A 72,089-nucleotide genomic window follows, 5' to 3' on the forward strand; every position below is an offset into this window, starting at 1 on the left:
TAATAAAAGTTTGGTTACAAAAGCACTGACTACTTCTAGTACAGTGGACATGAGCCAGCAATGTGCTCTTACAGCTCAGAAAAGCAGTGATATCCTGCGCTGCATAAAAAGCAGTGTGTCTAGGAGGCTGAGGGAGGTGGTTGTAAAGACAGGCTGAGAAAGTTGGGATAGTTCAGGTGAGCTGGGAAAAGAGAAGGCTTCAGGGAGACCTTAACACTGTCTTTCAATATATAAAGGAGTCTTACAAAACACCCAGAGATTATAAGGCTAGTACTGACAGGATAAGGGACAATGGTTTTAAACGGACAGAATGTAGATTTAGCTTGAATGTAAGGAAGAAATTTTGTTTACTATGAGGTTGGTGGGATACTAGAACATGTTGCCCAAAGTAGTCAAGGAAATCCCATTGGAAATGTTCAAAGTAATGTAGGAAGGGGCTTTGAAGATCCTGATCTAGTGAAAGATGCCTTTGTCCATGACATGGGGGTTGGACTAGATGATCTTTGAAGGTCCCTTTCAACTCGAACCATTCTGTAAGGCACATATTAGAAGGGGTCTGAGTAGGAAATCTTGAGTAAATCTTTGGGAAAACTACTGGAACTTTAAAAGTGAAAAATTTCAAACTTACTGAAGCAATGATAACTGAATGTGTTAAAGATAATCTTAAAACAGCTCAAGAGGTCATTTTCTGGGCTGCAACACTTGCATGTCCCTTGCAAAGTAATGTACATTTCAGAACAAATTGACACCAGCCTTGCTAAAAAGGATTTGGAAGTTCTGGTGGACAAGAGGTTAAACATGAACTGGAAATATGCCCTTGCAGCCTAGAAAGCCAATTGTATCCTGGGCTGCTGTGGTGGTTTGGAAGTTTGGTAGGGCTTCTGTGACTGATACAGAGCTGGTAGTTCAGGTTGTTAGACCAATTAAATATGCTGGTAATGCCTCTGTGATGTACATATTTAAAGAAGGAGGAAGTGCGGGAAGTGCCTTTTGTTCCTGCATCCCCTGCCGAGGTGACGAAAGGATGGGGACTCCAGGCCTCCTCTGGAGCAGGGAGCCCCTGCCCCATACCCCAGTGTGACAGCACGGGGCTGGGATGCCGGGAAAGCCACCCCATCAAAGGCAGTGTGGCCGGAAGGGCAAGAGGGGATTCTGGCCCTCTACTCTGCTCTGGTGTGAGCCCACCTTGAGTGCTGCATCATGCTCGGGGGTCCCCAGCACAGGAAGCACATCAATCTGTTGGAGAGAATCCAGACTGCAAGATGATTAGCGGGAAGAAGCACCTATTCTATGAGGAAAGGCTGAGAGAATTCAGATTGATAGCCTAGACAGGAGAAGGCTTTGGGATGACCTAATTGCGGCCTTCAGCAAAGTACTTGAAGGGAGCCTCCAAGAATCATAGAATCATAGGATGGCTTGGGTTGAAAGGGGACTTTGAAGATCATCTAGTTCCAACATCCCTGCCATGGGCAGGGACACCTTCCACTAGATGAAGTTGTTCAAAACCCCCTCCCAACCTGAAAACCTCCAAGGATGGGCCATCTACAACTTCCGTGGGCAACCTATTCCAATACCTCACTATCCTCACAGTAAAAATTTTTTTCCTAGTATCTAATCTAAACCTAGTCTCTTTCAATTTAAACCCATTCCCCGTTGTCCTGTCATCTTGTCCACTGGTAAATAGTCTCTGTCTTTCTGGAAAAGAGAAGCTTCAGGGTGACCTAATTGTGGCTTTCCAGTACTGGAAGGGCACACACAGGAAAGATGGGCCACCACAGTGGGGTTGGCACTGGGTGATCTTTAAGGTCCCTTCCAGCCCAAAATTATCTGATTCTAGGATTCTGTGATCTGGGTTGGCAAAATATAGAACTAACAAAGTCAGGAGATCTGATGTACGAAATATAGAATTACTGAAGTTTGGGGATCAAAGGTAGGCTTGTGATCAAACTAGACTAATAGAGGCAACCTTTTAGTAAAAAGTACAAAATTCATCTAATGAGTGTAGCATTAGTGAATTAATATCCTTTCATAGGGTGCCAGTCAGAAATGAAGGGACAAGTAAGAGCATGTCGAATTAACTGTCCATTCCTTCTGTGACAGGGAAATTTAAAGGATTCACTTTTAGTAAAATGAAAACTAAGGAGAACAAAAAGGTATTTTGGTTTTTGTTTGCTTGTTTGTTTTGTAAGCTATTTAGACAACTCTGCCTCTCCATTGCTGAAAGAAAAACTCCTATATCCAAATCAGAACAGAAATCACTTATTTCAACAGAAGAAAAACAAGAATTATGCAAAAATTGCATCAGAACTTGAAGAACCTACAAAAAAGTAAATTATGGACAAACAGGCAGAACAATTGTCAAAACCAGAGAAAAATGAAGTTACTTGTATTTTAAAGTCATACAATATTCTCTGAGACCATTTTGAACAGTATAGAATGGATGATGCAGAAGACAGTTTGCTGTATGATTTCATCAGATATGGGACCAGAATACAAAATGGACTGCACAACCAAATCTACAACCATGAAACTTTTCTTAAGTTACATCTATTGTATAAAATAAAAAGAACTAATACTACTTTCTGGCTCTGAAATCAAGGAGTATGGACTTGTTTACAAAAACACTATGTTCCTTTGATGGTAGACATAGAATTAGTCTAGATATATTCCCTGTATTTAGACTGTCCTTAAAGTCAAAGGTATGGACTACAACACGCAACTTCAGTTTGGAAGCATGAAACTGGTACCCTAATTACTGTCACTTACCCTTATCATGGCAGATGGGAAGTGTCACTGAAGATGAAGAGATTTGGAGAACATTTTCATGACCCAAGTATGACTCATGGTTGCTTGCTGTATATAGAGAAATGGCCACAGACAACGTTTTTCTTTTAAGTGTGGCCTTATCTCTTCAAAAATACTACATTACTTGCTGTAACTTCTTTTCGCCCTCACATTTCATCTTTTCTCCTGGTGTCCAAAAAGTCAAGACTAACACCAGTGAGATTCATGGATACTGGCTAAATATAAATGAGAGAAGAATTAGAGTTATTATGTACTTTTATATTTGCAGTGGAGTGGTTTAAGAGAAAAAAGAGGTCTTATTTTCACTTTGTTCTCTGAGGCCTTTTTCATGTTCAAGTCAGGACAGAAGTAGTTACTGGCAAAAAAATATCCAACCGGGATTCTTTTATTCCGGTTACTTTTATTAATATTAGCAATACGTAGGAAGTACTACATCAGTCTTTCAAACTTCATAGACCTCGTTTTTCCCTCAGTCTGATTAAAATTTCTCAACACAATTATATAAGGGAAATTTTCACATCTTTTATGCTTTTATTAGCATAGAGTTATATTAAGTATAAACTTGTATATTATATCACTTATTGATATATCGTAACCTGAATTATAAAGAGGATAGGAGACTTGAAATGTAAGTATGTTCTGAGAATAATTTTCTGAGTCTCCAAAAGAAAAAACCCAGCAAAACCCACTTGATTACTTCAAAGGGAAAGAATATAGTGAAGATTATATTAATCCCCAAGTATGTTTTTTTTCCTAACAGAAACAATAAAATATTTGCCACACAGAATAGTTAACAGACAAGGAAAAAACACTCTAACTCTTATCGGAAAATAGAACCTCAAATTTTTGACAAACTGATCAAATTTGGAGAAAAACTTGTAACCCTTGTGTATCACTTGCCTAGAATGTATTATGCTTTAATTAATTGCTAACATCTAAGGAGGACAATTTCTGTTTTTGAATATGTCACCCAAATTGGAAAAAGACACTTATTTTCTCTTTGGTTATGTCTACATGAATGCACCTACATATTCTTCTCTGCTTCTCATACTAAATTAATCTGTTATCCTCTTTGTTCCTACACCTAGACTGGTCCCAGTACCTAAGATGGCCCGTTGCTGACAAGTTCAAGTCTTCTTGTATTGTAATGAAGTGGTTTCTGAAGAAGCCATTGTCCTCCTTGACAAAAGATGCCTGATCCCGGAAATAAGATCCAAAATCAACAGAGAATGAATCAGCAGAAACCTGAGGAGAGGAACAGCATTCATAGCAAGAAGTTTAAATGTGTGTAGCAACGCCAGGACCTTGTCTCCTATCCATTATTCTAACTATATTTGTGACAATTATACCCAAGCCTTGCTGCCTTAGCTTGGATTCTGTCTGCGCTTGTAAGGTCTTCAGCCTAGATTTTCATACCATCATGTCCCCAGAAGAGTAGGCTAAAAATCTGGCATACCTACATGTTGGTGATAGATTCTCTCAATCAGGGGCTGGAGCACAAGTCAGAGCAAGAAGCCAGTCTGAGAATCATTGGGAAATATGAGTGCTTCATGAGTTTAAAGGAAATTTTGGAGCACTACATAGACAGTTAATATAGAGGTCTATAGCAACATTAGCAACTAAAGGTGATCTGATGCTGGCAGTAGTTGCAAGACAACCTGCGAGGCTACTTGGGAATCTGTTTGGCATTAGCCATCTACTGTCATCCCTTTGCACGCTGTAGACGTGATATGTATCTAGCCCTGGACACTATTGTAGATTTCACTGCTAGTAAATATGCAGTTTTCCATACGATGTTAGAACCTTAATGGATCCAAGAGCATCAAACACCAGTCTAACCCTTGTCATTCCCTCTTTGTGCTACACCATTCAGAAATACAGATGAACCCAATGAGGAGATAATAAAAATTGTAACAGATGATGAAATACTGCAATAAACCCTACAGAATTCTGGACAAAGGTCTACAAGCCAAGAGATATAGTAATTTTGATTATAAGATGAGGAAGATAAGGGTTAATCAGTAAATTTGCTGCCAATCTTAGCTCTTTATTTACCAATAGACAAGGATGAGGAACAGTTATAGGAAGAAGTAGAATCCTTAATATATAATCAATATTAGAATTTACTTGGTGTGATGAAGACTAATGGACAGATTTATCTCTCTTAATAATAAGTAATAAATAAATTTCCCAAAATATCTGTATCCAGTGCCATTGAAGCCACTCTGCTATGTGTGAGGCAGCAGCATTTGACTGTTAAACATAACATAGGAACTACCCTGCCCTTCTGAGGCAGAAGCTGAAGGTCAGCAGGCAAAGGCACCAGAATTAATACTAGGTTGATTACTTAAGTTTCTGCAGCTAAATTGTGCAATGGGAGGCAATGGATGAGGCTCATACACTTATAATGTAGCTGTCAGCATGTGATTAAGTATTACATGAGCTAGGTGTCTGCATTCCTACTGTTGCTATTGGACATCTACTCAGTGTAGTGATATACTAACTCAGTCCCTTCAGATATGTACCTCTTACCATTTGAACCAGCACCCCAGGTTGTCCAAGACACCTGTCCAGAGGTGGCAGAAATAGGGAGGCAGGTAACTGAACACCTGGCAGCTTACAGGAGGCTGTCTTAAAGACAAGCATCAATTCCTCCATTTACACAAGTGTGTCATGGTGTCTGGAGTATGAAGGTCTTCTCAGCTGAACAGATACATCTTACACATTTCAAGGAGTATTTCTGTCTATATAGGTACAACCCGAGCCTAGTGTTCAAAATGCATTAATATTCCTTTTATAGTCTGAAACAAGAGAAATGGAGGCTAAAAATATTGTTTTCATAGGCTTAACTAAAATCACTGGGGAAAAATTTTGGAAATTTTTAAGTATAAGTAAATTCAATGAGAATAATTTTGAAATTAAAAAATTCCTCATCCTTATAAAGGAATGAAAGCAATAGCAAACTATGAACAATAGACTTCTGCAGAGTCAAAGAAACTCTGGCATGCACGGTCCCCTAGGAAAAAAGTCTAAGAAATAAGGTGTTTTAGAGAGTCAATGATTCCTTAAAAAGCAGTATTAAGAACAGAAAGACAAGGAATTGCTGTTGTTATAAATGACGGTGGAAGGTTGACTTTTGTAGTCCTCCATGATAAAAGTTTCTCTCTGTTAATAATTTGTTATAACAGTTAATGGCTAATTGGTTCCAAGTTACTGTTAAATAGTTAAGGGGTATTTTGTTATTTGGGTAACTGTTAAATCTGCCTGTGTATTTAACTTGGGAAATGGGGCTAATTAGTTTTAGGTTTGTTTCTTGTATTAGTACTAGGCCTGGAGTTGATTGACAGGAAGGGAAGTGAGAACTTTCTAGAAGAAGGGGGTCAACTGTGATTAGCATAAGGGGATAACCCGAAGACCCGGATTGGACCAGGACTTCACCAATCACTTGAAGCCCTTACCTTGGCTATTTGAATGCCAATCACCTGGACAACAAGCCGACCAACACCAATCAAGTTGTCTCCAAGACCCTCGGGAGGGGGATGGTGCTCCCGGGAGGGGTATAAAAGGTGACTCCCCCAGCAATCTGAGTCTCTGACCAATTGATTCTGCTCAGGTATCTAGTGTGGGTTGGGTTCTCCTCCCTGGGAATAAGCTAGCCAGCTGTTAGGAACCTTGATTGCTCATTGTTAGTTTTTTGTTAATAAACCTGCTTAGCAGGAAATTGGCTACAGTTGTTTCTGTCACTTCGAGGAAGAATGATAGGACATACAATGAGATTAAATGGAGTTAAGCACAGGATCTTGCATGACCTGAAGCTATAAAAAAATAGTTGAGAAAAATTAGGTAGTAGGCTAAATGACTAAAGGAATAAAATTTCTAAATAGATGTAATGAAAGGCTAAGAATATATAGTAATTGAACAATAACAAAATGTTAGCAACATTAGAAAGGCTAAGGCACAAAATAAGGTACTTCTAGCCAAGGATATCACAAGAGAACCAAAAGGGCATTCTTACTGTATTTGAGGAAAAAAACCCAAGGGATAGTTTATTACACAGTGAAGATGTAAAGCAGCTGAAGATTATGCTGAGTGGCCAAAAGGTTGAGTGAGTTTTTACTTTTCCTGAGACTACTTTCAGCTGTGATTAGTGATGGGCCTGAGCCACACGTGCAAAGCAAATTGGTAAGAAAGCACTCTGGTAAGTTAAAAGACCTCAAATCATCTCAGTGTTACTAAATCACCCTTGGGTACTAAGAGAGGTAAATAGAATAATTACAGTTATTGGTTGCAGAAACATACTTTAAATTAGACTTCTGAAAGGGTATAAAAATGGTTATCTAGTCAGGGTAGTTACCACTTACATGTTATCAGGGTCTTTTTAATAGAAAACAATCTAATGGTTATAGTAATTTGCAGCAGTAGCAATATCATGCTGTTGTGTAGAAACAAATATCAGGTGATACATACATATACAGATACAAATATTATTGAAAAATATATAATGTACCAAGATTGGGCTGAATACTTGAAGCCTAAAGGCCAACTGTCTTGGTTTTTCATGGCCTGGTTCTTGGTAGTGGGGAGGCCACAGAGGTGGCTTTTGTGACAAACTGCTAGAAGCTTCCACCACATCAGACAGAGCCAATTCCTGATGCCTCTGAAGATGGACATGCTACTGGCCAAGGCTGGGCCAATGAGAGATGTTGGTAATGCCTCTGTGAAAACATATTTAAGAAGAAACAAAACCAAAGTTTGGCATGCAGTTTTAATTTCAACCACAGAAGAGGAGGTGAGAATATGTGAGGGGAAACAACATGGCAACACCAAGGTCAGTGAAGAAGGCAGGGGGGAGGAGGTGCTCCAGGTGCTGGAGCTGAAATGCCTCTGCAGGCCACGGTGAAGCAGGTTGTCCCCCTGCAGCCCATGGGTCCACATGGGATGCAGAGATCCACCTGCAGCCCGTGGGGGAGGTGCCGATGATAGAGTGGGTGGATGCCTGGAGGAGGCTGTGATCCAGTGGGAGACATGGTGGAGAGAGAAGGCCCCTGCTTCCAGGTTGGAGCAGCCTGTCCTTGGGGGACTGCACCCCATGGAAGAGTGACCCACACTGCAGCAGTTTTTGGGGGGACTGTTTGCCTGTGGGAGGGACTCAGGTTTCCAAAGTTCGCAGGGAGTTGCTGCTCATGAGATGGAACCACACTGGAGAAGTTTGCAGAGAACTGTCTCCCATGGGAGGGACCCCACAGTGCAGCAGGGTAAGGACTCCTCTCCCTGAGCAGTGAGAGAAGCCACAGGTGATGAACTGACCTGTAAACCCCTACTCCCTCTCTCCCTGTGCTGTCAGTGGGGGGGAAGGTGTTTTTAAGGGCTTTTTTTACTTTTCATTATCCTGCTCTGATTTTGTTAGTAATAATTTTACTTAGTATCTCTAAGTTGAGCCTGTTTTGCCCATGATGGTGTTTAATGAGTGATCTCTCTCCCAGACCTTACCTACTCATGAAGCCTTCATTATATTTTCTCTCCTCTGTCAAGCTGCAGAGGAGTGAGTGAGAGGCATTTGTGGGTTCCTGGCATCTGGTCAGGTCAAACCACAGCACTAACAATTTGAAACATCTAGGAAAATGAAAAGAATGATCAACAGAAGTTTAGGAAACAAAAGACCAAAATAGGATGTAACAGCTTTAAATAAACTAAAAAGGTGTTAAAATAAGAGGAATTAATTATTTTTCATGTTCAAAGTAGACAGAAGTAGCTGTTGAAATCAATCACTCCAAGAGGTATTTAGTTTTGACATTTAAGTAAAACCTCCTAATCAAAACTAGTTAATCAACAAATTACCTTATCCAGTGATGTAGTAAAGTATTTGACAGGAAACATACGTGCATAATAAAATGGAATAGATAAATATTTCTTGGGAATATGCAGGTATAGTTGACAGTGCATTTAGAGGTACAGCTACATCCTAGAATACCTTCATGCATTGTTTTCCATTCATTGTGTCTGCAAAGTAGATATGAGGCTCCGTTCACCTTAAGTAATTGAGTGGAACAAGATTTACTGAAGCAATGTTAGAGATGAATTGTATGTTGGTAAACTTCTTTGACACCTCAGATGAAAACTGCTGCATAAGGGCAAAATATTATATTGTATTACTAACTCCATGCATCACAGATATTTTGGGAGGAAAGAAAAGTGTAAACAAGGTCATCAGACTGATAATCTTTGCAGACCTTTCTCCACTCTGTCAACCTTATTTAGAATTTGCTCAGTGTGTGCATTTGGAACTGCTGAGTTTCAATAACTGTTCAAAATAATCTTGTTGCTCCATGGTAAGTGTTTGTTGCACTGTATTTTTCTTAAATATTATTGAAGAAAATGACAAAGGTTTGTCTATTTGCATGGCATATTTTCCACTGAATATTAGCAACTTCTGAAAATGGTTTAAAGCAAAAACAATATAAAAAACATCAAGGATAAAAAATGTATACTTAGTTTTCTTATAACATCTGCGTTGATCAAAGGTATGTGGAGTAGATAATAATCTTTATTTATGAGAAGTTTTTTGGATAATGTAGAATCATGAATAACATTGAAAGATAAACCTTACTTGAGGATATTACTGTAATGAAAAATATTCTATGTTCTTTTTACACAATCTTATAAAAAGAAAGATGACAATTTCAGTTGTTTTAATAAATTTAGTACCTATTTGCAATGTTCTTGTTTTTAAATTGGACATTCAATAGTTTAAATCCAGTATAAACAGTAGCAGGTGGAGAAATAAGTTGCTATGTCCTCAGAGAAGAAAGTAATGCAATAAAGAGACAATGGCAATAAGATGCTTTTCATGCAGTATGTCTTCATAGTTACAGACCACATGTGATTCTTTAGTAACATCTCTGCAAATTATATTTTTTTATCAGAGAACAAATGCTGAGTTCTCAACCAAAAGGCTGCATTTTCTTTATATAAATATTGTTGTTGAATCTTAACACAATTGGTCAGCTACTTGGACCTGTGATGGTAACTTTCTGATCTTTTTATGCATAATTCCATGAAAGATAATACCATACTATAAAGAAGTAAGTGGTAATTACTTTTTTTTTAATCAAAATGCCTTAAGCTCTGGGTTGACCCCGGCTGGAGGGCCAGATACTCACCTAAGTTTCTCTATCACTTACCTCCACAACTAGACAGGAGAGAGAAAATTTATTGAAAGTCTATGAGTCAAGATAAGCACTGCGAGAGATCACTCACCAAATATAGTCAGGGGCAAAACAGGCTCAACTTGGGGACATTAATTGAATTTATTACCAATTAAAATCAGAACAGGATAATGAGAAGTAAAATAAATAATAAAAACACCTTACCCCCACACATTCTTCCTTCCCAGGCTCTACCTTCTTCCCCCAGTGGCACAGGGAGACAGGGAATGGGGGTTATGGTCAGTTTATCACAGGTTTTGTCTGCCGCTGCTCAGGGACAAGAATCCTTACACGGGAGACAGTTCTCCATGAACTTCTCCAACATGGATCCTTCCCACAGGCTGCAGCTCTTCACTAGCTGCTCTAGCATGGGTTCCTTTCCATGGAGTCCTTCAAGAACAGGCTTCTCCAGTATGGGTCTCAAGGAACCTGCTCCTGTGTGGGATCCTCTCTCCATGGGTCTGTGGGTCCCACCAGGAGTTTGTTCCAGCACAGGCTTTGCACGGGGTCAGAGCCTTCCTTCAGGCACCTACTGGCTCCAGCATGGGTCTCCTCCACGGGCTGCAGGTGGATCTCTGCAGACCTGTGGTCCTCTGTGGGCTGCAGGAGCACACCTTCCCTGAAAACAAGGCCCGTTTCCAATGAGACATCATCTATTTTGATCAGAGCCAAACCTCTGTGCTGTTTCCACTCTTGCCAGCACCCTTACTTACTCTCTGGTTTGTCAGACAAATCATTCCACACAGACCTTTCTGTTGAATGATGATTTGCTGTTTGAACCTTTAAACTCTGCTTTCAAAGACAAGGAAACTATTGTGGCAGATTTTCATGTTCATTGAATTTTCTTTTTTTGATGTCCTGTTAAAATGTTCACGGGTTTTAGATTTACTTTGTACAAACCTTTTATTGTGATTATCTACTTTGATTTAGTCACCCATAAAAGGCCTTTGTTGCCTTATAAAAATTTTCAGAATTAGTTTCTTGGAACCCAGGGCAACTAAGAATAGACAAGAGTGCTACACATGTTCTTGGCCATACTGCTGAAAGTTTATATGTATTTTTTATGCATTTAGAAAGTCAGAATCACTTTAGAAAAAATTCTTGGATAGTGGGCTGGGGTTTTAGGATGTGTAGTTTCCACAGGATACATTTTATTTCAGTATTTTAAATGCTATGATGTTCTGGCTCATGTCACAATGCTCTGATCATTTATGAGACCTGATTAAAATAACAGCTACTCTACCATACTTATATTCCCAAAATCTTATTTTCAAATGGTATGAAAATTCCTTTATTGTTTTGAATGCATATATTTATTTATTACATATTTATTTATAGAAAATCTATGTTTAAAAATTTTGCTTTTTGATTTGAAGCAGACATCTTACAATTAAACTTGTATTATCTGTGGCTAGATGCGAACAATGTTTCTAAGATCTCAGTACTTCATAATTGTATTGGGGTGCTTTTCCAGTCATAATGTGTATATTGTCTCATACACAAAACTGAATGCCAAGGAATCAATTTTGCACAATCACTATGAATTATTTGTGTTTTGCTATTTATTATATTCATTTTCTGGTCCTAATGTTCTTGAAACTGTAAAAAGAATATATTGTTTCAAATTACAATGTCTTAGAATACCTTTTTTTTGCTTTTACCACGCTGTGAACTTCTAAGACATAATGGAACATAATACGACATTTTTTTCCCTCACTTCTTTATGTATTAAGATTTTGTATTGGAGTCGCAAATGGTGCTTTTAATAGATGTAATTTGCATAACAACAGTACTGTACAATTAGATTTGTTTTAAAGGAGGAATTACAGAAACTTTTATATTAGGTGTGAAACATTTGACACTATCGTCAAAACCTCTGCTCATTATCATAATGAATAACAGTCTCTTTTGGTTCTTTTTTTAGGATAACTTTTTATGCCAGCAGTGACTTGGCAAAGAATTTTTAAAATCTCTCAGGCTCTCAAGAGCATGTGTTCTGTCTCAGTAAGTATTGTAAGTAGTGTAATATCTCTACTTGCAATTGTAATAGTGCATTGCAATTTAAGGTCAACTTGGATTTGAAACATTTAATGTACAGTATAAAAATAAGTTGCTTGCTTAGAGTTCTTTACAGGCACTTTTCAATATAGTGTTTAATTGCTGAGAACTGTCATTTTGTTTCAAGTTTTTGAAGGATGGGGTTGTGTTAATGTTTAGGACTAATTGGTGTTGGCATGTAAAATAAGGGAAGCATTTCTTTGCAACGTCATAGGTATTTGCAAGATTCAACCATTGAGAAAAAGAAAAAAACACCCTTGTCTTAAGTTAAACATAGATGAAGCAGAGGCAGATCATTTCATTTGCAAAAAAATACTTTTTAATAAATGTCACAAGTATGAACAGCTGAACAGCATATTTTTTTTTTCTTAAAAAATGCTTTGGTTAGAACTGCTAGAACTACTGATAATTTAAATAACAGTCTCCAGTTTTCTTTTCTTTTTTTTTTTCATCTAAAACCTAGTACAATGATGTCACAAGCTCTTCTATGACATGCATAGGTTAGAGTCTCTAATAGGCATAATAAAGATAATCTGTAAGGAAAAATTATAAAGAATTATATATATTTGTAATTCTTTATATTATAAATTTTTAAAAAATTACATATAAATGGCTGAGAGGATTCTCAGAGAAAATGATCTTGGGGCTTTATCAGAGATAGGTGATCATTCCAGTGGTGGGGGAAGGGTGATACCAGACTGGGAAAAAAGGCTAAAGAGACATGAGTGAGAGATGAGCAACAGACAACAGGCAACTGAATTGTCTCATGGCTGAATTGTGCTCTAAAGTCAATAAGCGTATTGGTTAGCTATCCTTTGACTTTTCAAGGCACTTGGACACACTCACATGTAAACATCCAATCTTCCACTGGAAGTTTAGATTTTCTCCTAGTAACTACACTTAGTATTGCAACAGAACATAAAATCTCTCACCTAAACTGAACAGGCTATGTTTTTCTGTATGCCTTTAATAACAGCTGTTCAGAGGAGGCAACAAAGGAGACCTATAGGAAAAAATGAAAGTATCATTCCACTGTTAAATTCAGTTTTATACATTACAGTGTATAAGTGAAGAGCCAGTCTCTTTACACTTCTTCACTTTGGGATGTCACCAATTGGTTTTGAAAATGCGTGATGTACAATGAGAAGATTTCTAAATTCTCAGCACTTTCTCATAAACAGAGAAAACATTTTCCCACACATTTATTTTGGAGTGATTAGCTGTTTATCATGTATTAAAACAACTCAGTGATGGTTTTAGGAAGTCAGGTGTTTTTAACCCTAAGTCTTCAATGACAAGAATGACAACTTCTTAATCTTCCCAGAGAAGAATAGGAGCTTATTAAAAAACAGGTTCTAGAGGGCAGAAAGGAATATTTTCATTGGAGATGCCTGAAGTTCTAATTTTTATACAAATGTATAGATATTTATATATCCTCACTAAAATAAATGACCAGAAAATGCTAATAGTTGTGATCTGTTTTTTTCCCTACTCTCTCTTTATATTTGAAGGATTGCAGTGCAGCATTATGTTAAATTGCTTTCCATATACTTATTCTTCTGGGGCCTAATCAAACAGTGCCCATGCCTCTAGGCCTAAACAGTGAATCTCTGTTAGCATTGTTGGAGTGTTGACTTTCCTAACAGTGACGCTCATGGTTTTAGAAACACAAGAAGTTTCTAAAGCACATTGCTGGGCTGCAGAGGACTTTATTGCCAATGAGCCTGCCTCAGCAATAGGAGGAAGAAATAAAATTTGTATGCATCTGGTTGAACCTGGTAGAAAGGTAGGCTGAGGGGCCTTGCAATTTCAAAAAAGTGCAGGGAGTTAACAAGAATAGGACTCTTCTTCCTTCTCAGAAACACAAGTAATTGACTGCTAGAACTGTTTCTGCTGTGGGTATTGATCAGTGACAGTTAGAGATGTTCTTTACAATCACTCACCCTGTGAGGCCTAATTAACAAAGGCTGGCTTGCTGAATTAGATAAAACTCAATGTCCACTGAAATTAATGTGATGCTGTCTATGTGTCCTTCAACTATTAAGGGAAAATCAAGTTTAAGTGGAAGAAACGAGGGAAGTCCTGTTAAGGGCTAAAACAATTGTGACTGGAAAAGTGGATTAAGACAACAGTTTTGCAAGGACAATGCAAGGCACAAAGACACTTTTAAAAACTGTCACTTTGTTTTCTTGTTATATTTTTATTAGTGTTTATTCTATTTTACTAAAAATTATAATTTTTTCCTGGGAATCACCAAATTGAAGAAGAAGCAGAGACTGAGAAATCAGAGCTTTTAAAAATGAAACAATTTCTTGGCTATACTGTACCCAGCATATCTCTGGATATTGCCTTTCTGGGTGGTCAAGAAACTGAATATAAATAAGTGACAAAGGTTTCACTGAAGCCACCAACATTATGGCTTCATGCTCAAAGTCCTACATTCACATCAGAATCAGGATTAAATCTGTATTTAATCTGCAGGACCCACATGGGTTGTGAGCTCTTTAGTCTTAGTCCCCATGTTGCTAACCAGGTAGAAAGTTCCTGTGTTTCAGCCAGATTTATACATCAGCTTTCAGAGGAGCCTAAATAGACCAGATGATCACAACCAACAAAATTTTCAACAAGATACTTAAGAAATCCATTTAATAATAATAACAAAAATTGCTTATATCACAGCTAGTACTAGATCTAAAAATGACAGTAGAGAAGAGGCGAATGCAAAATTAAGTGGGGTTTGTAACACTTATATCCAGTTTAAGGTGGTTCATAATCTTTAATATGGGCTATTCAGCTGTTTGTGTTTTAAATAAAATGCTTATTCTGGATTCTACCTGTTTCTACAAAGCCTCTTTATACATGGACTGTTTACTTACTCAGATAACCTTTCTATCTGTGAAGTCAAGGTTGTTTTTTTTTTTTCTCAAATGCACATTTACATTCTTTTAAAACATGGGGTCTTCCACACATTTTTTCAAGTGTGGTTTAATATAGCTTCAGTGTATATTTGGCCAAATACATATTCTTCTGAATTCCCTGATTTCACATTTGCTATTTACACAGTTTCCTGAAAACTGATGTAGCATTGCAGTATTTAAAGAATACAAATACATATACAACACCTTTATGATGACTTATTAAAATCTTAATATGATTTAATTTATGGTACTTTAAAAGATAGTTAACCTTTTTCACTTAAATGGATTTGATTTTCATCAGACTACAACACCTGGACTCCTGAGATTGCTAGGTTTCTTTTCTCATGGATGATGAGAGTCTTCAGAGGAAGAGCATAGCTCTGGAAATGTCTGTTCAAAGCCATAAGCCCTGAATCCCAGTGAATTATCCTGCTGTCAGGAAAAATCCATAGATGTACTACATAAGGGGAAGGGAAGTATACACTTATATTTATGTGGAAAATCAGTACGATTATTCATGGAAGTAACATTTAGGCTAGTTTAAATGCTCAAGACTGGAAAAAAAGAGACCTGTAAGCTAAGAATGGAGGACAGGTTGCTTCAGGAATATGCTGGCTTTGGAACAGTCTTTGATATCCAGTAACAGCAGCTGAAGTTTTTATTGTACTACAGAGAAGACTATTTGGCAGAATGCCCCAGAACCTCATGCTTTCAGAAGCCAACCTTTTTGAAGCATACACTGGGTAGACCCAAAGTCTGCCAGCTATAAACTAGTCTCTCCTTCTCCCTTTCTTGGTTTTGGTGACAGTTAATGAAATCTGAAAGGTCTTAAATGAGAATTCATCTTCCAGTTTACAGTAATTACTTACAATCAGTGTGAAACTGTTGAGAGAGGAAGAAATCAAAGTCTTGTCATCTTCAGGATACAAAAAATTGAAAGTAATGTAGTTTGGAAACAGAAGTCTGTCATAATTAGACACCGTCGATATATTTTTTTTCTGTCTGTAATCATTGTGCATTCAACAATAAAATCCTCAAAGCTTAATTTGATTGTATCTGCCTTTTTGACGGGTTACTTGAAAACACAGAGCTGACAGTTTAAGTCACTTCAGCCTTTCTATAACTTTTTGAGAGAAAGACCTCAGTATTGACAAAAGGATGATCTTTGAATGTAAGAGGGTGCCCACCAACTATTGCACAAGAATCATGCCAGTAGATCTCTGGTGCTCACAGGGTCAATGACATGGGCTATGAGGTTATGTACAGCAATGCACACCAGTTTGCTTAATATCCACAGACATTAAAATACCAGATATTTTTCAAGTGTGTTTGAAAGACTTATCTGCTTTGTTTTGTAAGTAGAGGAATGATATAGATGCTAGCTGTCAAATGACAGCAAATTACACATCTTCTTCCTTTCATACTATAATTTATCAGAATCAAGTTTCCTTATATGTAAAGTGGTTTAGATCAATAGCTAGAAATCTGCTTGTATTGTATTGATTTCCTGAGAATATGTATGAAGATGACAAGTAGTTACGGCTGACGCAAACCAATTTCCAATTGCCTAATGGATTTAACACTTCAGTTCTGTGAGTACAATGTACTATCAAAAATATTTTAAATAATTTTACAGTATGTTCAGTGACAATAAGAATACAATCTGGAGAGCTTAAACTATAACCACTGGCATGAAAATATAATTTTTATCCTTTAAGCATCATTTAGTAAACAATTAGTAAGTCAAATATGTGTAGAAATCAAACTTGTTACTTGGTATTATATTTTTAAATTTGTGCAGCTAAACCACAGACATAGAAAAAAATCAGCAAAGAAATAAGTTCTATGGCAAACATGAGCTAAGTAATGGGAAAATGTGACAGAGCATAACTGATGGTTCATTTATACAGTATCTAAGCTCCATTCGTTCACCTCTTTTTAATAACAAACCTGTTTCCATTCAGAGCTCACAGCAATTGAATAAAATGTGGCATCTAAAATGATTATGGGTGTTTTTCTTCTAATTCTTATCTTTTCATTGAGAAGTGTTTCTTTTTTTTCTACCCACCTGATATTACTGTATAAAAGGAATTATTTGAATTGAATCACCTGGGACTTTCCATGTCACTGGGGGTGGTGGTGAAGGAGAGGCTGGACAGGAGGAGGCAGTGTGCTTTTGCAGGCCAGATTAGGTATGGAATTATCATTTGTTTTTTTTTTTTTTTTTTTTTTTTTTTAATTTCACAAAAAACCCAGCATATATGTACTTCTCACACACTTGTTAACCACACTATATTTGAGACAATGAATCCTTAAACATTACAAAGTTCTCATGCCATTACTTGCTTTCTACTGGATTTTAATGAGTAAGGTTTTAATAGCCTGTCCACAAGCAATGAAAATGTGTTACTATGTGAGTAATTTTCATGAATGGTAACATTCCCTGAGGGGATGGACTTGGAAGTATTTGTTGCTATAAGTTATTGTTAATTTTGTGCCATAATTTTGTACAGCTCTTAATGGCATCATTTAACTTCTGTAAAACTTATGACACTGTTGGTGAGGAAGTCAGCTGTGGAAGGTACCCCACTGGACCTGCTGTTTGTGAACAGAGAAGGACTGATGGGTGATGTGATGGTTGGAGGTCATCTTGGACACAGCAATCACAGAATGATAGTTTTCAATTCTTCAAGAAGTAAGAAGCAGGGTCTGCAGAACTGTTACCTTGGGCTTCCGAAGTGCAGACTTTCTACACGTTTAGGAGACTGGTTCATAGAGCTCCTTGTGAAGCAGTCGAGTACGGCAGAGGAGTTCAGGGAGACTGGACATTCTTCAAGAAGGAAATGTTCAAGGTACAGGAGCATTCCCATGTGTTCAAAAGACAAGGCATCACAGAACAAGACTGGCCTGGTTGAAGACAGGGCTTTGGCTCGAACTCTGGAGAAATTTAGGAGAGTTTATTACCTTTGTGTGAGGGGACAGCAAACTCAGGGGACTGCAAGGTTATCATGAGATTATGGAGGGTGAAAATTCGAAGCGCCAAAGACCAGCAAGAACTTAATCTGTCTCATGCTATAGCAGATTAGATATTAGGAAGAGTGTCTTCTCTAAAAGGGAACCTGGAACAGGCTGCCCAGAGAGGTGGTGGAGTCACTATTGCTCAAGGCATTTAAAAGACCTGTGTATGTAACACTTAAGGGCATCATTTAGTGGTGTCCTTGGCAGTGCTGGGTTAATGGTTGGACTCAAAAAGCTTAAAGGTCTTTTCCAATGGAAATGATTCTAAGATTATACGATTGCTTAAATTTCCTGAAATGTCACAGTACATGAAAATGCAATAAAATTTTTATTGAGGTCATGTGGTATAAAAAAAAGTCTACCATCAACAGTGTTATGACAGTTGGCTATGCAAAAATGAAATAATTATTTCTTAACAGAATTAAATTATTATATAGTCTTTCAAACTTTATTTGTTCATTCTGGGCATGACATTTTACCTCATGGGAATCTCAGTTCACACATGCTTTTTACTTAGCTTGTGTTGATACTTCACACACTGAAGGCTTCACTCATCTCCTCTTTGCAGTATGGCATTGTAGAACCATCCATGATATAGGATTGGGTGCTAACACAAAACCGTAAAGATTTTAATGAAACAGGGAACAAACACATTTTCTTCCAGTCCCTTCTAATGGCAGATTATAATTTCACCACATGTAAGTGAACTGTATATATTTTGCTTTCTTCATGTCTGGCATGGTGAACCCCTTTAGCCTTGATGGGCGGATAAGAAACTACTATTGGTTATGTTCTAACAGCTTTCAAAAAGCATTTACTGCTACCACTAAGCTACCCATAGGAAATTTCACTCTGGTGCCAGGTACCATTGGCCTTGGAGTCTACCTAGATGGCTTGATGGAGTATTTCCTCAAAGGAATATATCACATGGAGATAGAAGATAAAGCAGAAGAGTAAGCACAAATAAATTAATGTATTTATATCTTCGTAAGTGTTAAAATCAGTCTATATGCCTAAAAAATATTCTTTGGAGTTTGCACCTTAATTTACTGTCCCTGAACTACAGTTCTAAAGACAGAACCTCCTTACTGCTTACATGGAAAACTAGCAAAGACATCTTCCCAAATCATGCTGTAGCCATGGTGTTCAGTAAATCACAGCAGTCAAATAGAAGAGTATGAAGAAAGTAAATGAAGGATACGCACTGCAAAATTAGCGTTGGTGTATTCTAAACCTTTTTAGTCTTTAAGTGTGTTTAAAATAATAAAAGAATGTTTAAGCACACTGTTGTCTGCCAGCTGTTCCTAGGAACATGTAGAAACCCACAGGATTTGGCTCCATAAATACTAAGCAAAATTATTTTACCTGATTGTCTTATGAAGTATGGACCTAAGAAAGCAGTCCTACATCTTTCAACCTTTTCAGGTGCATGAGAAGGACAGTCAGAAACTTGCTGAAATAATATTTTTTTCTATCCTTTGTTACTGGAATATTAATATTTACTATATTTTATGATAAATTTGAACAGCTTAGATAACACCTCTAAATCCCAAATTTGTCATGTTGTACTGAATGATTCTGGCCTGAAATTTACTACATAGAGTTAGTGGACTTAAACAGCTCCTGTCACCAAGATAACAGGAGTTTTACCAAGTACTCTTCAAGTACGTCCGCATATGGAAAAAATTTATTAATCTGGTTAAATGCTTTTATTTTTCAGACATCCTCTAACTACAGCAGACTGGTTCCTGTGAAATAGTGGCTGAAAGTAGAATTAATGATTGTTACAAGGATGCCTGACACAAGGTTTCTTCATTTTTTTTTTTTTTTCATTTCTCATTGCACTATGTAGTACTGGACTGCAGTACTTATTTTCAAAAAAAGAGTCCTAGCATACAATGTATTTTCATATGGTTAGGTTCTAAAAATTTTTTCAAAAACCTATTAGGAGAGACTTCTTGGAAAATGAGTTTTTTCCCCAGAACATTATATTATTTCATTTTGATGGGAAATATTTTTATTTCTTTTTCTTGTGTCAGTATTTTAATTTTTGTTTATATTTTCTCTTCCACAAGCTTGTTTGATCATGCAAATTTAAAATAGAAACTCAAATTTAAATGTTTATGTTTCTAATGAAAATTTACTTCTATTTTATGGATGAACATAACATATATGCAGTAAAGTCAATGAAATAAAATGATTTACATCTGAGGAACAAAAAGACCTTTAAATGTATTGCGTAATTTTTACTTAGTTGAATAGAATGTGGAACACTATTTCAGCAGTTGATAGGTCAGAGCAGCATCATAAAAGTAGTTACATATGGACCAAAGGACTGAAGTAATTTGTGTTAAGATTTCACTTTTGTCTAGGCTATTACTTTTGCTATTATCAATAATGTTAATCAAAAAAAAACCCCTGATGATTGGAGCTACAAATAATTTTAAAAGGCATGAATAGATTTTTCATTTATTATCTGTGAAAATCCACTCCCCATCTCCCATAACATGGATTTTATCAATTGCTCTTTCTGCCCCTTCTGGCCTGTTTATTTCAAACTGTAAACTAAATCACCACTGAATTATATTGCAACAGCCCTAATACCTCCTTGCTCTAATTTCCAGTCTATTTCTTCTTCTACATCTATGATTATTCTATTCTCCACTGTCAAGAAATGTGCCTTTTGATTTTCTTTGGTACCATCCTAAGTACACATTTTATTTCTATAACTATTAGATGAAATAATAATTATAAATGTAAGCTTTGATCTTCTCAATGGGATTAGTAATTTTATTCTTAAAAAAAATCAGAGGCAAAATGGAAAAAACTTAGCTCTTTTCAAATGCACTGTCATCCAGTTTTCATATTAGTGCACTTATTTCAGCACTATTATCTTTTAAGTTATAGAAGTAATTTAATCTAGTTGCATTTAAATCCAAGACTGAAGAATCCCGAGTCTTCAGGTCAGGTAAAGCGGGTAAAAAAGGGGAACGTGTAGAGCACAGATCCATCTCATTTATTCTTTGTTTTCTCTAGATAGAGCTGTTACAGCAGAGACTGATAATACATGAGAACAAAATGGCAAGAGGTAAGAAATTATTCTGTAGGAGCTCTTTCAAGTAATCAAAACTTCCTGAGAGATTAAGTGACCTATTTAGGAGTATTACTCCTAGGTAGAGTAATAAAGAAATTTTGGATGTTATAAATGAGAATCAGGTATGGAAATACAGTTCACTGATTAGATACTAAGGTAAGATTCCAATTCCCCCATCCTATCTAGACTATTTTTTGTTATTTCAAGAAATTCACTCATTCAGCACACTTAACTCCAGGAAACCACTCAGTAGAACAAATATAGGCATCTTATTTGTGTTATTTCTAAAGGTGTTGGAAATAGTCACAGACGTCTGAAAGATAAGACAGGACAGGACAGAGAGAGGCCTCTTAAGGCCAGAGAAATTGTTCAAAACAACAGCAGACCTCCTCATGCTTAAATACCTACTTCAAGGTAGTAATCAAGGGTTTGCTTCACTTTCCCACACATCATTATTCAGTGCCAACAGAGATGTCTTGCAATCCCATTTCACCCGAAGTCAATACTCAGATGGATGGAGTACATTGTATTTACAGTCAGAAACACAGAATCACAGAATCATTAGGGTTAGAAGGGACGTCTGGTGATCATCTAGTCCAAACCTCTGTGAAGGGAGGGTCACCTAGAGCAGGTTACACAGGAATGTGTCCAGGTGGGTTTTAAGAGTCTCCAGAGAGAGAGGCTCCATGAACTCCCTGGGCAGCCTGTTCCAGTGCTCTGCTACCCTCAATGTAAAGTTCTTCCTTATGTTAGGGTGAAAGTTCTTGTTTTTTTGTTTATGTCCATTGTTTCTCATCCTGCCACTGGGAAAAAAGGAAAAGAGTCTGGCACCATCCTTTTGGCACCCACCTTTGAGATACTTTCAAGTATTGACAACATGCCCTCTCAGTCTTCTCTAGATTAACCAGGCCCAGCTCCCTCAGCATTTCCTCATGGGAGAGATACTCCAAACCCCTAATCATCTTTGTGGCCTCCTCTGGATGCTCTCCAGTAGATCCTTGTGTCTCTTGTACTGAGGAGCCCAGAACTGGAAACTCCAGATGTGGCCTCACCAGGGCTGAGTAAAGGGGCAAGATCAACTCCCTTGACCTGCTGGCAATGCTCTTCCTAACGCACCCTAGAGTACCACTGACTCCTGGTCGCAAGGGCATGCTCCTGGCTCATGATCAACTTGTCATCCACCAAGACTCCCAGGTCCTTCTTGGCAGAAGTGGGAAGCAATCTACACAGCAGCCCTCACTGAAGGTCTGAACCACTGTCCAGCAGTATTTATCAGTGTCCCTGGCCATGCAGACAACCTAAACTGCTAACTGAAACTGATAGCTTAACTTGCCTTATGAATAAAGGTGTGTGAAATTAATGCCATAATCCTTTTCCTTTTTTCATGTTTCTGTTGACTGTCTTACCTCACAGAGTGATATGAGAAGAGATTCCCTAAAAGTTTTAGAGCTGTGTGGTGATGAGAAGAGCATAAATAAATTGTGTGGAGCAGTGCTCCTAAGTGAGAATTGGGTGACAGATGCCGAATTGAAATTTCTTTCAAAAAAATAAATAAAAGAGGAACACTCAGATATACAGATTTATGAGGCTTAGTGTTGAGGATGACTGTCTAAACTAACAATAAAGAAAAAGGAAATTTTTTGTTCTGTTACCCTTTGTCACTTTTAGATTTTCACCTGGTACTTGGCTCAGAGGATCACTTAATATAAATATATTAAGCTATTCACATCGCTCAAAGAAACTGGGTACTTATATGAGAAAGGGATATTTGACTATAACATTTGGTTATAGTTAAATATAGTTGGCAAATAAAGGCACAGTTGTATTTGTAGTGCAAATATGTATTCTCTCTCGCTCTTTAAAAATTTGACCAACTCATTGAACGCCTCTATTAAGTGAACCCCAAAGATTAACGACAACAGCACACGCTTTTATTTGAAATCACAATCTCCCTTCTCCTAAAGTTTTATGTGTAAAAAGAAGAAAAACAGTCTAACTTTCAATTAACATAACTACATTTATATTGTATGAGTGATAGTGGCAAAAAAGACAAATAACTGCTAATACTTAAGCAATAAATAAGTCATAGGTGTGAAATGACTTACAGATATCAAGGGAAAACTGGCTATAAAGAATAAAATACCTGTACAGATGTTGTGGATGACTACATCTGACAATTTTATTATCTGGTGAAGATGACATCTCCTCTGTGATCTTCAGTAGCAGAAGACACAAACAGTACAAGCTGAACTCAATATTTTGTAACAGTAAAAATTGTTAGTGAAAACACAGCACATGCCTAGCATGAAATGCAGACTTGGCTAGCTACATAGAAACTTTGGTCCATTTTGCAAATGAGGATATGATGATTAGATTTTCATGGATTGTAGGTGGGTTCCATCTCCTGTAATATTGAATATTTGCAGTGCAAGTAGCTATATCTGGGTCTGTGGTCAATGATGTTATTAGTAATCCCAGGGACTACTGGGCCATTCCAAAGAGTGAATGCATACGGTGTGCATGTCAAGTGTGTGTTGTACAGATTTGCTGCCAATGTGATGCCCTAATTGTTACATCATAAAAATAGCTATTAGAATCTAGGTCACATTGTAATGAGTAAGACAGCTGGTGTACAGTGCTGTAAGTCATGGAATTAATTTTACATTTGTAATATTTATTCAAGGAATTTTCTTTTTTGCTTTCTTCAGATTTTCTTCTCGTAATTTTTCTATTCTGCTTCTTTCTTGCAGAAAAAGGATCCTACACATAATCACATACACACGTATTCGTGTATTTATTTGACTAATTCAGAGACAGATCATTTCTGTCACAATGCAAAAAAATATTTTGATTCTCTATTATAAAAATATGCATTATTTAAAGAAATTCCTGTACAACTGAATGCTTGGAGCTTCACCAGGAACTACTCATCAGAACATTGCTTCAGTCTGAAAAGGAAATGGGTGGTATGGTTAGTAGCAGACACATAATTTGTGATGAAAATTAGTGGGAAAATAAAAATAATCCTTCTTAACTCTTTCAGTGGGAAATATTTCTCAGTGTTTCCATTAATTCTAATATCTCCTTCTACTTTCTCCCTCAGTCTCTCTTCTTGGTCAAGCACCTCTTTTATTACAGTGGAGATGGATAAACACTGAGATACAACAGCAGAGAAGGTGAATAATGGCTTGCCAGCATGCCGGTAGCCTTAGCATTTATTCATCAGCTGCTCCAAACAGACTTTTTAAAATGGGATGTAGAAAACAGGTGTTTGCTGAGGTGCAGGTATTCTCAGAACCTGCACATAAAATAAAAATGTTATCATAACTTGTGATTTTTTCTGTGTAAGACTGAGTAATCATTGTGAAGTAACCACTTACAGAAATACTCTTCCTCTAGTATTTCTAGGACAGCTGGAATTTACCCAATAGACCCAAATTAAATCTTTTTAGTTGTTTGGGAGATAACTTTGGTTCAATTCTTTTTCTCCCTTGAGGGAGTTAACTTCTTTCATGCAGCCATACAAGTGAGTTAGATTTCGTGAGTGGAAATTTTGGAAAATTAAAAGCAAAAGTAATGGGGCAGTGACAGGAACTAATAAAATTTATGAGACTGAAGACATTGAAAGATCTTCTTAGGAGTACCTAATGAAGCATAGATAGGACAATCTACAAATCCCCTATACAAAACTCTGTAATGGAGAAGAAAACAGAAGTTCTGCTAAACTTGAAATGGTTAACAAGGAAGGCGGACAGAAGGTAACTGGTAGAAATTTGTGTATGGATGGGAAGTCTAAAGGAAATATTTTTACTTTTTCTTTATGTCAACAAAACAAAAGTGTCAGGATTTTTATGATGTCAGTACTAAAAAAAAGGATAACAAATACTAAACTCTATGAAAAAGTCAATGCAGTGTAATTATATTTTAGAATATTTAAAGACAAAGTCCTACATAGATTAATACTGTGGAGACCCATAGTAACAGTCTGAAAAGGCAAAGAAAGGCAAACATGAAAATGTGTTAATGCAAGAATAAAGAGTAAGACCCTAGCTGTCTCAGCCAGTAGTCTGCCTCTTTAAAAATTCTAAAAGTTCTAGAATGAATGAAAGCCAAGAATTAGCAATTGAGGAGGAAAAGGGAAAAAAAAAAAAAAACCACAACCCCTAACTACCAAAGTGGACAACTGAATTTTTGCCTTTGCCAAAGGTGGAGAAAAATAAGAGAAACTCAGAAATGTTTCTTCCAAAAATACATTTTTTTAAAAGTTTGGAGATAGAGGAATTTGTTTCTAAGGCTGCAAATATGGAGGTTTTTGTGTAAAAAAAAAAGTAAAAAATGTATATTTACGAAGTGGTTTTTAGATTCACTTTTGAGATTAGGCAAAATAATCCAAAGGAATATCTCAGGAACTTCAGTGGATGCTCCAGCATTAGATGCAGAAAGATCTGTAAGAAATCATTCTTGTGCTGAATAATAGGCTCAGTAGATTTCATACTTATTTTCTCTTATTTCACACAGTTCTGGGTAGTGTTAAGGTGTGGGCCTAATTTTCTTTGAGATAAGGAAACCTGTTCCCTACTATGCAGGGATGTTTCTCCCCGCAAAATGACAGTGGCATAGCCTCCAGCATTATATTTCTTTTCTTTCAGTGATATGGGCATTTGTAAACAGTGTAATACTTAATTTCTGATTTAAGATACAAAAAGACAACCTTGACACTACTTATTTTTCCCTTTCAAACACTAAGTCTATCTGGAGAAAGATAAATATGAAGTCCGTTTTCTCAATAGAATTTATTATCATGTCTTCAATGCCTGTAGGTCTCAAGATGCCTAATATGTAACTAAAACTACAAATGATGACATGACTCATTGAATTTTAGAGCCCTTAATAAAAAAGTGGGGACAAAGCCCAATCACTACTATGAAAGTATATAAACTATTCAGTGAAGAAAATTCTTATCTTTTTATCATTAGCAGTGTGTCATTACCAAGATCTTTAAGGGTCTTAAAGATCATCTGCTTCAAACCTCCCTGCTATGAACAGGGACGCCTTCTACAAGACCAGGTTGCTCAAAGCCTTCATCCAACCAAGCCTTGAGCACTTCCAGGCATGGGTCACCCATAACTTCTCTGGGAAACCTGTTCTAGTACCTTACCACCATCCCAGTAAAGATTTTTTTCTTAACATCTAATCTGAACATACTCTCTTTCAGTTTGAAGCCATTTCCCCTTTTTCTATCACCACATGCTCTTGTAAATGGTTCTCTCCATCTTTCTCGTAGGTCCCCTTTAGGTTCTGGAAGGTGCTATAAGATCTCACTGGAGCCTCCTCTTCTCCTGTCTGAACAATCCCAAATGTCTCAGTCTGTAGGAGAGGTGCCTCAGCATCTTTATGGCCTCCTCTGAACTCACTCTAACATATCCATGCCTTTTTCATGTTGGGGGCGCCAGAGCTGGATGCAGGACTCCAGGTGGGGTTTCACCAGAGCAGAGTAAAGGGGCAGAAACACCTCCCTCAATCTGCTGGCCACAGTGTTTTGGGTACAGCCCAGGACATGGTTGGTTTTTGGCACTGTAAATACACGTTGCTGGGTTATGTTGAGCTTCTTGTCAACCAACACCTACAAGTCCTTCTCCTCAGAGTCTTTCTCGATCCATTTTCCATCCAGCCTGTATTTATGCTTGGATTCCCCCAGCCCATGTACAGGACCTTATAATGCTATAAAGATAAATCCTCGTGTGATTTATAAATTTATGCATTTATAGTAGAGTTATTACAATGAAATGGGTTGCTTCACTGAGCTGGTTTTTGCTGAGACAGAATTAATTTTCTTCACAGTAGCCAGTACGGGGCTGTGTTCTGGATTTGTGCTGGAAATTGTTGAAAGAGGAGTGTTTTCATTACAGCTAAGCAGTGCTTACACAGCATCAAGGCCTTTTCTTCTTCTCACTCTACCAGTGAGGGGGCTGTGGGTGCACAGGGAGATGGGAGTGAATATAGCCAGGACAGCTGACTCCAAATGACCAGAGGGATATCCTGTACTGTAGGCATCATGCTCAGCTTATAAACCTGTGAGAAGGAGGAAGGGGGAAATGTTAAGAGTGATAGTGTTTTTCTTCCCAAGACACCACTATATGTGGCCTGGCTGAGAATCCACCTGCCCATGGGAAACACTGAATAAATTCCTTGTTTTGTTTTGCTGGCATGAACAGCTTTTGCTTTACCTGTTAAACTAAATTTATGTCAACCCACAACTTTTCTCACTTTTAGTCTTCTGATTCTCTCCCTCACACCACCAGGGGTGAGCAAGTGAGCAGTTGTGTGGGGCTCATCTGACAGCTGAGGTTAGGTTAAACCACAAGGTTCACTGTTGAGAATTCTTCAGCATATATTTTTCACTCCAGTTTATTGGTTATAAGATGTCTCTCTTTAACAGTTTGTCACTATAACTGTGTCAAATTCAACTTTTGATAGCTATATTCTCTTTACAGATATTACTATTATGTTTAATTTAGTAAAAGAATAATTTTTCTATTATCCTCTGTTACTTCAAGTCACACCTTCTGTTGTTAATCAGCTGATACATTCCACTAGAAAACTGTGAAAAACTACACAGAGGAACTTCTCTGGAGCTTGACATTGCTTTTTCATGAAAATATGGTATTTATGGTATATGTTTAATAATTTCATAGTACTGTACAAACATTTAATTAACTTCAGAGTGTTACTTCACTAGTAAATGCATACTATTATTATTCTAGATAATAGTCATTGAGGTCAGAAAGCTGCATAATGATGATGACAGTTTCCCACTCCCACAACTTATTTTCATGCTTGAAGATTAATCTTGAATAATTACCTTCTAAACCTGAAAGTGGACATTTCTTAAAAAGAACATATGCAAATAGAACAAGATCTGAGTCCATTATAATTTAAATTATAAAATATTAGCTTTAAAATATACTAATGCACAAAAACAATCAGCCATCAGCATCAACTGTATGATAGCTGTACATAACTATTTCTCTGCATCAGGTGATTGAGCTATGTTGTGTTTTCTGGCATGTTTTGTTTTACATATAAATGTTAAAATAACTTCTATTTAAAATTGGAAGGGAAAGAACTCCCAAAGGAGTAGGTATTACTGTGCTGCTTATTTGTTTTCCTTTCTAGGAGAACATGACTACTTCAAGATTCAAGAAGAATCTGGGTTTTTTCTATGGAACTTAGTTCAGGATTTTTGATCCTTAGGCTTAGATTTATTACCCATTTATGCACATGATACTTTTACTAAAAAAATAGAACAAGTGTTTTATAGCTTCCTAGTGCCTTTCCTCCCTTTCAAATGTCTGAGAGTTGTGCTTCAACATCTCGGGGAATCAAGCCCAGAGATTTTAGGGGATAGAAAGGAGGCTGCATCCTTCTGCTCTTACTTCAATACATTTTATTACAGGGAAAGTGCCAAGCTCTCACAAAAATAGATATATTTTGCTGATTGAGGTATTTTTTGCTCCTATTTTTCTTCCTTTTTATTCTTCCTTGACCCTGCCCCTCCCCCCTTTTGATTTTAAATATACAATCAGCCCTTGCTAGTTTAGTGACCTGTGTAGAGCAGGTTACGGCTAACAGTAAAGTAACAACGTACCATTCTGAGATTAATGTTGTTATTCTTGTGATATAGGGACATCAAAAGCTGTATAAAAACACTGTGAGTGACAGGTGGCATTTGCTTTGTTACTGTGCTTTTGCACATGTCTGTGACATCTCTTCATAGACACAGTGGGGCTTTGATTCCTTCGTGTTTTGTATTCATGCAATTTCCACAGTGCTGCTATGGATCTACAGTATGCTAGGAATTGCAGAAATTCAAAGCATGCATGTAAAGGGATAAATGATAAATTGTTGATGGGGAAAAATGGCTGTGGTCAAGCATGGGAAATAATCCATGACAGATTTGTATTCCAGAATGTGTATAAACTCCCATGGGGAACATAAATGATCACTATTGTTTGTCCTACAATTTTCAACCATTCCAGAGAGGTTTCCTACTAATACTAATCTTAAAAATAGTTGGTCATTAACAAAGGCCACAAATGCACCCTCTCATAGCTGGGTGGTATATTTTAATCCTGTAAGTGTCATTGTGCCACTCTCTGTTCAACATTGGTTTCCCAGTTTAGTATTCAGAGAGCTAATTCATTTTGTTGCTGGCAGCAGTGCATTAATGATCAAGCTACAACAATGAACACTGTCTGCATAACAAATGTGTCTTTCTCAAGCTGCAGTAAATACAAAGTGATTAACATGAAATAACTGCTCCAGCAAACTGCTTCTCTGCTTTTAAATAGATACTAGTGTTTTTATTTAACCCTGCATTTGTCAGATATGTCTTGAATGGGCTTGTTTTCATTTATTTTTTGGAGGAGGTGCAATTGCTGCCTTGGAGCTTTATTTTATAGAGTGCATTCTCTTGGAGATATGCTGTTAGCATACTGGATGCAAATGATTATTAATACTCTGTTCTCTGCTTCTGACATTTACTAAGGTAGAAGCATCAAATAGAACTAAATAACATCATGCTCCTTCCAGCTAGCTTAATCCTGCCATCCTATTGGAGATAATGAAAATAAGGTCTGAGCAGGTTAATGTTGCAGTTGTTAATAACCTTTAAATCTAATAGAACACAAGGTGGAGTCGGTTTGCATCCCAAGTCAGACAGGAAAGTACAAAGAGAGAAGGTGGTGAACAAGAATAATCAAACTGAAGTTGCTCTCCCCTCACAGCTCCACCCTCGTCTTTCATTAATCCAGGCATAATGAAAGATCTGAGCAATGTCACTGTATTGTGAAAAGATGGGATTATTCTATTCTTAGAAGAAGTAAGACAGAGACAGAAACAGAGACAGAGACAGACAGGGACAGAGACGGAGACAGCTGATTTGACAGTCAATGTCCCTTATCCTTGTTGCCACTCAATCCCTGTTGGGGGAGCCCCTACCTGAAATGTTACAGCGAAAACAGAAAAACATAGCACCCTCCGTGAAACTCTTTGAAATGGTTCTCTTGTCATCCAGACAATCCTCTAAAGCCATGCTGTTCACATTCCTGCTGTCATTTCACTTCATCTCATGATAATGTGCCAGTAGCGTAGGCTTTCTACTCCACAACAGTCTTTTAGAGACAGTTTTATTAGAAGATGTTGTATAAGAGAGCTCAAGTATTCCTTTTATTTTTTTTCTTGCTAAGGCATTGCTATAAGGACTAGAAATTTTTTTCATTTACATCGTATATGTGTGGCATTTTTGCTATCAGTTTATAGAAATTGAATGGTTGCAATCTGGAAATACATGTTTTTACTGTTCTATGAAGGCCATTAAAAGGTTTGTCTCAGTGAAAAATAAACAGCACGATGGAAATGTGATGCATATTCAAGAATAATACAAAAGGAAAATCAGAAGAGAAAATTTTGCTTTCTTCAGGGAAATTGCAAAACCTATTAGCAATACGTTGGGGCTTTTTAAAGACATATGATCAACTCACCAGAAGTATTGAGTGAAACTTAGATGGCAGGGGGGAAACAAAGAAGTATCTTCAGGATCTGTTTAAAAATTTGAAAAATGTTCTTTTTTCATTCATTAAGCACAAGTCAGGTTCATGGAAGCCTTAAATCAAAGGAAAAAAAATACCTTCTATTCCTAAGGATCCAAATTGTGCATGTGTTATTAAAAAGGAAAAAAGATTTGGGAAAAAACTTTGCTTGGAGCAGGATGCATATGGACTTGTGACTATAGTATAACCTACCAAAACCCATGAGTAGTGGAGAATGGAATGGCTGGTAAATAGGCAAAACAAATTTCCTGAAATATTCCCTTGACAATCAGAGACTCAAATGTAATCACATTTGAATAGGATGAGATCAACAGAGAAGTGCTGGTTCAGAGAGAGGCATAAAGATCCCTATAATTACAGCTCTTATCTACCATTTCGATAAGCTAGGATAGTTTGAAAATAGCATCCAGGTAAGGTGAGGTGTACCTGCTGTGCTCAACAGAGGAAGGTCTGGAATATCTACAACCAAAGGACCTGCTGGCATTAAAGTAGTCACAAAAGAAGTAACATCTTCAATCTCCTGTTTTTGTGGTATGTTATGTGTGCAATGAACTGGCATAAGCACTTACTCCCTGCTACTTTACTCCCTGCTACTTTACTCCCTGCTTTTTCTGCTTCACACACTAAAGCTGGTGGTGTGCGGCAAGAGACTCTCTGACATAGCAAAGCTAGGTTCAGGAAGACTGAGAACACACAGCCATCTGGACCACAGGCCCTGCTAATATTTATCCCTGCTCTTTTAAAATTATGACTACTGAAATTTTAGTTGGTTAAATCAGATTAATATTAGGGCCATTCAGCTTTTTTTTCTTTTCGCTTTTCTTAAATTAGGAGTTATATGCCAAGCTTTAAATGACAGCCCACTAATGAAAAAATATACCTTTTTATGAAAATGATGGAAAATAGCACCATATCAAGAAAGCAAAGAAAAAACACAGGCTCAAACTCAAAGCTCTCATCGGTAAAACCAGTTTAAAATTATTTCTATATTAAACAAAATAAATGAATCCCAACAGACTGAATTATTGAAGGAATCAAAAATTTAAAAGTATGAAAGAAGTTCTGATTGCCATGCACTGACGGTAAGACGAAGGTATCAAGTCAACATCAGTTTTCAAAGAAGGTTGTTCAACTAGCAATAAACTGCTGTGGGCCAACAGTTACTGTTTCTGCAGGGGTTTATTGCCAGAGGCGTAGAAATTCTGATGAAATCAAGGCACAGTTTTTGAACACCATGGATGAAGCCATACGGAAAAAAAAATCTCAATTATTTTACAAAGTCCAGTTAAATTTTACATGAATAAGGTAACTGTTATTCTTTGCCTAAACTAAGGATACTTGGCAAGCAACATACCCCTGCACCCGGTGCATTCTTACAAGGTATCCTGAGCATTTATGGTAAGATCATTAAAGAAAATATGATGGTAGTGATTGGATTTTTTAAAGAAAACTTCCAAGTATCCATTTTGAATCTTCCTTTCTCTGCTCTGACTTTTGACTGGAGCAATATTAGGTCATAAAAGATTTTATTGACACATGCTTTGTGGCTACTCAAGCAGGAAAAACATCTGTGTACTGGGGCTGAGATAAAGACTTTTAACCATAATTAATTTTACTTCTAGATCTTTTCTAACTTGCTTAATTCATACAGTTTTTGGTTGGGTTTTTTTTCATTTTTCCTTCTTTTTCACTTGTTCACAGAAGAGTCAATGCAAAGAGAAAACATCAAACAGGTCAAATTGAATAAATAGTTTTGGCCTTGTGTTGGTGCTGTTAGCATACTCTCTCAAACCGCTTAATCTTATACTGTTTGATGTGAACATCTTTCTCATCCAGGTTCTACCTTTTGCAAAAAGTTTCCAACATTTACATTGCTGACTTTTTTTTCCCCAATTTTGATTAAAAACCCCCATGTTATGTAGCTTTTCTTTTCACCTTTATTGTCAGCTAAGCTATATTTTGCATTATTTACCAATAGAAAAAAGTTTAAAGTCAAAACTCAAACTGTTTGCTATAAAATTGCATTGTGTCCTATTACAATTTATGTTGACTGGATGCCAAATTGTGCTCTGTTTATACAGTCTCCACTGGAGTTCCGTGGTCTGTGGTAAGCTACATAATATTTGGGGATAGCAGAGTTTTGAACAGCTTTTGGCAAATACTCTGAAACATAAATAAGAACCATCAAGGAAGAAAAGAGTACTAGGACACCACATAAAGGTTGCATTAGTAGAGTCATGATAAATTGAAAGTTTACTGCTTGGTCTTTTATTCATGTGCAATCACTGGGGAGCATCGGGCTGCTGAAGTAAACATCACGGATGGAAGAAACACACAGAGCACATTGTTCTGCTACAAGCAGGAGATGATTTGGGAATTTATCAGGATATTCTTAGTGATTTTTCTTCTCTAGTGCCAGGCAACAATTTCTGCCCAAATACGGTTGCAGATTCTTATTATCTTGCTTATATTTCTTCTGAGTTGCGATGGTAAAACAGGGAAATCCAGAACAATACTATGTCTTTACTAGTATGAAATTTTAGTATTAAGAATAGTTGTCATATGATATGATGCATCACACCAGAAATACTGATTGATAAGGAAAATCTTGTGCCAAAATTTATTTTAAGCTATTAGTTCATGGAAATATTAAAAGGCAGAAGCTCTTTTGTAAAAATGTATGATGGTGATTATGTTTTAAATGTCCATACTTTGCCATATTCTTCTTATAAGAAGAGGTAAATATTTGCTTCAGTAAACAAAGACACTTTTTTTTTAAATTCGTGTCAGAAAACTGTTTACAATAAGTCTATAAAGAAGAGTTTTGAGCAGCAAAAAAGTGATGAAGTTACTGTATTTTTTTTCAGTTTTCTGTTAGATAAAATACACATGTGGATCATATTACCAATGATAAAAATAAGAAAGAATGAAAATTTAAAAAAAAAAATAAACACTCAGCTCTCACCAGTAAAACTTCCACTGGTTATGGGTTTGGGTCTTTTTGTTTTACTTTGTTGGATTCTTACTGTTCCTACTTACTTGTAGGGTGAAGGGAGATGAGGCTCCTGACAACCTGTTTTGATGCCTCTTGATACTGAAGTGATGAAGAGCTGTTGGATTCCCACTGGTTACCCCTGTGGATTAATGAAGGGTGAGACGGAAATTGCAGAGCTGCCATGCAGAATGACCTTACCTGATGAGACTGTTCTGCCTTCACTGCAGTAGGTGAGAAGGGCAGGCTGTATGCAGCAGGCTGGTTTTTCTGTACCTTAATGAGAAAAATTGACCTGTTTATCCACCAGCTGTCTTCTTTGTTTTTGATTTAAGTCACTTTTGGAAAACATTTTCTGATCTTAAATGTCGTATTAAAGCTGAATCCTGCAACGAATGGCTTATTGTCAGCAAAATCTGGTGGATTGCTACAAACTATGGGAAAACACCTGCCAATAAATGGATTTATAACGCAATGATATTCACAGACCTCTTCAAGACACATAGTATTACTGACTTAATTTGTATGGTATCAGTGAACAAGAGATCTTTTTTCCCACCTACTAAACTGCTTTTATTGTCTTATTATAAGCATTTTGTATAGCCTAGCTTTGCTTTTTATTTTTCTATTGTATATTTCAAAGATACTTGGGTGAAAAAATTAAAGATGAAAGCCTCCAAATTACAAGTGTAGGGGGGGGGAGGGTTTAATGTAGGAGATAAACATTTTGATAACATGACTATGCTTGGCTTTCATCTCATACTAAAAGATAAGTATTTTCTAGTACATGTAATAGAAAGACAACCTTTGTCTATCAGATTGTACATGAAAAAGAGCATTTTTAAGGTTACTGTATCAAACATTGAAGAGGTAGGAAATGCAAAAGTAAAGGTGTAATGAACAAGTCATTTAGAATCAAGGTAAACTGAACGATTACCCATTTCAGTGCTCTTTTTCTGGTTTTCACAGTTCTTGAATCTAGTACCTTTTTGCAGTTCAAATTTCTCCCCAGACACTCATCTCAGCATCTGATTCCTCATTCAGCCATTAGACTCCTGCTGCTCCTTGATTTTCCTTACTTGTTTCCAAATCACAGAAACATAGCAGTCCTTCTCTTCACCAGTTCTGTATCAAGCTCAGACTTTCACTCTCCCCATCATCCAGGTTGTCAATAAACAGATAAAAAATCACTACCAACAGTATTCATCCCTGAGGGATATCAGTGTTAACCATCCACCACTGGGACTTTGCACTGCTCATCACAACATTTTGCCCCTGATGATCCAGCTGGCTTTCAGTTCACCTTTTAGCTAACTTATCCAGTTCATATGTCGACAGTTTGTCTGCTAAAATACTAAGGGAGACCACATAGAAGGCTTTACTAAACCCCAGGTAAACAACACACACAGCTCTCTGTTGGCCCTCAGTGCGTCATCTAGCAGCAAAAAGTAGTAAGTTTTGTCAGGCACTATTTCCTTTACATAAAACTATGCTGGCTGATTCCAGTCACCTCCGTGCCTTCTCCAAGGCTGGCAACCACTTCCAGCATTAATTGCTCCATCATCTTCCCATGTATTTAAGTGAGGCTGAGATGTCTGTCTCCCTAGATGCCCCCTTCTGCCCTTCTTTGAAGATCAGTGGGAGCTTTTCCTTTCTCTCATTTTCAGGAATCTCCCCCAGTCACCATGATCTTTCAGATCATAAATAGTGGCTTCACAGTGACATTGGCCACATCCCTCAGCGCCCTCGGATGCACTGATTTGATCCCATAGACTTGAGTAGGCCCAAAAATCTACACTGTTCCCTCACTCCATCTTACTCCATCATTGCTCTGCATAGTGCTTGTTCCCACGTACTGCCACCAGACCTGTGAGCAAGCTTTCACCTTACCAATGAAAAGTAAGGCAAAGCAGGCAGTGAGAATCTCTGTCTCAGCCTTTTTTTGGCTGCCCATTTTTCAAAAGAATCCTTCCTTTTTTCCCAACACATCTCTTACTGTTTTTGACTACATCTGAGCTTTGGCTTCCTTAACTCCTGTGTTTTTGTAGAGATCATTTAACATTGCAAGGTAACTTTCAGCAGCATATCATACTTTTTCTGGCACCCTACACTGTCAGACAAAAGTCATTTTATTAAAGCCTTAATCTGCAGATGGCTGATACAGCCCTCAACATCCACAGACAAACTATCTTTTACAGTATACACTATACGGAGTTATTTGCTGTAGGCCATTTCCACAGCCACCTTAACCTCTCTCCTACTCCAAACACAAAACTTTCAGCTTGTAAAAATTATCCTAGATCTTAAAGTTTTTTTCTAATGCAATGTTTTAAGCAGCTATATTTCAGTCCACAGGTTGCTTACTAATTGTGTGCTGAGGGTATTGGTTTTAGCAGTATCTTATAATTCACTGATCTTCATGTAGCAGCATATAATTCCCCTCTACTATGATGTTTCAGACATCCTAGTGCTTGGCAGAAATCAGTCTTGACAGCTCCCTCAGACTCTGGGACTTTGTGTAGCATCAGCATTCACAGGGCAGTTAAGTTCAGTTAGCAGGCAGTGATATATGTCAGTATTGCCATACTTGCACCACATGATTAGTAAGGACAGTCCAAGTCTCTCAGACTAATTCACTTACCACTTTGTCATATCTACAGTATGCTTTTGCCATATACATAGCTGTTGCTTAAAACTGTTGTGAATCAGTAAGCGCTCCCTTCCTCAAGCATTTCTGGAGTGGGGTCCACAAGACAACAGTGAGTTTCCAATAAAAACCTGAAAACAGCACTGCAATATTTATTTGTTTAGTCTCTAGGTTTAGCAAAACTCCATTAGACAAGAGCAAGGTGGGTAGTCAAAGACAGTTTTTCATGGAAACACTACAAAGTGTTTGCATATGACATAATAAAGTTTGAACAGATAATGATTGATGGGATCAATATCTGTATCTAATCTATGTGGTATTAAATATAATGATCCCATACAGATTCTATTATTTTATATATAGATATATAATTATATATTATCTATAATATATGTTTCATATATATTATATAGTTTTGGTGTAGGTGTCCAGAAGTTGGTGGCAGGGTGGCGTCTGGGAGTAAGAGGCCAGGACCTACCCTGAGCAGGACACAGCAGATTCCAGCTGGCTCCAACAGACCTCAGATGGTGGTGCCTCTGTAAAAATATACCTAAGAAATAGCAGAACACCACACAGTAGAAAAAAGTGAGGGAAAAATGTGTGAAACAGCCCTGCAAATACCAGGAGAAAGAAAAAAGGGATTTAGTGTTCCAGTAGCTAGGGTAGAGAAAGGGCTGCACTGGAGCAGATACCCATGCTGCAGTCCATGAAGAATTCCATGCTGGCACAGGTGAATGTGCCCTGAAGAAGCTGCAATCCATGGGAAAGGCTGTAGACATTAGAATCAAGTTCCTGAGGTTCAGCAGTCAGCACTATCTACATAGTCCTAACTGCATCTTATCAAACCCTGAGGCTGCTGGCTTCTCAGGAAGAATGCCTCGACATTTGGGTGGTGAGAGCAATACACATGGCCGTGCTGGTGAGCCTCAGTAAACACAGTAGGCCTCTATAGATGATATATACATGTCATATACAACTTGATCTATGTAGCTTATAGGCATGACGCACTCTTACCCAAACCCTTCTTTTTTGTCACCTTTTCTCTTCTTTTGACAAAAGGCCACAACCATTCTTTCCAAACTCTGTCATGCTCTGACTCATTCAGAGGCATATGCCAATGGATCTGGTCCATTAGAGAACAGGCCTTTGTCATCCTGAAAATCAGTGACATTGCCTCCAGACACCTGGGGCAACCTTAGAGTATCTATGAAGAATTTAACATAATTTTTAGAGAAAGGTAAATTCTGCATGCCAAAGGAGGGGCAGAAATTTGCAGTAGCTTGGAGATATGTCCCAGTGCTGCCCCTAACTTCTTGGCTAGGAAGGTGCTTCTGACTATGCCAAGACATAGAGTTATGACTGCAAATCTCTTCTAGGACAGAAACTCCTGCTGCACTGTTAATTCTGAGGGAGACCTGTAGGGATACATTACTTTCTTGGCAGCACTAAAGAGGCAATCTGGACATGTTCTGTGAGAGATAGAAAGATAGATAAGACTGGAAAATGGAATAGTTACTGCCTTACATTTTCAATAACATCTGGCTTGAACCAAAAGCTCACAAGACTCAAGTTCATTGAGCTGCAGTCTGACCAAATGGAACCATTGCTGGCACTTAAGAAAGAGCTCAGCATCACCAGTCACATCACAGCATCTTTCTCTTGCATAAACATGTTAGCAGGAAGTGTGGAGTTAAGCTTGAACATATTGTGAGGTTTTGACACAATTGTCCTGCTCTATCCCTTTGGCTGCTGTGCATTTTCATCTTCTTCTGTCATTTTTTCTGTCATGTGGGTGGCGGAATACCCAGCATTGTCTAATTGATGTCGTAGGAAATCTAAGAACTTGTGTTCTAAAGAAGGCTTACAAACAATCCTGAGATTTCAGGTTAGAAACTGTTGGCAGTACATGGAGACAGGCACAGTGGTAGATTGTTATCTGGAGGAGTCCTGCTCATTGACTCTTTGCCAGACATGAGAGACTGCAGCCTGTCTTCTCATTCTCCTCTTCTGTCCTCCTCTTTGCATCCACTCCAGGCTAAATAGAGCTTAAGAAGTGGGCATGTGGCTGTGATCTTAGTTACATTATTTTTAAGAGCTTCATACACAACCTTTCCCTACTTATTCCCATTTTACATAGATGAAATCCCTGATTTCTTCTGTTCTTCTGAAGAACTGCACATATTTTTCTGTTTGTACTATAGCTTGTTAACAAGTAGGAATTTTTGTCTTTAACATCTACTATAATAAATTGCTGGTTTTTTCCTCATCTTATGGATGTGTAACCTAGAAACATGTGGCTCTTTTTTGCAGAAATTAATGTAGCGATAATGACATCCACTTTTCTTACTATCAGTCGGTCATTAGGTAGAGGTCCTTATTGAAATCAATAGGAGTTCTACATAAAAGAAGATGTTTTACCATCCCTTTGTTATCAAAGTAGGGAAGACATTTTTTCCTTTGTTTTCTCATTAATATAAATTACAATTTCATATGACTTTTTTTCAAGACTAGTATTAGTGTTATAGAATTCCATATGAAAATCTTTTTGCAATCTAAAATAATTTATCTAAGTTTAATCTTTCATCTCACATTTGTAAGGTATTGAAAAGTGATCAAACAGAGGGCAGTAATTTATTTACTTACCATAGCTTAGAAGAGAGAGTATCAAAGTATCAACTACTACAATAAAAAGTACCAGATTCCACAGCTAATTTAATACTGTCCTGTGGCTTCATTAAGAAGAAGGTATGCATGCAAAAATATTGTGCTTTTCCAGCTGACTTTATATGCCAAATTTGTAGTGCTGCTAATGATGTAAATAAAAGGAAAAGAAATCCCTGCAGGATCCTAGTTTGTTTGCTCATATGAGAGGTCTTATTAAAAGAATGACTATTGTGTACAGGTATTCCACACCATTTTGAAAACTAGCATTAAAATAAGGAGTGTAGTTGGGAACACACAAAATTTTCTAGCTTTATCCTACAACCAGAAGTATGTTGCTATGAAATGAAAGTAAAACATTCAATTATTAAATCAAAAAATAACATTCCTGGCTTTCCATAGCAGATTTTCATTTAATAATTAAAAATTTGTTTCAAGCAAACAATGCAAACATTTATTTTAAATATTTGAGTGGCAATAATGCTGTGGCATTATTTTGCATGCCATTTCATTTTATTATCTTCTTTATGTGCTTCATGCTAGTTACATGTGATCTAAAAGCTTAATAAAACACATTTTTAGATCTTAAAATTAAGAGGAATATAGTAACAGCTTAATGTTTTTGATAGATATTTATCAGCATAAGAGGGAATTCTTACTTTCCCAGATTGCTTTGTTCGAGAAACTGTGTAAGGATTAGAAAGTGATTATAATACAGTAGTCACTGATCATATTAACACATTAAATTCATTTTCAGAAAGTCAGGAAGGAAAAGAGAGTTACTATTTTGCTTTTAGAAAAATACTATACATACATAACCATACATAACCTCCATACAAAACAGAATGATTCAGAAAATTGTAAAATGTCAAGGAAGTTGGGTGGGGTGGGGCAACCCATGCAAATAATTATCCCGAAGAAGCACTTAACTTCAACAGACCCCCGTCCTTCCTAAAAGTTATTGTCCTTCCTAAATTAATTGCCTCTAGCAGCACACTGTAGGAGTCTGGACACTCCTGGAAAAGCAGGACTGATGAATCTCGAATTAAAAATACAGATCTTCTCTTAAAAAAGTACTAAATGCATCTGTGCTGGGAGAGAGGGAATAAAATTGAGAGGATCAATGAAGCTTTAATTTGTCTTTACTATTAGCCTATGGTGAATATGTTGCCATGGCCCATCATGGGGTCATTCAGCCCTAACTCACCAGTACTGAACGGGTTTGCTTCATCCTCTGAAAGAAACTTTAATCCAGAGGACAATGTTCTATGCAGACCAGTTGCATCGTCATTGTTGGGAAAGGAGACTTTAGACCAAGAAGTAAAAATCACTCTTTCCCTTATACTATTGCCTTGGGAGGCTGACAGCTCTTGCGCTGGCAGATTTTCCGGCCTGATGCTGCGCCTAGCCCATAGAATGTCCCAACCTTCATACCCATAAATTATGTAGTGTTGACCAGATTAATTGCAAGATATACAAAGATAGATGTGGTTTATCTATTTATTCTACTTCTGGTCATGACCCCTTGATTTTTCTTTTGATTTCTTAGAAGGCATTGGTTTACTTCAAGAGTTTCAGCTTTTCAAATGAAACTGCAGTGGTGGTTTGGAGTAGCATAGGCTAAGCCCCAAGGGAACCTCTCAGGAAAAAACTTCATTCACTGCAACACTTATAATTAGTATTTTATGTAAAAATGGGAGTGTATATTTTTCTGTTACATCCTTCTTTTTCTAATATGTCTTTAATTAAGCATCTCACAATGGAAAGGATTGCTTGGTCATATAGCTGTGAATTAATTGCATATTGTTACTCTGGCATTAAAATGAAATTGCAAAGTTCTGTCTGTGTTTGTCAAATAAAAAAAAAAAAAAAAAGCTTTTCCAGCTAGACGTTGTCTAGTCCAGGCAATTTGTAACTGAGTTTTTAGCCTGCCCTTCATTCAGGGTGTTTGCTCTCATCACTGCTGCATGGGTGAGGTAACGTGCTTGAAATTCTGACTTCTGGCTAGGATCTTGAGGAAGCTTAGAAAATTATCTGCAAAAAAACCCCAGTGTCTCCAGTTTAGTCCAAATTTAAAATTTTTCAGAAATTTTAAGTAGCCAGGAAGATAGATCATACTGGCATTCTCATGCAAATTGCTTGTAATAGCAACAAAGCTAAATACTGAGTATTGTGGGAATGCTCTGCAGACTCTTACTTTCCACTGCTGCATGTAAAAAACGAGCTATCTGACCCATTGAAGAATGTTAAATGTACATTAGACTCTGCAAGCTATTTCTTACTTCTCTGCAGAGCTGCAAAATACTGTATGTGTGTTTAGTTGTGTTCGCTTGCATGTGTACTGTGTGTATCAATTAATATGTGACAATCTTTTAGCTGAAATGCATATGATGAGAGAAAGTAGGTGAATGGAGGAAAAAATTCAGTTTTCTGCTAATGACTTGTGAGTGCATTAACTTTCCAAAGGGGCACAGAGACTTGTATCTGTACTACAGAAATTTTTTTTTGAATTTTGGATTTTTGAGACATGTTCTTCTTTATATAAAGATTCTTTCTTTTTCTTTGCTACTAAACTATTGATGAGCAGGCTGTTTTCTAAATAAATTCATAATTAATAGAAGACAGAGCTGGAGGAAATAATTACAAGAACATGACTAGAAGCCGACTTTTTTCTCAGTCTTCAACTACAATAATTCCTTTATTGTAAACCAGAGGCTTTGAAAAGGATTTTCCTAAGTGAATTATGGAGAAGAAAAGAGTAAGGTCTTTAAAAGTGAGAAGGAATATGGAGAGTTTCTGGTAACATTTGTTTTTTGGATGAATCAGTCTAGTTATGATTGGGTTTAGAGCTAAGAAAGGCTGAAGGATGGTTTTCAAGAAACACATAATAAACCACTAAACCAGATATAGTATTTGAGAAGCAAGGAATTGCAATACAAACTACAATACTTTAAAATCTTCTGATAGTATCCATAAAACTGTAAAATCCTCTAACAGTCAAGAATTTAAGCCTCAGGCAGTGTATGAACAGTAAACATTTAACAAAAACAACTCCCATCTCATTTTTCCTCCTCTTACTTCATGCAGTTTAATTTGTTTTATTGTTTCATATTTCAGTTGATCGCACACTACCTTTTCCCTCCCCACAATACTAGTCAAGAAAGTGTATGGTAATTAGATAGCATGCCTCTGGCACAAGTTGTTCATTGCAGTGGAGTCAGAAGGAATTTCTTCCAGTGCACAGTTCAGAGTTTCATTCTGGGATAATTTAATTTCAAACTCCTTTGTATTTTGTGTGGTGAAAAAACAAACTAAAAACTCATCAAAGGAATAAACATGAGGGAGGGGAAAAGAAGGAATTGAAGGTGTTTTTTCCTTAAAGCAATGAAAACTAGGCATGCCTGAAGGCACAGATGACCAAATGAGGCCATGCCACTGCTTCTGGATTTAGAGTGAACCCTCCAATTTTATTTTCACTGCATATAGATTTTTTTTAATGCCCACTTACATTCTTTCCAATTCCAGCACTTCTCCCAGCTGAATACATCTTTTCCCAAGCAAACTCCCGTAACTAATCTTCAGAGATTTTTCCCACTAGAGTGAGCATCCTGGTTTTCCTCTGCATATCTTTTAAACTAGGCAGCAGACATCTCAGGAACCTCTGTGATACAATGCTATCTGTTCAGGACAGAAGTCTTAACAAAACTTATCTTAAAGACAGATTCTCCTGGAAGATTTCTAAATATGTCCATATAGAAAAAGGCAGCAGGAATAACATAGATGGGAGGGTAAATCCCATCTCTGTGGCTGTTCAAGACAGTCCCCTTTCAAAAAGAAAATGAAGTTCCATTCTACCTCCCTCAGGCTCTAAAAGTTAGTACAGCAAAATCTTCATTCACAAACTGTAGCTGGCCTCCAAGCAGGTTCAGAAGGTATTTTTAGTGCTTGAGTTTCTGATTTCTCAGGGTCTTTTTTGGAGCACGTGTCCAAGAAAACCTATGAAAGACTGATAACCTTCATCTTTTCAGACATGCCTATGGTACATAAATAAACAGTTGCTTTAGTGTGCAAATTTACCTAAACTAAGCCGACCACAGGACAAAATGTGCTTGGGGGATATATTTTGCATTAATTCATTTTTAGAAATGTCAACAAAGTCTTGAATTCCTCAGAATTTCCGGGTGAATCTGGCAATACAGTTATTTTATAATTTTGCAGGTATCTACATAGATCAAGAGAGATGAGGCAGGCAGCAGACACCCCTCTTAATAGCATTACTCTGCCAGGACTTCCCTGAGGGAGCCAGCAAAATCTTCTAACTGGCCCAGCACCTGACTTTCAGTAATGATTACACAGTGGCAAAAGAGATATCCTTAGCATGCAGATAGCGCCAAATCTGCTCCTGGTTTGGCTGCATCCCTGGAAAAGGGATGCATCCCAGGAACCATAAAGAGGATGATAGCAATATTTTTAGTCATCCTGAATGGTAGATATTGTATGTAAGCCAGGCTGCATGTTGCTGGGCAGGACTGTGACAGAGGTGGGAGAACTGAGTTGGCACATGGCAGACTCTGGCTAGGAATGAGTGTATTGACCTACAAGTGTTGTAAGTTACCCACAGCATGTGCAAGACATATCTGGATTAGCTTACTTATGTATACTCATAAATTAACTAAAATTTGGCCTGGATGTGAGACAGCTCTATGTGGGTTTCATCAATCTACTCCTAGATATTTGTCTTGCTCCAAGACCATGCAACTGTTTAGAAGTGACCTTTGGAAGTCAGTTAGTCAAGGCACAATTAAATTCAAAGTTAAATCAGATTGCTTAATCAATCAAGTTTTGAATATCTCTGAAGACAGATTCCACAACCTTCTGGGGCAATCTGTTGCAGTGTTTTTAACAAGTTTTGGATGACTTTTTCTCCAGTCAGAATTTTTAGTTTTGTAACTTGTTTCACCAACTGCTTTTTTAATTTCTACCTGAAAATAGTTCAGCACTACTTTTTCTATAGTCACTCAGTAGATACTGGGAAAAAGCAATTAGATCCCCCTTTAGCATTTTTTTCCTCAAGGCTAACTTCTCCACCAGCTTTCTCCAATTTATCATTATTTCTCTTGCAGCAGGGAGCCCATAAGTGGTACAATATTCAAGATGAAGACTCACAACAGGTAAGTACAAAAGAAAAATAATTTCCTCCAACCTGCTGGCTGTAATCCTATAATACAGTCCAATATTCAATTAGCCTTAATCTCTGCAAGATGTACTTGTGATTCAGTCAGCAGAGCCTTGTTCTGTGGAGCTCCTTAGCTAGCCAGTGCCCTGCCAGCACGGACACATGAAGCTATGCTATAAGTAAACCTATGTCCAGCCGTTTATGAACAGTCATTTTTCTTTGCCACCATTTTGCTTTGGACCTGACTGACCACATCAGTTTGTCCCATGATCACTGGAGCATTGAAAATATCTCTTGCTATCATTATCCCTGCTCTGCTCAGACTGTGTCCTGTTTCAGCAGTGCAGCACCCTCCCTAGGCAGTACTGGGTCACATGTGACTCCCAACTCACCTGCCCTGGAGAGGAGCCCTGCTTTAACTGCGCCCAAAAATGGGAGGGACATGACTTCCACTCAAGTCAAAATCTGCTTGTCTGAAATCTGAGATCTTCAGTCTGCAGCTGGTCTTACTGCAGTTCTTAAAATGTAAATTTTGCCTCTTCATAGTCACTTCAGTCAAAGCTGTCATCAGCTAATCAGTTTTTCTTTATTGGTGTGTGCATAGCAGATAATCCAATGCACTTTCCATTTCTGTCCTTTCAGCACAAATATTTAACAATTGTACCTGGCATACTCCAGAATTTTCTGGGTCAGCATGGGTTGGAAGTTCAAAGTTTCCTATGGAAAAAGTCATGTGATTATCAGGCTTTCCTTAGCATTTCAGTTTGCGGACAGGGCGTGCAGGGGATAGGAAGCATGGGGCAATTGTTTGAGAAGGCAGAAGAGTCATAAGATGTGCAGCAGAGGGAATGTCCATATCCAGGAAAAGAAGGTTAAACTTTTCTCCATTTTGTGTTTGTACTGCACACTGCCTACAGTTAAATGCTGAAAGAGAAGATACCAAGGATTTCAGAGATACATACAAGTTTTGCACTACACTACCCTTCAAAATGTAATGTGATTGTAATATTCTGACATTACTCCTGCCTAGGAAAGTCTGCGCTGGGTAGCCCAGGTCTCAACACAATGCTAGCAGTGGAATAAGGTTTGCAGAGAAAGTGAGGAATCTTATCTCTCAGAGCCACCACATCAGAAAAAAAGGAGTGTTGCTGAGGCAGGTGAGCAGCTCTCTGCTTATTAGTCTATAGGTATAGGGAAAACTCCAGTTCTGTTAATTATTATGCTCACAGTTTTTTGATTATGTGGAGCATGATTCCTTCACAGTATGGAGGGGATTATTCTGCTGCACAGAAATCATAGGTGCATGCTCTATAAAAGAAACAGAGTTTAATCTTCTGCCTTATCAACATGACAGCACAATATAAACCCCATTGTGCATCCTTCTCAGCATACTTTTAAGGGTCTAAGGCACGTTATGAAAAGGCCATTCATGACTGCTGCATGACTTCTGAAGCACATACTCAAACAGGTGCCTCCTGGGTGCTCTGATTATGGCTCAGATGTGTCTCAAAATATCATGGAAAGCCAGGGAACTTTTCTTTGGGAATATACTTAAAACTGTTGAAAATAGGAAGTGTAGACATAGTTAGCAATGTTAAATGCTCTCCCAAGACAGCCCAGGAGAATACTGGGGAATTTAATGTTGAGTTCAGGCTACCTGAGTCAGAGTCAAGTGCCTTCACAGTGACATGGTCATTTCTCTGATGTTTAACTGAAACCTCTGTCAGAGGATTGCTTCCTGCTTCCTATACATTGTATTGAGTTCATGTGATTGGGGCTTTTTTAACATTCTATTATCCAAGATAAGTCCTAAATTTGGTATTGAAGTTAAAGCTGATAAGAACTAACCAGAAATACTTAAGAAGACATGTACTAATGAATGGTAGGAGGCAAACAGCAAAGCTAAGGCAAACAGGCAGTTTGTAGTATCACAGATCATTTCGTAGCTCTGTATCAAGTAAAGTTCTGTAATTGGCAGGGGCCTCTGCAGCCCTAATTTTTTGTTCTTTCAGAGTTTCTAGCTTAAACTATCAGATAAAACATCAAAACAATCAGATAAAAAATCAGGAAAAATAAAAATCAAAAAACACACACACAAAAACCACCACCAACCAAAAAAACCCGCACAATAAAAAGACCCTCACCAACAGAAAAAAAAAGGCAGGAAAAACCATCAGATTAAAAAATTATGTAGGGTTCTAAATCTAAATTTCTTTTGTCTCTTTCTAAAACTTGAACGACTCAAACTATCTGCTGTAAGACTAAAAGGTAGTGCAGAGAAACTGAACAAACCAATAATGCCAATGATAGCTCATTGGTATATTCTATTATCTAATGCTTATATAATAAGATGAATAAGTTTTCAATTCTTGCTTTATTTGTTTCTATTCTTTAGATTATAATTTCCTTATGTTTTTGAATCTTCATTGCTGCATTTTAATAATTTTATTTGCTTCGTGTGTGGCAATACTTGTGAACAGAACTACAAGTCATTTGACAGGAAAATAAGATACATGTTCCTGATTAAAATGTTGAAGAATAAAAATTGCAATAAAGCAAAATTTAAGTACTCATTTCAAATTTTAATGAAATGTATTGGATAGCTTTTAATTTTCTTGCTTCATTTAAGCAAACTATGATAAGTCCCTGAATGTAGATGCTCTTTACATTAATACCACAAGGCGGAAAAACAAAACACAAAAAGCCCCAACAGTATCATTCTCCTGCTCTGAAAGTTTGGAAAAGCATGCAGAGCTGAAATGTAGGCTGTTTTTGCATGAAAGCTCAGGCAAGGCACTGGCGTGGAGGAAAGGTGGGAATTCAGGTTACCTAAAAACTGTCTGCTGAACCAGAAACTTCAGCTACCTTTATAGTCAACAGGGGATATGTTGACAATTTTAGAATATGACTCATACAACCTATTTTAAATGCCTATTTGAGGATGATACAAAACCCAGTCTATAACATCTCTTTCTGCTAGCTAAAACAGGAAAATAACATAACTATTCAAAGGTAGATGTCTGTGTTTAACCAGATGAGCAACACGCAAAACCTTAGTTTCTTCTTCTGTCAACTTTGACAGAATATGTAAACAGTAAAGACCCTACTGATTTCCTTTGCCTTTTTCTAAAGTGAGAATATTTCTCCATAGCTTGCCCTGAGAGTTTAATTAAATTGCTCTAAACAGGATGAGACAAGGCTCTGGCCTCTACTCTTGTATTGACATGATGGTTGTTGAGGAACATTCAAACCACTCGCATTTCAACAAAGAAAATCATTATATGTCCTATAAAATTCAAGTTTCCCACAGCTATACATGAGAGTAGAATTTGTCCTTTAGCTGTACATATTGGCTACTCTAAACTAGTGAACTGAATAATGTTCCTGGATGCTGAAACTCAATCATCCATGCTCTTACACTGCTAGAATGGTCCCTGGCATGATTTTTGCAATGGACCAAAAGGCATTCTCACAGGCATGTTCTGGACTCATAGAAGTTAGTAAAGACAAGGGATAATCCTCAATATGCAGTCAGCGTACAAGTGCCATTTTTTGGGGAGTTAAAGCAATTAATCATGCAGACACAGGCCAGCGCATGCCAATGGATCTAAATGATTACAGAATAGTAAATCTTCTGGAAATATTTATTTTTCTACTACGGACAAAATTCAACAGTCTAGGTGAAGGAGTTCATATTTTTCCTTCAAGTTAACATGCTTGTTAATAATTTTCTTCTTAATGATACTAAAAATTTTAACTAGACATAAACTTCTTCTGTAATATCCTCATTCTTCTGCTTTGTTTTGCAGGAAAATGGCTGATCATAAGGGAGGAAGCGTATGTCCAAACCACTTTAATTTAATTGTCACTGAATAAAGCAACTAGGAAAAATTTCGTTTGTTGTGACTCTTCAGTTTCAAAGCAGCCAAAAAGGGAAAAGGGATAACAAAAAGGTAGATCCCAGTACAATGAAGTCTCAGTAAATCCCTAAAATATGTAGCTATCTCCACATAGGATCACAAAAACTTATCATTGCAGGAGGAGTTTATGGAGATTTAGGCATGCTTAATCTGAAAGTTAAAATTTAGAATAATTTTCTATACCAATGGAATAGAATTTTAGGTGTATTTTTCCAGATTTTTTTTTTTTATTTTTTCTAGCACCCTTTTTTCCTTCTATTCAGATTGAATTAATTGTGTCATGTTCAATGCATACTTAAAAAAAATTCATTACTATATATTGAATTAATTTTACAATGAAGCAATACGTAAAATACACCTGAAATTAATCAAATTATATTCTACTTCAGGTTACATTGTCACTTTAAATAAGTACTGCCTGTAATTAAAGGAGCAAAAAAGGTAAATAAAAAGGCAGCACAGCTGTTACTTTCGTTCCTTAGACTCAGTGGTTCAAAAAAATTCTTGCATCTGTTTCCTAGAAGGAGGATGTAGTTTTAGGTTGTCCCTACGCAAGGAAAATAATGGCGTTTGGGCTTATATTGCTCTACCATAAATAAATAAAAGTCAAAAGAAAACAAGGGTCTGGTCCCACATCCAATTACACTGTCACTTTAGCATCTTTCTGGGTCTTTCTTGTTATCAACTCTATAACTCATATAGAGTTTTTTTACTTCTTGTAGACTTCTTTATGCAGACCATTTTGAAAATGAATTAGGCTTTGTATCTAAAACCCAACAGATTTGACTCCACTACGGGAAAATTAAAAACATATTGTATTATGTAGATGTTTTTATTTTTTTCACTATTTTCATCATGTTTTGGTATTTTCAGTGTGTTCTTGGCAGTAGAAAATAAAATCTTCATATCTGAATTGATTTACAAATCTTTAAGAGACTCCTTAGTGCTTTATATCTGAGGCATTCACTCCTAGCACATCATAGATCATTCTTCTTTTTTCTCCCTTGCCTCTTTTATAGCAAAAGTTAAAAACTATCTTTTACAATAGGACTTAAAAAAAAAAGACAAAACAAACTGTTCTAAAAAGTGTATTCAATCCATTGATTATCCTTTTTGAATGAGAGCACAAACCAAATGGGAAGGAATTTATTGTTCAAAAATATTAAGCACAGTTTCCTTTGGTATTAGAATGAGTGCTACATAACATATTAGAAGCAGAGGTATAATAGATAAAATTAACCATACATTGGTCTGGTGAGATATTGCTAGAGAATGCTAAATTTTCATTTATTTATGTAATTAATAAGATTTCTAATAAAGCTTAATAAAACAAAGATATACAGAAATTATATACTGGATTTTGAAAAGTTATAGCTATTTCTACAATACCGCAACATTATTAAATATTTGGTTGACTGATGATGTGTTCATAAGAGGTTAGCTTTAACCTAAGAAGTGGGAATTAAGAAATCTAAACCCAAAGATTACCCTTAGAGCTCACTAGTTTGTCAGTTTGCCCTTGATGGTAGTGCATATATACTGTGTTATTAGAAAAAGTAAGAATTTTCTAAATTAATATTTTGGATACTCATCAGGACATTCTTCAGTCCTAAAAAGCTAGGTCATTCATCTCAAACTCAGTGTTGCCATGTTTTTCAGAAACCAACAGTGAGATAAATCTTTTTACTCACTTTGTATATGTCTGTGAAGTGCAGCTGGGAACTTTTATTTTAAGCAAACATATTTTCATTATAGAGGTAAATACTGTGCTTTAATTTGCTTCCCAGTCAACAGAAGACATTCCATTTGAAACGTACACCCTATTCTCTGTAGCCAAGCTAACCCCAACTAGAGACAGCTTCTTTTACCACCTGTGAGACATGGCTCTGCATGGCTGTATCTGTCAGGGGTTGATGTTTCCAGTTTACAGTGACTGGTAGATTTACAGACATTCTGTTTCTGGGGTATGATTGGAAAGATATCTCTTTTGCCATATTTTACTGGCTATCACAATGCCTACCACTCTAGATCAAGATGCCAAAGAGGGAACACAATTCTTCCACACTAACCTGCACAGGTTATCCTAACTGTTTGGATATTGGTAAGGCAAATTCCAAATCTCTGGGGGAAATTCTAGGTGAAAGCATTAGTCAGATTGTTCCAATTCACAGGGATGTTACAATGTCCAGTTCCAAAGTCTTCACTAAAGACTGAAGAGTATTGAAAAATGTATCCACAGCTGATCTTTATAACTAGGAGAATGCAATTAAGGGCTGGGTGTTGTTTTTTCGGGGGGTGGGGGGGGGGGTCGGGGGGGGGGGTTTTTTTTTTATGCTCAGTTTCTCAAATTTCTGTCCTGCAGAAGGCTAATTTTAATGTAGCTACACAATAAGATACGCACACAAGACATGATTATTATCCAAGGATCAAAAAAGACTATTTCAGAAATTAATTAGAATAAAAATCATCCTTCCAGAGATAATTAATCAGGATTTCCACAAAAATTACTTTTAATACAGTATGTTTATCTCTGAAGCATGGGCCAGCTCTTTTGGCATATCTTATATTTCTTATCTGAGAATATTGTCTTCTGCAGCATTCTTGCCAATTTCATCATTTTGGATGCAAATCTTAATGAACTGAATTAATATAATTTTCTATCTTTGCATGTCTGGCCACAGTGATGGTTTCTTTGTTTTTTTCAGTTATATTCCTTCAAAGAATAGCAATTTGGATACTTCAAACTAGATATATTTTTCTATGATTTTCCTTTTCTTTCCACTTTCTCATCATCAAATATTCCTTGCCAACCTGTCCATTAAAACAGCACAGAATGTAACATCCTCACTAGAGAAGCAAAGTTAATGAATTTTCCTATGAATCTATCTAGGGTTCATTTTTTATTCCTTTGTAACATTTTCTCTCAAGGCTGAAATTATTTGGTTTTCTCACCTGGTTTTATACTCTGATGTAAATGACTTTTTCATCTCTTTCTCAGTGTTCATTTTCAGTGTGAATAAAAGCTTAAAAGCTACAAGTAAGTTTTGAATAGACATCTGTTTTCCATTAACTTCTTCTGATAATTCTACTGCAAAATGATGGTTTGAGTTTTCTATGAGTTTCCAGGGATAAGAGTGATGCTGGTCCTTTTATAGCACTAATGGAGATTCTGGCAAAGTGTGTTTTGTGCAAACTGTTGGCTGATCATAGTTCTCAAGTCTTCAGCTTAAATCTATTTTTTTTTTCTTTTTCTCAGTTTTTGTTCCCTATCCTTTCCCAGTATTAAGGGAACCCCCACCCCACCCCTTCAAAACCCAGAGTGAAACTGTGGGTTTGCTCCTTTTACTCTTCTAGTCCTTCCTCTAAAATTTGGAAATAAATATTGTTTTTTTTCATATCTTTTGTTCATATGAAATAGGAGTACACTTGTAAGACAAACATTTCATATTGTTACTCTTTGATAATATATATTACACTAAGTAGAAAAGTACCAAGAAATCTGAATGGAAAATGTAAATTAGAGTTGTGGAAGGATGAAAAGTAGTCTGATAAGCTGAAAAGTAAGTTACTTCATCTTAGCATGTGCCACTTTTTATATTGAATATATCTTATAATTTTGACTCTTGGTGTAAAGAACTTTAGCTGGTGAAATTTTTACAGGAGGAGGAGGAAAGATGTATTTTAAACTCCACTACAAAGTTGTATTTTTCCTGATCTTTATATTTCACTTTACTGCACCTCAAGAAACAAAACTACTGTCAATAAATAAAATATTGTTTAGCAGTAATACTGATGGCTTTACCTTCATCTATAAATATTCTATCTAAATACAATTTCTGGGTAAGATTAGTTGTTTACCTAGTCCCATTTCAGCAGGATTTTTTTTTGTGTAACCATATCTTGACTAAAAAAATTGGAACAGAGTGTTCCCTTCTCACTAAATTAAAATTAAGGCCTAACACAAAATTGGAGCTAACACAAAAAGTCTGCACAGATGAGAGATTGCACCTTCATTTGTCATCACCACATGATTGTACATCTGCAGTCATGATTTGAAGGTTGTGTTCAAGACAGTGATTATGATCCAAAGATGCTGGGGAATTGAAAACCTATCCAGTTCAAAGAACATTCTTCCCAGTTCAAAGAAACACTTCCATCATGGTTGCCACAATGCCTAGTACCTGGAAATCCAGCTGGGGACTTTCAAGTTACAGACTAACAAAGTTTGACCTTAGGTGAGATTATATACTTCTAGTTTTTTTTAGAATAAGTTGGAGGAGACATCGAAACACCCTTGAAAGTAACCATCACACAGTTCATCTCATTAAATAAACCGCATTTTATTACTACACATTCTTCTCTATGATTTAACTATTTTTAGACAAGTTGACAAATCTATTTTCTGCAATCTTCTCGGTAGTTTCCAGTGATTCTGTGGAGTCTGACAACCGCGATAATTTTTTTCTAAGGTGGTAGATCACTGTCAACCCAGTTATATCCACAGAGCCGAACAACCTAAACTTGTGACCTACAGACTGGTTTGATTGAGACTGTAGTACAGTATTTCTTTCTATGATAATTGGTATGGAACATCTACCTTTTCTTCCACAAAGTTTCTTTTTTTCCTGCCTTCTAGCATATAATCCTGCATGATCATAAATCTTTTCAATTTATCAGAGGTTATCCTTAAAATTGTTTAAACAAAGCCTTAAGCCTTTTCACTTTCGGGTTATAGAATTCACACATGATACGAATTCTTATCTTTTAAATCAGTTCCATACAAGAATCTAGCACATGTCCAAACTTCTGTAGTGCTGGGTATCTTTCCTTCTCACTTTGGTTTCTGTCATAAAGGCTAGTATTCTGTATACACAGATTATAGCACTCTTAATACAGTCTGAAAAGATGGATAAACAAATATGCATTTACTGGAACAGTTGCCTTGGAAAATAGGCATAACAGGTGGCATAATTTTGTATTCATAGGCTCATCTAATAATTAGCTCTTTGTTTTTAATGAGCATCACAAAGATAATGGTAGATTAAAAAAATTACTTCATCCTTGTTGCAAAAAACTGTCAACACAAGTAGTTTTCTCAGCTGTCTTGTGTAGATATATGATTTGTAGGGACATAAAAAGAACTAACTCCATTTTCATTGCAGTCCTTGTGAAGTTCTCACTGTCTTCAGCCTCTCCTGTCCCAGGATACAATCCCTCACTAGTGATGGTGAAAATAGTCCCATAGTCACAACTCCCCTTTGCTGATTTTGTAACAGTAACATCCCTGCACTACTGTAGAATGGACAGTCTCCCCTTTCCCTTCCCTCTCACTCTTCTGTCTGCTTACGGTACTACAGTCAGCTGGCTGTGTTACAGCAGTAAGTTGCATTTATGGTGTTGGGCTAGTTTTCAGCCTTTTGAGCAGAAGGTGCATTATGCATCACTGTTTCCAGAGGCAAAACTTAACTTCCCTGTGGTGCTAGAGCTCTGGTCAATCCTTTGAAGGCCTCTAAAAACCTGATTTAGTTCTACGTTCTCTATGTTTATTCCTTTCTCTCATAGCCTGATAATTCTCTTGAGATAGTTCTATGTCTGCAGTTTTGTTCTTTTGTTTGCTTTTTATTTTGGCTTAGACTTTATGGAACAACATTGGATCATATGCAAAGATTTTATTTGTAAAGATACCATAAAAAATGAACAGGCTGTGTTAACACGTCTCTGTTAAAAAAGTGTGTGCAATCCTGAATCTTAATTCTATGCTATTAGAATGTTGACTGAAAGTACATTTAAAAATCATCTTATACATTTTTATACTACTTTCTAATATTGAAACAAAAATGGTATATATGTATAATAGGTATGATTCAAAATGTCCTAAAAGTGGTAAAAAATTGACTTCTGATTTTGATGGCCAATACAGAAAGCCCTCTCTCTCTCTCTATATATATATATAATTTTTTTTTAATTTTTCCTATTATTTCCATTTATCTAGAAACAAATTGTAGTTGTACTATTCTGTCTGTTAGTGACAGGCTGAACTGCAGCAGAATGTTAGAATGCTGTGGCAAGCTGGACACTTCTAGTTCCTGCAGCCGTGCTCTTTCCTCCCCTTCTCAAGATCTCCTTCCAATCTCCAGGACCTTCTTCCTCTACCATAGACTGCACTGGACTTTTGGGCTCCTTATGTCTGCCACAGAATACTTCTTATCTCACCAATTCAGGAGCAGTTTCCATTAGAAATCTGACATATTTTCCCTTCTTGGCAAACCACACTGTACTCTGAGGTGACAAAGTTGTGCACTTCATTCACCTGTGATATTTCACTTTGGCCATAGCTGCCTATTTCTGCACAGGAAAAGATTTCTTGGTCCATGAAAATTTTTTAGATTAATTGAGGGTTTTTCCACCTTGAAATGGGACAGAAAACTAATCTCTGAAGTTTCCATAAACACACTGCTAACTAGAAAAGATGATCAAGGAGTTTGAAAAATTTCAAGTTTGAAATATATTTTGTTTCTTAAATATAATAACATTCACATTAAAAATTGTTGAATGAAACTTTGACTTTTAGAATTTAGTATAGAATATTTTATAATCTTTTTCTTTTATCGGGACAGTCACTTAAATGAGGTCTTTCTCTCAAGGTGATTTTTTTTGATAAGTCCACTGTTTCTGTTAAAAAAATATTCAATTAAATATTTCCAACCTGTTTTGCCTGTGCAATCAATGATGCTTCATAGAAATTTAATAGGAAGGAATGCACAAATGCTGAAGTGTAATCAGAAATTATTAAAGAGTTTAGAATAAAATACAAAAGTGAAAAAAATATAATCATATTTGAACTCATGTATGAACAAAACTGTTGAAAATAAGCTTAGAGAATACTAGAGACACAAAGAACTAAGGTGACAAAACCCATCTGTCCCATATTTGCCATAACTGCAATCCTGAAATGTAAAGCATGACTGAGAAATTGTATCTGAGAGTCATGCAACGGCTTCTAATGCCTGTAAGAAATAGAGAGTCTGGGAAATTTAGAAAGACATAAGATTACAGAATAATTGAAAATCTTCACTTTAAATGTCAGAAAAAAGCAAAACAACAAAAATAACTATCCAAAAAATGAACTAGCAAAGTTGAGTAAATATAAGAAAACCTGAGAGGCAATCCTTGCAGAAAGGAGGCCAGAAGTAAAAATGAGATTTAGTAGATGCACAATTGCTACATTCACAGGAGTCAGAAAATAGGAAGATTGTGTCCTTTACATATTGATTAACCAGGAAGAATAGTAAACAATTAACGTTGAAAAATAGAAGAAATTTAAAAGCATATTTTGAAAACACAAGATGATGATATTGTTTTGTTTAATTATATGGCCTTTATTAGTAACAGCTATGGTCTTAATCGATCTCAGTTGCCATAATTTTCTAATAGTAAAGCTAAAAGGATGAAGTAATGACAAAGGCAAGCAGATATTAAGGGACGCTTAATGTATCTAATTTGTAGGAGAGTAATAATACATCTCTGATTTTGTAGTATCTTTTGTAAAGCACTATTATTTTGCCTCTTTTAATATATTAAAAATTATAAATATTATAATATTTCCATATGCTGCTGCTTAAAGCAGAGTCAGCAACCATAAGGTGAAAATTTCTAAATGGTTTCTTATCTGCATTTTCTATCTATTCTGTATTTTCTATCTGAAATTTACATTTTTTTTTTCAATTGTGTCAATAAGGTAAACATAAAGTTACTAATGTGTGCCTATTAACTAGCTCCCCTATTGCCATAAGAATTTTACTTTATTGCTTAAATTCAAATAAAGAATTTGACTTTATTACTTGTTCTTTCTTCTTTCATTTTTTTCTCTTCTACCCAAGTATTACAAGTTTGTCTGCTGTTTTCGTGTCTAATTAAAACTTTTCTAATCCAAATATGTATTTAAATGCACAAAATATTCAAAAGCTGCATTTTGGATCTCATCTTTTTACATTCTCTGCAAATGGATAAAATCTGTCTTTTCTTCTTTGATTTAGCTTGAATCATTGTTTTGGTATCTCTGTCAATTTAATCTGCAAAGATAATACTGTCCTTCCCCAGAGAAGTGGCCAAAATTTCTGTGTGTGGAAATTTCTAACATTTTGAAAAAACTTTCATGTCTCATTGCAATGGAAATAGAAACCTAAAACTTAAAAGAAAAAAACCCAAAAAGCAAGCAAACAAACCCAAAACAAACAAAAAAACCCCAACTCCCCCCCCCCCCCAAAAATAAAACCAACAAAAAAACCCAAACCATCAAGCAAATTACAACTTGGATTTCAACTGTAAAGAAAGTCTCTATAAAAGATACTCCATCTCTCTCAAAAAAAAAAAAAATCAAACTCTGCATACTTTCTTTAACTAGAAGACTCTCTGAATAGCTGAACCCATTAATTGTCACAAAGACAGGTCTGATGGAAACACTTTGAGCCATGTCATACCTGGGAGGACACAGATGCTCTATGGAACTGAAGTCTCTAGCCCTCACAGCAGAGACTTCATCAGCCACATTGCCCAAGGGCAAGCTGCCAACTCCCCTTCCTGAGTCCCTGTCCAAAATCAGTCTTAGGTTTTAGTAGAATTTCTCAAAAATGTCTTTTGGTTTTGTTTTGCCAAGACTAGATTTTGCACCAAAAATGTGATGGAATTTTTGTTTGCTTTGTTTCCTTGACCCATTCTATTCCCAGGGTATTTCTACAATAAATAACTACTGAGAAGCAGGGACTTGGCAGGACCAACAGGCTCTGTCATATTCTGGAAGTCCATATCAACATTCTGACTCATGTAAGTAAGCAAGTTATGAAATCAGTTCCCTAACTGGCTAGAACAAACTAAAGCATGGTGCTGCCTAAGACAAGGACTGTTTTTTCATTGAAACAAGTCTTTCATAACATGAAAGGAGAGTCTTAAGTAATTGAACAAAAAAATATTCTTGTGCTGATTACTACAATAAATCCAACCCATGACACTGAAATAAAGCCACAGAATCACCATGATACACTACGTTTCTTGCTTGATTAGTGCTAGGTATGTAGGTGTGGTGGGCTCACATTTATCCTCTCACTGTCAAAAGGTGACATTAAAATCATTAGTACTAGAAACAACTAATAGTAATTGTTCCATGTTATCTTTTTCCTTAAAGACTTCTGTGTGCTTAGAATGAGAATAAATTTTTCTTAAATTCAGTCTAGCCTAAATATTTTAATAGTTGCCAAGGGAAGAAAACCTGCAAATACTTCTTCTTGAATATGACAAAATGTGAAGTGCTTCTTTTCTAAAAATCTATTACCTGTCTGTATCAACAGAGGAACAAAACTGTTCCAATTTGGCCAAATTTAGAAATATATCCTCTGAGAGAAGGCACAACCACCCCTCCCCCACCAGGTTCAGGGAAAAATAAGTTTTCCTCGAAGGAAAGTGAAGAAGATAAAACTATTTATTTAATAAACACATGGGAAGGAAAATAATGTTTGATGGTAAAATCTTTCGCTGTAGAGGAAAAAACCTGGGAAAGTGTTTGAGTCCTCCCTTTGGTCTCCTCAGAGCTGGGGCTTGGGCCAGGGCCAGGCCCTCTGTGCCCGGTGGAAAGTCCTCCCGATGTGCTCTGATGTTACAGCAATCAAGCAGTCCAGTAGAAAAGGGAGAAAATCTGGAATTCCAGAGAAGGAAATGCAAAGTCCAACTCTCAGTCTCTCTCCGGAGAACAAGAAACTGAAAACAACTGGCCAAAAGCTACTGGAAAGCAGGAAGCCGGGTGCTTCCTCGCTCCCCTGCCCCAGCTGGGGAAAAAAAACCTGCTATCTTTTTGTAACCTTGAACGAGCTGCAAACTGCTTTGAGAAAGTTTTGCTCAGTTTTTTTCCTTCCCCCTCTCAGGCTCAGTTTAGAGGCATAGAAAGACACAAAAATTAATTTCTGGGCATAGGCAGCGATATGGGATACACATCATAAGGTCACCCCAAGACAAATAGAAGGATATATAGTACAGTCATCTACTACTTACAGATTCATTTTGAGTGCTTGTCCCTGCTCTGGTAATTTGCACAAACTAAACATATTAACAATCTTAGGATCAGCCAGTGAAACTTTATTCCCCTTTTCATGTGAATACTTGGTAACTCTGTCAACAAAATACTATTTATCCTTGTGTTTCCTATCTGAATTATTCTCAAGTTCTTCTCTGTAAAGATTCAGCTGGAACAATATTGATTGCTTCTAATATTGAACATCCCAAAAAAACCTGTACACTACTGACTATCTGATCCACCAGGAAATATGAGGAATTTGAATTTCCTCAGGCAGAATAAAAACTTTGATCTCCCACATTCTCCATGCATGTTCTGACCATTACACTAGACTGTAAAAAGACCAACTAACTTAAACAAAGGGTTATACTGCTAATAAGGATTTCTGTAGAAACCATGAGAAGAACAAGAAGGCCATTCAGGGCTTAAAAAATATAACCAGTAACTCCTTTCTGTATATTAGAAAGAAAACATATGTTTAGGCCAAAAGAATTTTTAGGTCCTCAGGAATTTCTTTGACAACTATTAGAAAATCACCAAAAACAGAAATGTGGGGCAATTGCCGAGTCAAGTGATTTGCAGCACTTTAACTTTCTCTTCAGAGAAATATCTGAAAACTCCAGCTCTGCTGCACAGTCCAAAGGAGGGACACACAACAAATAACTGTGAAAGACTACTGAATTGTGCAAATTTACAGTATCTACAATAGCTTGATTGCTGTATATAAGGGGCAAACAATTTAAAGCAGATTTACCAGTCAAGGAGCAATCAATTACTGGCTATAAACTAATTGAACTAAATACCATGACATTTTTTAAACTCCTCCTTGTTGTTCTCTAACACAGCTCTGCTCAGAAAAACTGGCTGAAGAGCAATGCAACCAATATGCCATTCACTGTCTACTTCAGGGTGAACTGAATAACTTTTTGACCACATCACTAGATTTACATAAACTGTGAAAGTAATTCAGAGACTTGGCTCACATGCCACCCCAAGTGGGTGATCTAGGATGACATTAATCCTATGCACAGAAATGATACAGAAAACAATGGCCTCAAGAAGGGGAATATTCAAAATTTCTAACCTATGTGTCTAAAGATATAGGTCGCCAAGGTCTTATGAAGGCTGGATTTACTGTTGAATTGATTTTGTTTTGAAATACTACTTATTGTAATAATTGAAATAATTCCTTTAAACTGAAATATATAAAAAACACCAGCATGAAAATATATTATCCCTGGCATTTCAGTGTCAGAAGACCCATTACAAAGTCTTTGGACTGAAATAGACTTTGTATCTGCATCAAAAAAATAGAGATGACACTTTTACCCATACCTTTAAAGGGACTTATCTTCCAGTGTTCTTTGCTTCTACTTTCATTCATTCATAGTCAGTTTGATATTAAGAAGTACTTCAAGAAAAGTGTGAAAGTAATTTTAAAATTTAAGTTGCTTCAAGACTTACTAATATTTCTAAATTTTCCCTTTTAAGGATTCCATTACGTGAGTCTACCATAAGAATTCATAAAACATTCTTGCTATCAGAATGAAAGACTATGACAGTAAGCACATGGTGCTAAATTTTACAGTGATGGAGCATCAACAAAAGAGTAAATCCATGGAAATATAGCAGCCTTCCAGTACCTAAAAGGTACAACAAACCTGGAGAAGGAAGGGCCCTTCTTAGAAGGGCACGTACCGATAGGACAAGGCTTTAAACGGAATAGGACAGGTTTAGATTACACATTAGTAAGAAATTCTTTATTGTGAGGGTGGTGAGGCACTGGAACATGTGACCCTGAGAAGCTGTGGATGTCCCATCCCTGGAAGTGTTCAAGGCCAGGTTGGATGGGGCTCTGAGCAACCTGGTCTAGTGGGAAGTGTTCCTGTCCACAGCAGGGATGGTGGAACTAGGTGATCTTTAAGATACCTTCCAACCCAAACTGTTCTCTGATTCTATGAAATACCTCTGAGATTTCGCCTTGGTAGATCAGCCTCATATTGAACACTTAGTGGCAAGATACCATTCATGTGAAGTGCAATCTGAATGTGGTAGAATTTCAGATACAGTTTGCTTTCTTTAGTTCCCGAATAAAGTAGGATTAATTCATACCATATTTCAGGTAAGAAAGTGATACTTTGTATATGGGATTGCTGCAGGCACAACACCATGTCATCATCATATTTGTAAGATGCAGAAATGGGAGACTGCAGTATTCACTGATCTCCATGAGCATGTAATTTGTTCATAGTGTTCTATGAACAGAAAGTGAGTCTATTTACATATGGATTTTTTAAATTTCTGTACTATGTGGCTTTCAGTACCAGATTTCATTAAACTGAAAAGTTGGAAGAACATTTTGTTTTCTTCTCTTGGCTCTTCAGTTTCTTAAACTGCTTATGCACTCTTAGCACAGAAATGCTGAAATAGAAAATATTACTATCTTTTATCAACATTTAAAAGCCAGAGTTGATTTGATTATCTAAGGCTTTTGTGGATGATTCTTCACTCATATCCCTCTGCTTGCATATATTTTGTCAATCTTCTGCTCTTTGTTTGGGAATCTGCAGGATATATTTGCATTTTCTTGTCAGGATTTCTCCCTGAGAAAAGCCATGTTTACAGTTTCAGGGTTTGGCTTTGGGAACTTGCAGATTTTCCTCATCATTACAGATTTACCTCCTTCAGTTCCTACTGAATTCCCTTTAAGTACCTCATTCTAGTTCTCCATTTAGAAATTCACTTAACATGGCCAAAGTAGTTTTTTATTTTCCAAGTTTCACATTTTTCTTCTTTATGATAATCTCCACAGTACTTTGTAATGCAGATATTTTCTTAGTTAGGGTTTCATTTGGCTTGAAACAACCATAGTGCTCATTTCTGGACACTAAAACTCCTATGTTAACCTTCTTCACATCACACAAACCATTTCTAAGAAAACTGATTTTCACAGTGATGAATAAGAAATGAGACAGATATTTTGATTGCCCCACACAATCCTTCCATTTCAACATTATTATTTTAACATTATGAACAACAATTTTCCACATCATTTGTTCTTGTCTAAACATTTGTGTACCAAATTTATGCAGCCTCCTACATGTATAATTACCCATATAATGGCTATATGAGAAAAAAGAAGCAACCACAGTTATACCAAAATATTTTACCTTTTGTCTTTGTCACATCATTTTCCAAATGTTCTCTTATGAAATTTTTCGGTTTAAATTTTTTTCTTACTGTCATGGTTTAGATTGGCTCAGAATTGCAAAGACAAAATTATGGGGAGAAATAATTTAACTAGTGAAATGTGTAGTGTCTAATATTGAGAACTTGGATAGAATTCCCCACTAAGTGATTATAAGATTTCTGTTTGCTCTCTTAATAAAAAAAAAAAAAAAAGAAAACCCAAAACTCATAAAACAGGAATTGCAAAAAATGAACTATAAATTTTGTTTAACAATATCAGTGAATTGGTAAATATAAATGATAGAACTTTGGTTTCTGGTCCTATATAAACAAATTGTTTATGTTCTATTGATCTTACTGTGAATATGCTTAAAACAAAATACATTTTTTTGAAAGTAAAGACACCATTACTAGTGTACCAAAAATTTACAACATAGACTTAATAGATATATTAATCGCCAATAAAAGTTGAGCCACTGATAGACATTTAAGCTCATTGTATCTGCTTGATGCCTATTTGTGTGTCTGACATCCTTTTTTGTTCATAATATTCATGTTTGAGGAACATTATTGATTAAGTGTATTCATGTTAAATGCAAATTGAGGGTTATGAGTTATGCAATAGCTCATAACTGCCTCAGGTATGCCTTGCTAGTCGACATGCAAGTTAACCTGGTCTTTTTAAGAAGCTGAGCACTAGAAAAACATGTCATTGAAATAGAATTTTAATGAGGCATAAATGGAGTTGCTATGGAGAAATAATATGGTGTGGTGATATATAAAAATGTGTACAATATCAGAATTTCTTGGAACAATTCCTTGTAGAGACCACTTCTATACACTCAGATTTTAAGCTATCAATCACTTTAATAAGTCTGACAAATAACAGGTCACACAGTCCTACTGATTGCCATGTGTGTAATCTGACAGACAAATCAACACTTCCCTAATAAAGAAGCAATGAAAGTCCGAACATTTCATGTTCTGGAGGACTGTGTTTTGGCAGAGTGTCAAATCAGGAAGGCACATGGAAGTAGATGTAAAGAACTGGAGATTACAGAAATTATTTTATTTTTCCCTGCAATGTGCTGATGTTCCAAATGCCTTAAAATTTCCTCCATGCATCCTTTCTCTTAATACAACAGGGTATGGATGCAAAACCCAGCTTCTCTCACCAGGCTTTATGTAAGTGCTTTTCCATTAGATGAGCCAAGTAAATCATACATTTTTCAACCCCAACAATACAAAAATCCCCTGTAGCAAGCATATAATCTTTCAGTGAGTGAAGAAACAGGTAAGATGAATTTGGCAATTAGAATAAAACTGAACCAAAAGTGAAGAGAACAAGACAAGAGAAAAGGAGAGAGAGAGCTAGTCATTGGAGGTACATTCAGATCCACAGTTGTCTCTCAGCTGCCTGCTCCTTGAAGAAAAAAAAGGAATGGTTTACATATAGCACAGGATGTGCCTTCACAGAAACAAGCACACTAGGGGCAACTTAAGCTCCCAAGTTGGTTTTTTGCACCTTAACAGGAAATATTTTTCAGCTTCTTTAATTCAGTAGACACATGTGTAAGTCAGTCCAGGATACCATCACACACTACTTTGCTTGGATTTTCTACTTCTATGCGGAGAACACAACATGAGTTGGACAGTCTCACCCTGCCTCAACCTGTCTTTCTCAACAGAGGCAGCTTACTGTGAAACAAAGAAGTTTCCTCAGAAACAGAAAATAAAGATAGAATATTGGTTAGAAGACTGGAAATAAAAAGCATGGAAAACTAGTAACAAATTATATTTAATTGAAACTTTACCAGCCTGTGGTTGCTCTGTTTTCAGATATCCTTTTTTTCACCTGATGAAGTTAATGACAATAACTCATATACAGAACTTAGATGGTCTATCTTACTCTATTACATGAACTTATTAACATCATAAGTCTACTAACAATTTTTCACTGAATTTTGTATAATCTATCACATAATACTTTACATGTTTTACTTTCCTGTATGACCTTCCACGAAGAGCACAAGCAAGGTCTGTTTCCCATGACTTTCCTATAGCTATAGCAGTATCAAGGCTGATAGTTAAGCTAACTTAGTTGTCTTCTCAGTGGCTACTGTAGCCCCCTGTAAGCTCTGAAGAATGTAGCTGTACTGCTACCAAGACACAAGACTGATTGCCAGATTCTCTGTCTACAATACATTGAAGGCGGCTTTCTCATTGTAGATAAACTCTGAGCCTTATAGAAATGCTCAAGGTCCATCAGAATTACTCCGTTCCAGAAACTGTATTAGGACTCATTAACTAGTTCTTCCATTAGACCATTCTTTCCCTGTATAGATGTATTTCTAACTGAACAATATCTCAAATGAAGTCATGCATCACATGAGTTTATTGATTTTTAATTGACATCAGTGATGAACATATATAAATCAACAAAACCAAATAAATATAAATCAGGTAGTTACAGACAAAATAAGAAAATTTAAAATGTGGCAAACACTATACTCAACTCTTTGAAGTTGCATAAGTCCTTAACAGTTCAGAATTAAAGAGTTGTTTATGGTATGAAAAATAGTAAATAGAAATAAAGAGACACTTCACTATGAACAACTGGCAATGAAACGCAATAATTTTATTTTAAGAAAATATTTCTATGTCCAATAAAGGTGTATAGACGTGAATAAAAAATTAGTAGCTACTTGAAAAATACTAAAAGTGTGAAGATACCTATATAAGATCCTGGCAGTGTCACTGAATCAACTATCTTGATGTGTAAAAAAAATCTAGACCTAAGCACATGGGACACTGCACAGCTGACAACAGACTCTAAGGCACTAGAAAAGGCAAAGTGGTAACATAATAATTTAGTCCCAAGTTTTGTCCATATAGTTGTTCTAGATACCTTTAAAATAACAGCACGGATAGAGATTAAGGTAGTCCTCAGTGACTTACGGTCATTCTGAACTTTTCAGATTTTAGTTTCAGTTATGCATACTTCCAGAAAATTTCTGAGGAACTTTCAGGAGTAGGTTCCCTAAAAAAGTACCCCCAAGAAAGCTTCACCTATGTTTCAGATGACAAATTTTCCAAAATTTTCTGTCTGCTGTAGAGACAAAATGAAAAGGCATTTGAACTTCTGCAAATTACAGGAAGTAGACGTGTGGTACGGGTAGTAAGATCATCAACAGACACTCCACTACACCATCACTCATGAGGAACTCCAGGAAAAGATTGGTTTTCAGAATCATAGTTCAACAGTAATCTAGAAAAATGGTCTAGCAAGTTATTGTCTGAGAGAATTCATTCTCCATGACTATTCTATGGGGCTAGTCACACATTCTGTGTTTTCACTGTCTAGATGTATATAGTAGGCTTGTGAGTTGCAGTCAATGGAGAGAATGAACACTTCTAAAGTGTGATTTATTTCATTTTAAAGAGGTATTAGAACAAACTATAATACACTATCTACAAGTGTCCCTTTTTTTTTCCCACTGTCTTTGAAGGAAGTTCAGGCTGATTAGCTGAGATTTGCATGTCTGAACCCTATATGTCTATTTAAATTAATTTTAGTTACTGCATTTCTAAAGCTTTCCAGTTCTCTCTTTCACAAAGCCCCACTTCACAAGGTGCTCTAAAAAAAAATCATGTTGCATTCCTAAAGAAGTTTCACTTGCCCTTTTTTTCTGAATCTGCATATCACACATGTACCAGAACACTACACTGCCAAATGTGTAGGTTCCAGAAGATCATGCTTGGTCCTCCAGGCCCAAAAAAGGAACAGAGGAGCTCATGTTCTCTCTGCTTAGGGATAACTCCCTCTGGTGCAGTCTAGTGAGAGCCAAATGAATAGCATTTGGTCCCGGATTGTCTCATGGTGCATTTACAGGGCTATTAAACTTACATGCTCCATTTCTCCTTTGGATTTAGTAGCAAAGGTGTCAATAATAGTAATAGAGACATTTGTGTGTACATACAGAAATACAAGATATTTACTTTGGGACTACTTTAATTTAGATCAAGTCCTGACTAATTTAGGTGGGCTCTGACTTTAGAGAACGTCATTTGGTCCTTCTCTGTGGAAGGAACATCCACAGGGACTCTCTTACCATCTTTCCCTACTACTACCTTGCTCCTTGTAGTCTCCTTTTGAGCTGATAATGGAAAGGAATAAATGTTTTCTTAATGATACTACAATTTTCCTACTAAAAATTTTTGTTTTCTTGCATCTAGGAGAAATTATTCCTAGGCCTATGACATTTATCTCTAAACAGAAAGACTAGATGATTTTTAAGGTCCATTCCAACCCCTTAATGATCTACTATTCTGTGATATGCTTGGATCATTCAGAGTCCAAGCCACACTTATTCCTATGGCAGGTCATATTTTTATACTCTTAATGAAGTTTTATGCAACATTCTGCTCTCTTTAGCTCATCTGAAGACATTCGTGCAAAATTCTAAACACTTGGTGTTTAGGAATGAATCATAGCTCCAAGTGTTCTCATCAAATCAGAATTTTCAAAATATTTGTTCTAGACAGAATTGAGAGCAATATTAGGAGGATTTTGATAGCAGATGTCTCTATATCATCCTAGAAGAGCATTACAATGATTACTTTATTTCCTCTGTGTCAACGCATGCCTATTACAAGATCAGATTTTCTTCATTAGATGAATCAAATAGCTGAGTGTATGAATCACAGTTTGAATGTCTTCAAATTTAAAAACAGTCAACAGGATCTGATATAACATGCTCCAAAAATTATTGTTGCATAATTATTATTAAATTTTGACTAATGCACCAAAACCAGTGTGCATCATGAAATAATGCTTTCACCAAAAACCATCACTTCTATGATCAGAATCTGCTGCCTGCATATTTAAAGATACTCTTTCTTATACTACTTATCATGTAAAACCCCACCGTTATCCTAAATCTTGTCTTCTTCCTATTTTAACAGTTCCAAAACAGTTTTGTTTACCAAACTCAGGTGTCCCATTCCTACTCTTCTTTCATAAATAACTGGACACATTCTGTGTTATAGGCAGATTGCATACCTGAAATTTATAAACTGTAACTGAAGATGCCTCATTTAGATTACTGCCTTTTTTTGGCCTTTTTTTTCTTAGACCGATACATTTTGTAGCAGAGTACAGAAGTATAAATGGAAAATTCAGTACTCGTACATCTTTGGTTTCTATTTCTGACATACTAATCTCTGTAGTTTAAAAAAAATGAAATAGCACATCTAGAAATATGTGTCTGGCTTCAGACACTGTGTTCTGATTGTCAGTGTTCTGTTTCACACTCTTGCTTGGACGGGTGCTCATGTCAGTCTAGGCTGACCTCTTTCTTTTTCATTGGTCAATGACTTGTCAGTGGCTTTGCGTGCACCTGCTAAATGAGTTTGCTCTCAGATAATTCTGAAGAGGAGTAAAGTTGCCAGATGTCCATTTAACTTAGAAGCTGTCTCTGACTGAGGCCAAAAACAACTAGCAAAACAAAGGGAGGAATTGTCCCCACTGAATACACAAGCAGATGCAGCACAAGCAGAAGAAAAGTTCTTTCCAAAAGGACAACACACAGGTCAGATATGAAAAATCTAGAACAACTAGTGTGATATAACAATTATGGCAGTGCTCTCAGAAAGGACAGCTTCTACCTCCTGTTCTGCCTGAATGCTGTATTAACAGCACTTGCCTAAATTATAGCTTACTGGAGATCAAGATTTCATGCATGTGTTTCTTCACCAGCTGGTTGGTGACTAGTGAAGTTAGAATAAACATGACTGTAAACTTGGGTTGTTAGAGATCTTGAACTGTACCAATTTGTGTGGTGCTAAGAAGACAAGAATCATGGCAACATACTACAATTTGATCTGATTATTCCCTAAATCAGTTAGCATTTTGTTTCAGTGAGAAAGGCCCACACAGAGGCATTCTAAATACCCTCATTGCTTTAGGTCTGGTCAGTTCTTTTTCCAGAAATTGGACAAGATGTGAATACTTGAGGTACTTTCTAAGACTGTCTTTGAGTTGAGAATGAGGAAGGATTGTGAAACATAACAATCCAGTCTACTCAGGTATCTTACAAGCATTACAGAACCTAACCTCCAAACCAATAATGACATATTATTTTTATTTCAAGGAGGTGTATGTTCTCTACCTCCACTTTCTGATCTTTCATTACTAAAAGGTCTAAAATCTTAAATTCTCTCTAAGAAAAGATTTTCTAGTTCAGAAATCACACTCTAAATAATTCAGAATCACATTCTATTCCTTGGCTGTTGGTAGCTGTTGTGAAGTTACATATTTTTCAAGATGCCAGAACATGTTACAAGATTTCTGCATAAATAACCTTTGGGTTGTAAGTAAAAACAATTATCATCAGCAGCGCAAGCTATATTCTTACTTGATAGTGTAAAGCAATGTTTTATAGGTTGCTCTGGTAACCATCCTTCCTCAAGATCCATTGGTTTTCTTCTTGCTTTACAAAAACCTCCTCAGGTCTCATTTAATACATATTGTAAAAGATGGAGCGATACTCATGAAAACTTTATATCTTCCATAGATGGCAGCTTGTTTAACTTTGCAATAATATAACCAGAGGTTTCTTCCTTCCCCAGAGTAGTATGTTACTGGAAGCAACAAAATTATCAGAGCTACTGAGAGTCTTGGCTTTGGTGTGGGAGGGGGAAAATTCATTTAGGCTATTTTCATTGACATAGAAAAATGATTGGAAGATAAAATAAGATAAACTATGACAGCTATATTTACTTCCCCATCGTTTTCTTTTAATTTCTGTCCAAACTTTTCAATACAAACAGAAATTAATTTAATGGAGAAAATAAGGACATTTATTTCAAAGTAAGTAGCAGGTATATTTATTTCTTTTCTATTTATATAAAAGAGAGTTTAAATTATTAAACGTACTGTGGTGTATTAGTATTTATTTACAGCTTTATGTCTTATGCAATGCTGTCAGAGACTAGTTAAGAAATAGTGAAAATATAATCAGTTATGCAACTTAAAATAAAACAAATCTAATTGCTATTAAATTCAAAATTTCTCAGAAGATATTTCTTATTGTTAAAAATTGCTTAAAGGAAAGATTATCTTTTGAAATGAAAACTGATGCATTTTTCTCACAGAATTCAGAGATTTGACCATCTTTGAATTTAATTCTCCAAGCTGAATCAAGAAGAACATCAACAACCCAGAAAAGCTGTTGAAAAGTGAAGCAATTCAAAGAACGTGCAGAACTACTCATCTCTTCCACCTTAATTACATCAGTCTCACCATAATGGAGAAGAGAGTGGGATAGCAGTGACCATGAATAGACAGAATTTAAGGGATGAGTTATCTAGCTGTTAAAAGCATGCAGTCTTCATAACTGGCCTAAGGTCATTCCTCAAGACTTTCCTTAAAAAAGCCTTTGATCTTATTTACTACCCTCAAAGGCTTAGAAAATAGGGAAACTAGGCATAGAAATAATAGCACTTAATTAATACTTGGTCTGAAAATCTCCAAAGTGCCCTACAAATATAGACTAATCATCACAACATCATTTTTAAGCAGAAATAAATATTTATATGCTAATAATAAAGTTTTAAAAATATTCCCTAATGTTAAATGTCTTGACTTGAGGTTAAAGCAAAAGCAAAACAGCCAAAGAATTTGGAGATAAAAAATGCATAGGTTTTCATCTACATGCCATGTTTAATCTAAGTTCAGGGTCAAAAGTAGCTTTTAATTAACACAAAAAGAGAAAAATAATTACATTGTTGATAAATTGCATTGTAACAAAAAATTGCAATTATAAAATATGAAAACTTCTGTATGATAAATGTATATATTTCTTTTTACTTTATTTAAAGTCAGGTAATGTAAGGCTCTAATTGCCATCTCCTTGCAGGTGAGGTGTGCCATCCCTTGTGGTCCTCCCTTGGACTTGCTCCAACAGATCCATGTCCTTCTCATGTGAGCACCCCAGAGCTGGATGCAGCACTTTGGGTGGGCTCTCACCAGAGCTGAGTAGAAGGGCAGAATCCCCTTGCTTACCCTGCTGGCCCTGCTGGTTTGGATGCAGCCCAGAGTACGAGTGGTTTTTTGGGCTGCAAGGGCACATTGGCAGGTCATGTCCAGCCTCTCTTTGACCAACACCCCCAAATCCTTCTTGGCAGAATTGCTCTCAGTCTGCTCATCCCCCAGCCTGTGTTCATACTTGTTCTTGCTTGGTTATTTCTACTCACTGCCCTTTTTTGCTATCAAAAGGATTTGAATTTTGATGTGAGGCTGCCCTTTTGTTAGAGAAATTGTTTCATCCTGAGCGGACATGTCCTTAACACTGAGATACTGTTCCACCCATGTGGCATGGTTGCCACAAAAACCAAAGGGAGACAAAATAGACTTTGTACAGTGAGAAAAGGACCTTCAGCAGACCTTTTTAGAAGCTCTGTTGGTCCACATGAGGTTCCATGGAGGTAATCTCTCACCTTTTCCTACAAGAGAGAAATCTCTTCCTGCTGATCTGCACTTTAAAGGCTACGAGAAAAGAAGAGGGAAAAAGAAAGACATAAAGAAGTTAGGATGTGTCTAAATGGAAGGGGAATCTTAGACTTTCTCTTTGTTGTCAACTCCACAACTGAAGACTCAGAGAGGTGACAACTGTGCATTTTTTACCTACAGGATGTCTCATCTATGAAGGGTGATTATTACTGCTTTTTTGTGAGCTTTTGAGCTACTAAACTCTTTCTCTGAAGTGAAAGAGAAATAATCACCACCCTTCACTGAAGATTTTATTTGTTCTGCAAGAAGTCGTGTCTTCATAAAAGCCCACATTTGAAGACTGAATTAGTAAGCACATCAGCTTCAGTCAGTCAGTTTTTATTTCTGCTTTCTAGCCTTAAGGAGGAATGCTAGTCCTTAACCCTCCCATGGAAGGAGGCCAAGATCTCTGACTGAAGGAGAAATCCTATGGAACATCAGGAATGTACATGTCACACGGAATAGCAACCCATAAGCTCTGTGGAACTCAAGCTTTTCCATTAGCTGAAAGTATGTCACATATTGAATGCTTCTTCAGATAAAAAATAGTAAGCATTTTTGTGAATTTTTCGAAATACCTTGACCCTTCCCCCATATCTTGAAGACCCAACTTTCCATTTAAAATTTGCATATTAAAGTTAAATTATTCCACTGGTGCTTCTGACAACTGGGACTTTTAAAAAACACATTTAATTTTCAAGACTATGTGTTCTGTTTGCTGTCTGACCTGGGAAAAACCAGTGTACAGCTATAACATCTTGACACCCACTCAAGTACACTAATTTTCTGTGCTAAGGAGTGTTTTGTGCATTGTTAAAGGTACGTGGATTGTCTCAGCATATGGACTTCTGCATGTTATTATTTTGTACTTCTGAAGTACTACTGGCACTGCGTGTTGTATTGATACATTAACACACTGAGTATCATGTTGTCCCTGACTCAAAAGAGACTGCACTTAAATGTTTTTAATTTGAAAATCGATGTGAGTTGTAAAATTCAGAGTAGGCTTTCAAGACTCTAATCTCTCAAAGAGGAAAGGTAACGCTATGCCTCATAGAGTACAAGTAGCATTTGCTTTGAGTATTTTACTCTTTAAACATGAAATAGAATTGTATTAACTTCACTGAATTTAGAGTCTATCTTCCCCAACACTGAATTCTAGTGTATTCACTCTGTAAGTCTTATCTGGATGATTTCACATTTCTGCTCTCATTCTAGTTAGCCACTAGCTGTTTAAAACATTTAACAGCTCTGAATGCACTTAGGAGTATGGAGTTATGTTTTCATGATTTTAAGCTTTTGCCGTGCCGCCCACTGCAAATGTAGGCACTGATTCATAAGTTTTGTAATCTGGGCCTTCTTATAAATTAGGTTTATGGATTTGTCCTGAAATCTGCATATTGCAAAACACCATTAAATCGAAAAAATTCCATTTTTATTCATTGGAAAACTGTAACAAGCTATGATATCAATGGTAAAACTTCCCCCTCTTTGGCACTTAGAAATCGGTGAGAATACACAGTGAGATGTATTGGATGTATTCACAGGCGACTTCGCTGCTATGGAGCTGCTTCTGAAAGCTGCCCACTTGATGAACACCAGGTTGGATTTCCTTAACACTCCAGGCCCTGCTGTAAGCTGTGGTAACTCCCAGCAGCTTCTTGCTGCACATAACAATGTGTGCTTGGTCCCACCAGATACCCCAAACTCTGTGAAACTCCTAAGAAAATCCCTGCCATCCATCTCTAATTCTGAGGTCATTTGCCCTTATCCCATAAAAATGACATGAAGCTCCAGGTGAAGGGTCCTTGAATGGCCACCCATGTTCTGCAAAATGATCCTATTGCAATGGGATGAAGTGAAACAACTCACAACTCAAGAACTTGAGGGAGAATCAAAGATGGAAGAGAGAACAGAAGGAGAGACAAGTTACACAAAACTTTTCATATGGTTGTCACCTTTGACAAGGTAGCACAAAATGAACTCACTACTTGCAGAAAGACTAAGAGAGATGCTGAATTGCGGCTCTCTAAATGTAGTTTGAAAAGCTAATGAAAGTAGAGAGTAAGCCATATTAATTTATAACACAAATTTGAAATGCTCTGATGTCACTATTACTTAGACAAAAGAGTCATAATAAAAAGCGATATGAACCTCTCCAGTCCAGCCATATAAAAAATG

The 72,089-nt window shown here is 36.6% G+C and overlaps 1 long non-coding RNA gene across 1 annotated transcript; it reads right to left on the reverse strand.

The window, feature by feature from the left end:
- Nucleotides 1-21,751: 21,751 nt before the first annotated feature.
- Nucleotides 21,752-43,356, reverse strand: LOC121666827. The gene is made up of 3 exons (XR_006016809.1): nt 43,346-43,356; nt 32,246-32,248; nt 21,752-21,861 (listed from the first exon to the last, which is right to left on the reverse strand). It is a non-coding gene; the product is annotated as an uncharacterized LOC121666827 (long non-coding RNA).
- Between the last annotated feature and the right edge of the window lie 28,733 nt (nt 43,357-72,089).

This window comes from Corvus kubaryi, unplaced genomic scaffold (genome assembly GCF_017639235.1).
Source record: "Corvus kubaryi isolate FWS band 111438036 unplaced genomic scaffold, C.kubaryi_AGA036_p1.0 133, whole genome shotgun sequence".
In the NCBI taxonomy this organism is placed as follows: domain Eukaryota; kingdom Metazoa; phylum Chordata; class Aves; order Passeriformes; family Corvidae; genus Corvus; species Corvus kubaryi.